General features: G+C 35.4%; 3 protein-coding genes and 2 pseudogenes across 15 annotated transcripts; 2 read left to right on the top strand and 3 right to left on the bottom strand.

Moving 5' to 3' along the window:
* Positions 1-423: 423 nt before the first annotated feature.
* Positions 424-8,357, top strand: LOC120085138 (O-fucosyltransferase family protein). 13 transcript variants are annotated; one of them, XR_016531858.1, is made up of 18 exons: positions 424-942; positions 1,049-1,116; positions 1,277-1,342; positions 1,439-1,497; positions 1,583-1,637; positions 1,722-1,781; positions 2,776-2,854; positions 3,261-3,460; positions 3,538-3,594; positions 3,704-3,794; positions 4,059-4,135; positions 4,450-4,538; positions 4,623-4,806; positions 4,998-5,179; positions 5,725-5,827; positions 6,160-6,494; positions 6,589-7,418; positions 8,019-8,357. XR_016531858.1 is itself a non-coding variant. In XM_039041004.2 (17 exons), the coding sequence occupies exons 8-17, from the start codon at positions 3,302-3,304 to the stop codon at positions 7,034-7,036; spliced, it is 1,725 nt and encodes a 574-aa protein (XP_038896932.1). In that variant the 5' UTR covers positions 424-942; positions 1,049-1,116; positions 1,277-1,342; positions 1,439-1,497; positions 1,583-1,637; positions 1,722-1,781; positions 2,776-2,854; positions 3,261-3,301; the 3' UTR covers positions 7,037-7,763. The 13 variants fall into 13 exon arrangements, 10 of the variants coding, with proteins under 10 accessions (XP_038896932.1, XP_090173533.1, XP_038896933.1 ...); XR_016531859.1 differs by having other exon boundaries at positions 7,966-8,357; XM_039041004.2 differs by lacking the exon at positions 8,019-8,357 and having other exon boundaries at positions 6,589-7,763.
* Positions 8,358-14,075: 5,718 nt separating this feature from the next.
* LOC120086721 (uncharacterized) lies at positions 14,076-16,635 on the top strand. The gene is made up of 2 exons (XM_039043500.2): positions 14,076-14,772; positions 15,647-16,635. The coding sequence occupies exons 1-2, from the start codon at positions 14,176-14,178 to the stop codon at positions 16,418-16,420; spliced, it is 1,371 nt and encodes a 456-aa protein (XP_038899428.1). The 5' UTR covers positions 14,076-14,175; the 3' UTR covers positions 16,421-16,635.
* A 25,542-nt stretch (positions 16,636-42,177) lies between these two features.
* Positions 42,178-44,667, bottom strand: LOC150034123 (butanoate--CoA ligase AAE1 pseudogene; annotated as a pseudogene).
* On the bottom strand, positions 44,666-46,021 carry LOC120084909 (butanoate--CoA ligase AAE1 pseudogene; annotated as a pseudogene).
* Positions 46,022-46,647: 626 nt separating this feature from the next.
* On the bottom strand, positions 46,648-50,200 carry DPMS1 (Nucleotide-diphospho-sugar transferases superfamily protein). The gene is made up of 8 exons (XM_039040223.2): positions 49,881-50,200; positions 49,297-49,396; positions 49,181-49,214; positions 49,037-49,113; positions 47,900-47,925; positions 47,620-47,784; positions 47,416-47,530; positions 46,648-47,172 (listed from the first exon to the last, which is right to left on the bottom strand). The coding sequence occupies exons 1-8, from the start codon at positions 49,985-49,987 to the stop codon at positions 47,068-47,070; spliced, it is 729 nt and encodes a 242-aa protein (XP_038896151.1). The 5' UTR covers positions 49,988-50,200; the 3' UTR covers positions 46,648-47,067.
* Positions 50,201-60,948: the final 10,748 nt, after the last annotated feature.

The following is a 60,948-nucleotide window of genomic DNA, read 5'->3' as shown; positions in this document are numbered from 1 at the left end:
AAGTCTCGTCTCGGAAATCCCCGTTCGAAAAATCTCCGTTTAACAAAACACCGTCGAAAACCAGAGAATTAATCACCTTTGAAATGGACTATAGAGTTTAAAGAAATCACCATCATATTGTGTTTATGTATTATTTATTTGATTTGAGGCTTCCGTCGTGAAAATTGTGAAATTAGCATTACACACGAGCAATCACATCAAACCAGGGAATTTCAAGCGAGAGCGAGAGCGTTTAATCAGACAAGAGCGAAATTTATCTCATGAGGCCGGTGTAAGGGCAATTTACGTAATTTGGTATGACGATGATGTCAGTAGAGGTCAATTGACATTATTTAAAAATGGGTCATTTGACATTTTTGGCCCAAATTTTGGGTCATCCATACAAATTTCCCTAGTATATTTTGAAAACACTAGTATATTTTTAAGGTAAATTTTTCAAAAAAAAAAAAAAAAAAAAAAAAATTCTTCTTCTTTCTTCTTCCTCACGCTCGAAATCCCCCTCCCCATCTCTCTCTCACGCCCGATCTCTCTCCCTCGTCCGATCTCTCTTTTCCCTCACGCGAAGCAGCTCCGTCGGCGTCTCTCTCTCGCCGCTGCTGTCCAATTGACTTCCCCTTTCAGTCGCGCGCAGTGTAGCCACTGGGTCTTTCGGCGTTGAGCTCGATCCGGGCAGACCTCGTCGTTGTCAGCCACTCACGTGCAGCGACGCTGCAGTCCTTCTCCCTCTCCCTCTCGGGTTTCGCCGCCAGATCTGCAGCTGTTTTCTGCTACTTTCGACGCCAGTCAAGTCGATCCAGCCAGATCCGCTCGTCGTCGTCGAGGTCGTCCACGCCGTCGTCGAGGTCCAGCTTCGTAACGGACCTGTTCAAGCGCGGGCTTCGCTTCATTTCGCCAGATCTGCACTCCATCTCGCTGAACTCTTGGATTTTTGGGTAAGGTTTGGTAAGTTTGGTGAATTTTGCTTAGTTGAGTTGGTTTCTTCGATATTTTTGAATACCCATAAGTTTTTGTCCTAAATTGAATGATGCTCTTTGTGATTTGGCTTTAGATTCAAGATTTGGGGAACATTAATGTACTGTCCAATGGGTTGAGGTTCAGTAAGATTGTACTTTTTTGGTAAGTACATGAGCAATATCTTGTTTGCCGTTGGATACTGAGTTCGTTCCATTGTTGCCCACAATACTTTGGTCCGTGTTGGTGGTTTTGCTTGGAGATTTTTGAATACCCAATAAATTTTGACATTGACTTAGTAATACCCGTCATATTTTGGTGTTAGATTGAAGTTTTGAAAGGAATTGAGTTGCTATCCAATAGGTTTGAGACCGATCTTGGCAAGGTTTTGGTAAGTTAGGAGGTTAGTATTAATAGTTCTTGGTTACCCATTGAAGTACTAGTCTAATAATTGAGTTATTTTCAAATTTTTATGTTGAATTCAAAGATTTCAAGGGATTGAAGTCACTATCCAGCAAAGTTAACGATGTTTGGACATTTTGATAGGTATTGAGGCCTTGAAACTCTTTTGGAATTGTTACATTGTTGCTAGAATTTGGGTTTGTGACAATTATTATCGAACTTTGCACAGATTGGATTACTTAGTTGTAGTTTTGAAGTGGGATTCGAATCAAGCCACACTTAGGGTAATCTATTTGGAGTTAATTGGTTATTTTGGTGGATGAAATTAGGCCTTAGGGGTGAACTTAAATTTGGATTTATGATTATAGGTTCTAATTCGGGACTTTTGTGGGAGAAGCTTATAACCCAAGGGATATTGGCCTACAACTGTGAGTGACTACTATTTTAAAATTTCTCTTGTGAATATGGTGCCTATGGAATTGAATAGCTTGATTGAAATGATCATTGTTTTGCCCATGAACTCTCATAATGATTTTTAGCAGTTTCTATGGTTTTATGAAAATGTTCTTAGATGTTGGGGAAAAAAAAATATGTTTGAGGATTTATGTTATGGAAACATGATTTGAATTGAAATGTTATTTATGGAAACCATGTGTTTTGAAGGCTATGGATTGTAAATGATTTATGGAAGAGATGTTTTTGATGGAAAAAGATTATGAAAGATTTATGGTAAGTCGTTTCAAACCACTAGATCAAGTACTGGTGTTGGTTAGCCCTTTGGGGACATGTCTACGTGCACGTAGGACGAGATATTGACATTGGCGTACTAAAATTATTCTACATCAACTAGGGTTTATTTTTCGATGTTGGTGTATTGAGATTACGCTACATCAACCAAGACTTATTTTTTCGACGTTGGTGTATTGAGTTTACTCTATATCAACTAAGACTTATTTTTTCGACGTTGGTGTATTGAGTTGTAACTACATCAACTAAGGCTTATTTTTCGATGTTGGTGTATTGAGATTACTCTACATCAACCAAGGTTTGGGTATAGGTTTGGTGAGGATTTTGATGTGATCTTTATACTAGGAATTACCACTGCTGGAGGTACTGGGTATGTGTGAGTTCAGCAGGGCCACATGTTCTTTGATGATATTGAACATGTGTGAACTATGCTTGGCGTATATTTGGCATACTCCAGTGTGGTAAACTTGGATATGATTATTGGTTTTATAATGATTTTCAACAACTTGTATATGTTTTATCATATTTATTTCTAGAAATTTGGTCATGTCATTAAATGTCAAGAATGTGTTTTGATTGCTATTACTGGAAGCATGGTTTGATAAATTCTATGTTATTATGGACTTGTCACTCACTGGGCTTTCCAACTCACGATTTTCTTTTATTTCCCCCCAGGTAGCAAATGAAGTTCCAACAGCCTACGAGACATGAGATCTGTCACCAGCTTTATCTAGATTACACAATTTCGGCATTTGTAATTTTGCTATCACTTTTTCCCCCTAATTTGTAAATAGAGTGGCTAGTCTTAGTTTCAAATTATTTGTAAATGAAAACCTGCAGATTTTCTCTTATTTGATTCTAATGATGTGTTTCTAATATGGTGATTTGGATTATGTTGAAGAGTGTGTAGTGAGACACACTTGGTTGTTGATTTTAAACGAATATTTTGGGAGTGTATTTTTCTTTTTCAGGTGTGGTTTATTAAATTTTCAGGGGAAACTCTGCCAAAAATTTTATAAAATTTGATTTAGAAAATTATATTTCCAACGGTTTTTACTATGAAAGATTTCTAGCCACTTAGTTTTGAAAAATGCTTTTTAGAGTACGATATTGGATTTCATAGTTTTATTGAAATCTATTGTCGTCATGTCATGTCCTAGGTTCGGAAGGGTAACTTGGGCAGAGTGTGACACCTGGAGCTATGGCTTTTCAGCGGCGGCGCAACCATTATTATCATCGTTTTAGATTCTTGATCCCATTCATATCTACCATTTTTGGTGGTCTGCTTCTATTCTTTGCACTTCTCTCTTTTCTCGCTCCTTCTCCTAATGATTCCGACCATCACCGCCGCATTCCTCCGGTATCTATCTCCTCTCACTTTGTGTTTCTTGTGTTTTGATTGATTCTTTTTTATTCTAATTGCTTTTCATGGGATAGGTTCAGTTCAATGCTGCTTCCGACGTGGCGATTGGAGTTTCGCATTTTCGTGTTCCGGTTAGGGTTTTATGGAATTTGCCACTTCAGTGTCTTTTACTGTTTCTCCTAGTTGCTGGAGCTGACGGGTCTTTGTTCCCTTGATGTGATTTCTTGCTTCTGTAACCAGCGCAATGGAGCGAGATCCGGTCGTGATCTTTGGACTTCCAGAAATGCCAAGTTCTACTCTGGATGTAGTAATGCTAGCAACAAGTTTCAGAGTATGTTGCATTCAAAAGTTATCTGCTGTTAAGCAATTGGAAGAAATTAAATCGGAATATTTTCTTCTGATGATTTGAGATGAATTAGATCCCTAAACTAAAATTCTCAAATACTGTTGTTTCCTTTTTTTTTTTCTTTTAATTTGAAAATAAAAGAGGGAGGAACGAATTCATGTTAAACTCGGATGTACTGAGCTAGCATTCTATATGCTTTTTAAGTTTTTGGTTGAGAAGCAGAACTAATATTTTCCCACATTGCTGCAGAAGCTAATGCTATCACGCATCCGAATCGTTACTTGCTGATTGCAACTAGTGGAGGTTTAAATCAACAAAGAACTGGGGTAATCTCATGGGCTTGCATTTTTCTTCTTGATGGTTTTGTATTGCTTTGCTATTCATAATAAGCCTTAAAGATTGATTGAGAGAATCCCAATGAAAACAAAATATTATATAAATGTTGACAAGAAAAATACGTTTGAATTTGATTTGTTGTGACTTGTTAGTAATTTATAATGAATAGCCTATCCGCAGGCTATGCAGAAGTTGGCTATTATCGTATTACTTGTGTATGCCTTCCATAGCTATCATGCTAAAATTGAATTGATTTATTTACTTCTCTAACTATTTTCAAGCTGACTAAAGCTCCGAATGGCAGATAACAGATGCAGTTGTTGCAGCACGTATATTAAATGCTACACTTGTTGTCCCTAAGCTTGATCAGAAGTCCTTTTGGAGGGATTCCAGGTTGGTTACGTTTTATAAAATAGAAGTAATTTCTGCTTTTAGTTATCCTCGTATCATAGAAATGTGTTTGTTATTTCTCAACAGCAACTTTTCAGAGATCTTTGATGTTGATTGGTTCGTATCATTCCTGTCAAAAGATGTGAAAATCATTCATCAGCTACCAAAGAGGGGTGGGAAAACATGGAATACACACTCAATGCGTGTCCCCAGGAAGTGTAGTGAAAGATGTTATCAGAGCCGCGTATTACCTGTTCTCTTGAAAAGGCATGTAAGTTTTCCGTTCTCTACAACCCATTTGATTATGTAAATATGCCTTTGTTAGAAACTTTGTACAGTGGTCTGTGACTGCTCAGTTTTGTGCTTTTTCTATGTCACAAGTTTATATTAATTTTTCTCTTTAAAAAAAAAAGTTTATATTAATTTTTAAATATATACTCAGAAGTATTCTTAATGTGTCAGGCTATTCAACTCTCCAAGTTCGATTATAGACTAGCAAACAAGTTGGAGACAGATTTACAGAAACTGAGATGTAGAGTTAACTACCATGCTTTGAAATTCACTTACCCAATACAGAGAATGGGTGAAAAACTGGTCCATCGAATGCGGGCAAGAAGCAATCATTACATTGCTTTGCACCTCAGGTATGTGATGATAAGCCCTTGGTCCTAAATTATTGATGAATTGCTCGTCTTTCCTGTTTATTGGTTAGTTATTATAGCATAGAGTCGTTTCACAGGTTTACTGTTCTCAAATGATTTATTTAGTAAATGGACTGCAGATTTTAATAATTCATCAGAAATTGCTTGCTTTGATGAAATGAAATACAAAATTCTTTTGTGCCGGTTTATGCTCCTTTTTCTGCACATAGAAACACATTTAATTTTACAAAGGTAGACACATGTAGTGTGTGTGTGTTTTTTTTTTTGTTTTTTTGTTTTAAATGGACTCTTGTAGCTCAAAATACCGAATCGATTTCAATTTCTGCAAACAAATAAATTTCCTTGTCTGAGTGAAAGTTCTAAATTCTAATGTGCATATGATATTGTGGAATAGGAATTTGTTTACTCTGGATTCCATGACATGTAATGCATACTGAAGATTCCATGACATGTAATGCATACCGAAGCTTATTGCAGAATGGGAAATCAGTTGTGATTTTGACCCCGCCATTTGTGTATTACCATAGGTTTGAGCCAGATATGCTAGCATTCTCAGGTTGCTATTATGGTGGAGGTGAAAAGGAAAGAAGAGAACTTGGAGCTATCCGAAGGCGATGGAAAACCTTACATGTAAGGAGTCTTAGTTTTAATTCCATGGATCCCTTTGTTTGATTTATGTACGGAAAATCCAATACTTCTCACCAATACTTGCAAGTCAATTGTTGTGAAATGAAATTGACCAGCGGGATAATTAATCCGTGTTTGGGGAATATAGTTAATAGCATAACAATAATGAGCTGGGTCCTCTATAGAATTCATGTGTAAGCAAAAATTTGTCTCAGATATTCATACTTTCTAATATAAAGATGAGTCTAATTTCTAAGTTCTAATTCAAACACAAGATGACAACCAGTAACGTGTCGTATGTTATGTTGTATTAAACTGATTTTAATTTATTTCAGCAAGTAAGCAATCCTGATAAAGAAAGGAGGCATGGAAAATGTCCACTGACACCAGAAGAGGTTGGTTTGATGCTGAGAGCACTTGGATATGGGCAGGATGTTCATATCTATGTGGCATCTGGAGAAGTATATGGAGGGGAAGAGACACTAGCCCCTTTGAAAGCCCTTTTTCCTAATTTCCATTCGAAAGAGACCATAGCTTCCAAGGCAGAATTGGACAAATTTTCTTCATATTCTTCTCGCATGGCTGCACTTGATTTCATTGTCTGCGATGAGAGTGATGTGTTTGTCACCAACAATAATGGCAATATGGCAAGAATATTGGCTGGAAGAAGGTGCGCCCTCTCCACCCCCCCCAACACACAACATATTTTTAAAACATTTATCTGATCTGATGAATAATTTTCTAAAATTTCAATTATATTTCAGAAGGTACTTCGGACACAAGCCAACCATTCGTCCAAATGCCAAGAAACTCTATAGGTTGTTCTTGAATAGAGCCAACATGACATGGGGAGCATTTTCCTCCAGGGTTAGAACTTATCAGAGAGGCTTTATGGGAGAGCCAAATGAGGTGAGGCCAGGCAGGGGTGAATTTCATGAAAACCCATCGCCTTGTATATGTGAAGATGCCAAGCCTCATGTAAAGTCTGATTCAGGACCCAGAAAATATGCTAAGGGTGATATTACACCGAGGAGAGATGAGCCTGCAGCACTAGACGACCAAAACAACAATTATGAGCCAGAATGGCCCGACTCGGAGGAAGAGGAAGATCAAGTTGACTTTCAAGATAAAGGTCCATTCAATGCAACAAGTTTGGACTATGATGCAATTAACTCTGAGGAGCCTGAATTGGAAGAGATGCTCTCAGACTAAACAAGCGGTATGGTGATCCTTACTCATATTGGTACTTTACTATCCCTTCTTTCACAAACTTTGCACCCCAACCTCGAAACGAATTGAGAGTGAGATCCCCCAAGATCATTTTTCATTCAACAAGACAAACCTGTCGATTTTGGTTCGTATGTGTGTCATTCTGTATATATCACCCCATCAAGAGCCAAGAAAACGTCTCCCATGTTTCGAACAATCATTATACGTTCTTTTTGGCCGCGGTTTTTAACAGTCAGATATTGCATCAACAAGTTGAGTATCAACAAAGTGCTGTGCAGGGGCTTTGCAAGCAAGGTTGGGTAGGGGGCTAATGAGAGCTTGCAGGAACCAAAGAAATGCATTGTGATTGTCAGATTCTTCTGAGGTAGGGTTTTGAAACCATGCCTGTACATTTTTTCAGTGTGGTTCATATTCTTAAATGATTTTGCCTTGTGAAGTTGGTAATTAGGTTTTGCATGGATTCTCTTTATTTCTAAGGATGGCTGTATAGTCGAATACAGCATTATCCCTCCAAAATTTGTTTGTCTTTCTATTGATGTTATCTTATGGTCCCATAGATTAGCCCTTCCAGAAAATAGTTTGCCTTTCTTTTCTTGTGTCGTCATCAATGTGTTGTGGATTTTCTATTTATCAGTATTTTGAATGTTTCAAGTTTCTACTATTAACAATTAATAATAGTTCAAGATTAGAGCTGGTAACTTGCATTTGAGATTCTGCGTTGGCCTTTGTCTTGGTTTCCCCCTCTTTATTTAAACTCTTAGTTCTAATTATGTTGCTAAATTTTGAGTTATACTTATTTTAGTCTCAAAATTGGTTGATCAAATGTTGCTGCTATTAATCCTTCATTAGATGAGTTCCGAATTGTGTTCTTTCTTAATCATATTTATCGTTCATTTGTATTGTCTTGTTAGCTATCAAATTACATCATTCTATCAAAATTTTATCTAATGGAGTGTGCCCCCAGCGGGAGGCCCACACGACGGGCTCTAATCCTCTGAGCTACAGGCCCCACCCCGTCTCCACTGGATCCTTTCGTTTCTCGACGGTGAAGTAAGACTAAGCAACTCCTTATTTATGTGGGAGCTATAAATGTTTTAATCATATTTCATTCCGAATTCTTTAATTCGGAATGTCCGTTTCCAATTTCCAATCAACAACGGGGAGATCTATAGGACAACTATTGTTATTTCATTTTGAATTTAGCGTTATGATAGTATTTCTTCAATTGGTATTTATGGTCTGTGGGCTAAAGATTTATTAATATTATTTATTTATATATATTCAACAATATGAGGTTGGAGAATTAAGCTATCCTCGTGATTGGTTTGTTTTTTTTTTTTTTTAATAAATGAAACATATTTACTTAGTTGTTAAAACTTGTTGAAGTTTGAGAAATTTTGTATACCAGGCTAATTTTGTAATTTAATTATTGAGTAATTTCATAATCCGTAGTCTGAAACTTTTGTGCTATTAAGTTAACACTAATTATCAAATTGATTTAATAAAGTATGATGTCAAAATTTGTAAAATAAAGTAAATAATCGAGTTTATTTCATTGATATGGAGGTGAGAAGTGTATGGTTATGCTTGTGAAATAAATTGAGATAATTTAGGTTATGTTTGATAATTATTTTGTTTTTTGTTGTTTTTGAAAATTAAGTTTATGGACACTCTTACCTCTAAATTTCTTTTTTTATTATTTACTTTTCATCAATTGTTTAAAAAATCAAGTTAAATTTTGGAAACTAGAAAAAGTAGTTTTTATTTTGAGAATTTGGCTATAAAATTCAACCATTGTATTTAAGAAGGATGCAAATCATTATAAGAAATGTAGATAGAATAGATTTAATTTTTAAAAGCAAAAATAAAAAATCTAATGATTAGCCAACGGGACTTTAATGTAATGATTTAGAATTTACATGCTTAAAAGAATCAATAAATTAAAGAAGCAAATCAGGAAAAAATCAGACTTACCAAAACTTTTAACTTATTTTAAAGGTTAGAGATAAATATAGAAATTAGGTTTAAAGTTTTTGTAAATATATATAGCATGATACAAAAAAATTGAAAATATAGAAAATTTAGATACAGTTCTCAGTGTCTATTGATGATAGACCATATCATTAATATGTTGCTTTACATTTGATTATTAATTCTAAAAGTGTTACCTATTATAATAACCATTGATGGAATTATTACCATTTGAACATAATAGGCCAAGATGGAATTATTACCATTTGAACATAATAGATCGGAAATAAATATTGATATTTGGTAATAAGAAAAGTCCTATATGAATTTTCCACATCGATTAAAATGTTATCTTGTCCTACGAAATTTCATTTATGAATTTTCTACCATTCAAACATACCAAATTTCGTCAAAAGTTAGGTTTGCCCTTATATTAGAAGTTTAGGTTGATTTGGCCTCTATTCAATCATACAATCACATAATTAAGTTCATTTAAGATTTTCATTCTCAATTTAATTTCTCTCTCTTTTTTTTTTTAAATAAAAAAAATCATCTCCTGATTAAATATTAGGGAAAAAAAATACAAACTGGTAAATGGGACTTTTTCCCCTCATACTGTTAAAATTTTAAACATATTCATTTTTTAAGAGAAAAAGTCTAAAATTTCTCTGTTTAGTTGAGAATGAATTAATCAAGAACCTTTTGAAGGTAGGCTTTCTAAAGTTTGGTTTCAATATATATATATATATATATATTTTTAATTATTCTTTTGAGAAGAAATTTTTTTCCAATTCAGTTAATAAATTAGGAGCCGAGGAATGAAAATGTAGTTGCATTCGACTAAATTAATGTAATTTGAAAGCCTTCACGACTGAATGTCATTAATTTTTCATAACAAAAGTCAATATTCCTTTTTTAAAAAGCTAGAAAAATATCTTGTTGATTTGGAGGAGTACAATGTTATTAATTGACCTACTTGCAATTGGTACAAGATTAACTTTAGCCTCCTATTATATCTACACGTCACGACCAAAATGTTTATTAAATCTAACTTCAGTTGAGAAAATGACATGGATAACTTAAAATGGGAAGTTTAAATGAAATTTGATCTAAAAAACAATTTTTATTTATTTAATTACTTATTATTATTTACATTTGCTTATGTCATCCCTTGTGAAATTATCAAAATCATCCCGATTCTTTCTTCCTCTTCACTCATTTCTTCTTCACTTCTTCTCGCTTGTTTTGTTTCTTTTTGACTGAGATACTTGCCAGAACGACCCTCCCCCACTTCTTGATCTTCTTTCGTTTTTTGATAAATTTTTATTAAAAAAAAAATTCCAATTCTTCATCATCGTCATCATCTTCATGGATTGTGATTCAAATCGAGACGAAAGAGCGAGAGGAAGAAGCAAGGGCAAGAATTTGAACGAACAAATTTTTTTGTAGATTTGTTGAGGAAAAGAAAATATTGAAGAAGTGAAAGGAAGAAACGAGATCCACGGTTGCTCCTCACTCTGTTGAGCATATGAGGGTTGAATTGATAATTTCGCAGCATATTTGCGCCAGCTGAATGCCAAATTTCATTTGATTTCAAACAGTGAACTAAATTTCATTTTTACTCCTAAAAAGTGATCATCTGTACAAAAATCTCATTGAAGTTCTTGTCAAAACAATTAAATAATAAAAAAAATCAAATGTCACAGAATTAACAACATTTTGCAATTGCCAAAGTGAACTTAGCTGAATGAAATTGGCATGGACTTCCTTATTAGAGGTTTGAGGCTCGATTCCCCACCCCCACACTTGTTGGTACTAAAAAAACAATATTTTGTAAATTTTGCATAGCTTAATTAGAAGGGAAATTATAAGAAATAACTTTTTCAAATTTTCATTTTTCAAAACTAGCACGCTTTTTGAAAATTTACTGAACTAGTTTTTCTCGGTCCAGTGAGACTGACCACCGAGATTTAGTTAAAAATTTTACTTTTTCTAACTTGATTGTTTTTGGGCATCTTGTGCACATCTCGGGCAATTACACCTAGATTTTACCAAAATTTCCAATAATATTTAAATCTGGTACTAAATCTTATATATTTTCAATTTTTTTTTCTTCCAAACTTGGTTGTTTTTACCAAATATTATACCAATTACTTATTAATTTTTCAAAAGTTTAACTCAAATTCTATTTTCAAGATTACATGGGTTTCTAAATTTCCAAATGAATTTACTAATTATATTTTTTTTTCAAATGATGAATGCATTTTGATTTTTAAATTTTGGAAAGGATCCACATTTTGTAAAAAAGGTAATATGTCGAAAATATATAAAATCTCATCATTAATCTACCTAAGAATTCACCTATCTTGGTGTTAATCCGTATGAGATTATATATATTTCTTTTCGAAAAATTTAATCTTTCACAAAATTTAAAAATCAAAATACGATCACTTGAAAGAAAATTATTCGGATAATTGGTAAATTGATTTGGAAATTAGATATTGGACTAAAGATTTGAAAAATTAGATAATATTTGAAAAAAAACTAAGAATCTCAATGTAATCTGTCCAAGATGACCTAAAACAATCCATAAGTTAGAAAGAAAAAAGTTAATTTTTTAAACTCGATCCAATCTTAGATAGACCAAGAAAAAAAATATTTGAACGAGTTTTCAAAAAGGATACTAATTTTATAAGATAAAAACTTCAACCAGCTATTTTTGACAATTTTCTTAATTAGAAACTAAGACATTTATACTTCTCTAAAAATTTGAAATATTTTTTAAGATTGCGAAATAATGCATGTGAAAGGACTAACTATAATCAAAACTTGAATATAGTTCAATAATTAAATATATTTTACATTCAACCATAAAAGTTAAATAATCAATTCCAAATATAACGATAAAAAATACACATAAATTTCTAGAAACTGGAACTGATCACCGTCATTAATCAATTCATTAATGAAACTTCAAAATAATAATAATAATAATAATTGCTATCATTGACTCAATTTATTAATAATTTAAAATACATACATTGTTGTTATCTAAAAGTAGAAACAAACTTTCAAAATAAGAATAATAATAATAAAAAAATAAAATAAGGACATACTTCATTGTAATTATCTTTAGAAAATCGTCTATATAAAAATATACTTTCAGAAGAGCCTGCTCTTGTATTTCTCAACAGAGAGAAAAACGAGCCTGAATTCAATTTCCTTAGAATTTTTTTTTTAAAAAAAAATCTCAATTTTTAAAATAAAAAACCAAAAAAAAAAAAAAAAAGGAAAAAAAAGGGAAAGAAATCACCGCCTTCGTTAATATTTCGTTCAAATGAAATGGTAAATATTCAAATAAGTGACGAAGAAAAACACAACTATTAAAATTTTAGACTGATAACCATTTTGATTTTGATTTTGTTTTTAAAAAAATTAAATTTATGGTATTATTTCTATTTCTAATTTTTTTTTTTATACACATAGTTTAAAAGAAAAAAATCAAAATTTGAAAACTAAAAAGAGTAGTTTACAAAAAAATTATTTTTTTTTGAAATTTGACTAAAAATTTAACCTTTATACTTAAGAAAGATGCAAATTATTGTAAGAAATGTGGTTGAAATAAATTTAATTTTCAAAAACTAAAACAAAAAAATCAAATTATTACCAAATAGGGTGGGAATGAAATTCTTCAATGTCAATTTAATGGTTTAATAACATGATAAATTCCTTTTTTTTTTTTTTCCCTTTCCTGGCTTGCGAAAGGTAAATAATTCCGAACTTATAATTTTTATTTTCTATTAAAGCAATAATTAGATGCAACCTAATGTTATATTCTCAATTGAGCTGCAAGGGTGCAGTTGCACTTAGTTTTTGTTTGTTTGTTTGTTTTTTTTTTTTTTTTTTTTTTTTTTTTTTTATAATATACAATTGACAAAAGAAATGTTACGCCAGAACTAATACCTTTATCTCCCATATTTTTATTTGTAAACAAAATGTTAAATTGTCCAATGGGTTCAATAAAATAAAATCATGATTTTTAATTAAGGTAATTACAATTGGTAACATTTTTAAGAATAATAACCAAGAATATAATACCATTTAAAAAAATTGCAAATATAGCAAAGTCTATCGGCGATAAGACTTCAATTGTTGATAGACTCCCAGGTCTAACTCTTACTAGTGTCTATTACTGATAGATTTAAATTTGGCAATATTTGCAATTTTTTTTTTTGCATTATATTATATCTACTAATATTTGGGTTTAATGTCTATATTTACAATTATCTCTTTTAATTAATTAAAAATTATTATGCAATATTGTTGTATAAACTATAAAGAAGATAAATTGGGAGTCAACCAACCAAATGTAGCTTAGGTTGTTGAACAATGGTTGATCAACATATTAGCCAAACTTATTTAAGAAAATGGCCAATTATATGTTTAATTTAATAGTTAATTTGTCCATCACTAAAATTGTAATATTGTCGAAACTTAATTCAACAGTAATAGATATGATATTTTTTTTCTAGAAATTATGTTTCTCATTTTCACACTTATTGTATTAAAAAACTACAATATTTGCAAAAGTATTTTTTTTAAAAAAAGAATGACGTAATAAAAGTCTTCTAAAAAAAATTAAAGAAAGAACGTATAGTAAAATACAACTTAATTAACAGACGTGACCTAACTTTATACAACTTTTTATTTTAGCTCAACAAAAAGTTGGTATTTAGGATGGTAGTTTGTACCATATCAAATTGGTAACTTAACTTTATACAATTACATAGCTTGAAAAAAAAGGAAAAATTATATATTTTGGATAACATATAAATAAATAAAACCAAATAATTAGATCATATTGCGGAAATTTCATTTTCACTCAAGTTTATGAAACAAATATAATTTAACTAGCTAAAACTTACTATTCACAAAATAGAAATTATTTTATTTTTATGAGATAACATCATATTTTATTTTCTCTAATTTATGAATATATATATATATATATATTTTGTTGAAGTGATTAATAAATGATATAATTAAAATATAATGATATGAAACGATTATGGTATGTTTTAATCACGCCAAAAAGGTCGGACCCCATATTCATATTCTTCCAATGCCTGACCTAACCGATTTCCTTTCAAATGGAAAGGCAAAATTTCAGACTCCAAAAATCCTCCTTCTTCTCTTCCGCCATTGATTTCTTCATGGCCTTTCGAAGGTCCTTTACGGATGTCGATTGCCGTCTCCTCTTTCTCATCCTAACTCCTCTCTCTCTCATCGTCTTTTTCTCCACCACCATCGTCCCTGAGATTCCGTTTTCCACTTTCGCGCCGCTTCGATCCTTCATCGCCGGCGCTACGTTTCAACGGCCTCGCCAATCCAATACTCCCACTCACGATTCTTCTTCCTTTGGTATTTCTCCGACTCAGCCTCCTAGAGGACCGGTGAGGAAGAAGATGAAGATCGAGTTACAGAATTCGAAAATGGCGGTGTGTTTAGTCGGCGGCGCGAGGAGGTTTGAGGTTACCGGACCGTCCGTTATGGAGAAGATTCTGAAGGAGTATCCGAACGCGGACTTGTTTTTGCACAGTCCGCTTGATCAGAACACGTTCAAGTTATCCTACTTGAAAACTGCGCCGAAAATCGCCGCCGTCAGAATCTTTGAGCCGAGACCAATTCCGGAGACTGAGTCGCAACTCCGAGTTCTCACGGCGAAGAACTCGCCCAACGGCATCCAGGTTCTTCCGTCTAACTATAAAACTCCTTTTTTCCTTTTTCGTTTTTTTAATCAGATTTTAAGTTGAAACGTTATTTTATTAGGTAGCTGTTTGGAAGAAGAATAAGGGCTCTGTTGTATCTCTAACTAACTGTTCTCCCTTTTTTTCACAATAAAACGCCTCCTTTTTTTTTTTTGCTTGTTTTATAAGCCTCAACTATTGCTTCTCTTTTAATTATTTCCTTTTCTTTTCACACCCCCCCCAAAAAAAAGAATATTTCCTTTTCTTTCTCCATCAAATAAACCAATAAAAAAGGAAAAACATCCTATACTTTTCATTTGTTTTTAAATCAATTATTAGTTTTTTCTTATGCAACAAGTCTTAAGCTCAACATGACATTCCACATATTACCAACAAAAGATATATATATATATGAAAATGGAAATTTGGCCCATTAATGTATAGGGCATTTCGATAATTTTTTTTAATTCAATGTATTTTTTAATACCTTTTAACAATTAAATTACGGGCATTCCGATAATCTTTGAAGTAAACAATGTTGGGATATTTTTTGGCCATATAGTAGGAAAAAAATGTTTTAAAATTATCTTTGGGTTAAAAGTTGAAGTGTATTTTTGAAATAAAGTAGGAATTTTAGAATATAATGTGTAATATATAATTGAAGTGGTTACAAAATTTATGATTTAATTTGTATATTGAAAAAAGTGGGGTTTCAAAAGTGTGACATTTAAGTAGATTATAGTTCAAACCAAAAAACAGTATATAACACGGTTCTCACGTTGTGACACGTGTCCGTCTAGTTTACGTTATGGCGTAGTTTTAAACAACTATATGCAAACATAGGATGGTACCCATGAAGGCGTTCTCTTTGCAGGGGCTTTTACAGTATTTCCATTTGGTAGAAGGATGCCTTACAATGATCCGCGCGTACCAACAACGCAACAACTTCACATACGATTGGGTTGTACGGACACGTGTCGACGGTTTCTGGAACGCCCCACTCCGACCCGAATACTTCATCTCCAGCCATTACGTGGTGCCGTCGGGATCCTCCTACGGCGGACTCAACGACCGCCTCGGCGTCGGAGACCTCAACACCTCCATCGTCGCTCTTTCACGCCTTGCTCTGATTTCCAAACTGGACGCCGCCGGATTCCGCCAACTGAACTCGGAAACCGCCTTCAAGGCCCAGCTAACCACGGGGGGCGTCCCATTTGTGACAATGCGTTTGCCGTTTTGTATAGTGACGGAACGACAGTACGAATTTCCTCCGAGGAGATTTGGAGTACCGGTGGCGGCGATGTCGAGTCGAGGGCCTCTGAGCGGGGCGAAGTGTAGGCCGTGTAGGGCGGCGTGTGAGGGTGAGTGCGTAGGGAAGGTTATGGATTCGTTAGAAAGAGGATGGAGTTGGACGGATTGGGAAAATGGGACAATGGGACTGTGCAATGCGAGTGGAGATTGGGAAATGGGGTGGGAGAAAATATACGAAGATATGGTTGGAACAGAAACGGCGGATGTGAGTTGGAATAATATTCAGAAGATGAAGATGAGGGAATGTAGTGAAGGTTTTAATGAAATGAAAAGACGAAGTGGGATTTGGGATTCTCCAAATGGGGAGGAGATTTGTAGGTTGGGTTTTAGAATTTAGAACTAATTAAGCACTCAAAAATGGCTTAAAAACTTAAAATCAATATGTTGATTATATAGTTTAGGATATTTTGGTTACCATGATAGACCCATAGATTTTAGATCTTTATTAGGAATTCATCATATGGAGTTTCTACCCCTTTATATATTCATTAACTAGTTGAACTACACCTATTCTTTATGGTCATTTAAAGGAAAAAAAAAATATTTATTACACGACCATTGAACCATTTGACTTAATTGATATAAATTATATGCAATTGTTTTTGTTAAGAAAAAAGATAATAGTTATGCCAAGAGCATACCTCAATTACCATCCGAGTATGTTAGAAATCACAAGGTTCAAGGTTCGTGGTCCGAATCTCTCTCCCCAAACATGAAAAAAAGATAATATTTGTAGTTTCAAAAAGAAAAATGTAAGATTTGGGAATGAGATTCATTGATTAGTTTGATTATAGCTTTTAGATAGTTTATCGGTTGGTGTGTCGTGTGATTGGGATTGCATATTACATTAGAGTTACGAAAGTTTTTTTTTTTTTTTTTTTTCTCTCTCTCTCCTGAACTTTTATTAAAATATAGATATCAAAAAAATATTTCATGTCAAATATCATAATAATGAGGATTTTTTCCCCTTATGTGTTACATTGTCTTTGGAAAATAGTTTGTTCCAATTATAATTTATCAACCAATTCTTTCAAATACATTTTCTCAAATATATACACAAATATATACCCTGAAATTCACACGCGCATTGAATGTGTGTTTTTTTTTTTTTTTTTTTTTTTTTTTTTAAAAAAAAAAATTGAAAACTAAATGTAATAATATTTTTTATTATATATAAATGATAATTATATTATTACATAAAACTTGACAAATAAATTGAGTAAACTCTTCAAAATTCTTCAAACTTTAGTTACTAATAAATAAAGATATTTATGAAAGGCTTTTCAAATATTTTGTGTTTATAGAAGAGAGAAACCACAATACACAACTTCAAATGAAAACGGGGCTAGCAAGGTGAGAAAAAGATATATAGGATGAAAAAAGTAGCAAAATCCAGAATAAAAGATAATTACGAAGTGCTAAAATAAAACATTTGATTGGTCCATGCTTTTTTTTTTTTAAAAAAAATAATTTGGCGTTGCATGTGAAATGGTATAAGTTAATGATATTAAAACAAAAATATGAGCAATAAATTTGACAAATGGTAACAAAACGTTACACTTTTATCATTAAATTATAAAGTTAAAATAACTCATTTAATTTATAAAATTAAAGGAACAATTTTTATTTTATAACTCTTCGTAAACTCATGAGAATATGAACAGAAGTTATCTTAATAAAATGATTTAGAAAAACTATTAGATCTCAAAATATATATAAATAGAAAAATCCAAAAAATATTTACATTTTATAACAAAAAATTCTAAAAGTGTTTGTACTGAAACTTTTTGCTATAAAATATAAATATTTTTTTAATATTATTTTATATTTAAAAAAACTCTTAAATATATATATATATATTAGCATTTTTGTGGGTGAAAATACATGAAATATTTTATTCTATAAGTCATTTTTCTTAAATTAAATATACTATAACACTTGAAATTCTTTCATGTATTGTAAGTAAGGGTAGCTATAATGAGCTAGTTTAGTTCATTGTGTTGAAAGTAGAGCTTTCGAGGATTAGGAGTCTCCAATTCTTCAGACTCCTATTATGAATATTGCTTTTGAGTAGTTTATATTGCTTATGGCTCGAGATGTAGCCTTATGGTTTGTTTGGGTTATTGGCGGTTTATCTTTAAAAAAAAATTGTATTGTAAGGAAATTGATAAGTTTCATAATTTATTTTAGAAAAGAACCTAAACCATTAAATTAAGAATTCAAATAATTTTAAAGTTTAAACCTATTATGAATATTATAATAATAAATAGATGCTCATTGCTTAGTGTCCCAAAGTCATGTGTCACATTTCATGTTGTCCGTGTGCCTTGTAATTATTCATGCTTGGTGTTCATGTAAGTCCACATCCTACTTGTCACTTTGCCTATAAATAGTGATATTTGGTGGATCTTAAAATTACACATGCATTGGTGAGAATTTCACTTCAAATTTCCACTAATTTTCATATTATCCAATTTTATAATCTTAGTCATTTTATGTTTTTAGTCATTTTATTTTATATTATATTTTATATATTTAATATTATAATATAAATACATTATTATATTATATTTTCTCTATATTCGTGTTCCCGTTGTACTCTTCACAACACGTTATCAGCAAGAGCTCTTATCGTTTTCCCTGCTAAAAGTAGGTATTAAAGGTATGTCAGTTTTCCCTCTTCGTTATAATTAATAAATTTAATGTTATTTTGCATATTCAATATCTATTAAATTTCTAACATAAGTACAATATTTTATGATAGTGTTGTCATCACAAATCTCATATAAAATTAGAATTTTTCGCCCTTGATATTAACGGAAATAATTATTTGTTATGGGTACTTGATACCGAAATTCACCTAGATGCTATGAACTTGGGAGACAATTAAAGAAGGAAATACGACATCTAGTTAGGACAAAGCAAAAGTTATGATTTTCCTTTGTCATCAAATCCACGAGGGATAATTAAAAATGGAGTTTCTTACAATAAAATATCCCCGTATCTTGTGGAAAAATTTAAAAGAGAGGTATGATTATAAAAAAAAACAGTTATTCTTCCTAAAGCTCATTATGAGTGGAAGCACTTGAGACTACAAGATTTAAAATCAGTAAGTGATTACAACTACGCATTATTTAAAATCAGTTCGAAATTGTTATTATGCGGAGAGAAAATTACTGATGTCGATATGTTAGAGAAAACATTTTCTACATTTCATGTCTCGAATATGCTCCTGTAGCAGCAATATTGAGAGAAAGGTTTTAAACAATATTCTGAATTATTTTCATGTCTTCTCGTGGCCGAATAAAATAACAAGTTATTGATGAAAAATCAGGAATCTTGACCAACCAAAATGACACCATTCCCTGAAGTGAATACTATGAATTTTAATAATAATCGTGGTCGAGGTCGTGGTCGGGATTGAGGTCGTAACTGTGACAGAGGAAGAAATGATTATTATTTTTGTGGTGGTTGTTTTAATCAGAACCACAGAAAACGATGATCACAAAGAAAAAGCTTCACAAGATAAGAGTTCAAAAAGTGTTGAAAATAAATACTTTCGATGTGGAATGACTGGGCATTGATCACATACCTGTCGTATGTCAAAACACTTAGTTGACCTCTATCAAGCCTCCCTGAAGGAAAAGAAAAAAAAATGTGAAAGCAACTTTTGCATACCAAGATAATAATATATTTGACCCATCCCACATGACAAATTTGGATGTGACAGACTTCTTTGAATCTCCTGAAGAGAAGATTGACACAATTGGTGGCACATCAGTGCTTCTTTTGACTTTGAGAATATCTAGACTTAATGTTGTTGTTTTCTTTTATCTATCTTCATTTTTTTTAAACTTTTGTATATTTTAAGTATTGTTTTTCTTATTGTAATTATTTCTTTTAATGAAGAAACATGAGTCATTTTCATATGTTGGGTGTTTAAAAAATGAGCAAAGAAGATTTATATCTGGCAGATAGTGCAACTACACATACAATACTTACAAATAAAAAATACTTTTACAAATTGACAATCCTGAAAGTAAAAGTAAATACAATATCAGGTTCTGCAAATTTGATTGAAGGTTTTGGAAAAGCAAATATTATTTTGCCTAGAGGAACAAAATTTACAATTGACAATGCATTGTTCTATAGTCAATCAAAGAGAAATTTTCTAAGTTTCAAAGATACGTTGCAGTGGTTATCATATTGAAACCGATAGTAAGAATAATGTGGCTATATATCATATCCACTATCTCAAATGAAAAACATGTTTTGGAAGAGTTGTCTGCTTTATCTTCTGGATTATATTATACTCATATACAAGTAATTGAAACATATGCAACAATGAACCTGAAGTTCTTAAATCCAGACATATTTACAATTTGGCATGACCGATTGGGTCATCCAGGATCTATAATGATGAGGAGAATTATTGAGAATTCAAATGGACATCCATTGAAGAGCCAGAAGATTCTTCAATCTAATGAATTATCATGTGATGCTTGCTCTCAAAGAAAATTGATAATTAGACCATCACCAGCTAAAATGGGGACTGAATCACCTGCATTTTTAGAACAAATTTATGGTGATATATGTGGACCTATTAACCCACCAAGTGAACCATTTAGATATTTTATAGTATTAATAGATGCATCCTGTAGATGGTCACAAGTGTGCTTATTATCAAGTCAAAATCTTGCATTTTCAAGATTACTTGCTCAAATAATTAAGTTAAGAGCACAATTTCTTGATTATACAATTAAAACTATTCGTCTTGATAATGCTAGTGAATTTACATCTCAAACTTTTGATAATTATTGTATGTCAATTGGGATAAGTGTTGAACATCCTATAGCTAATGTTCATACACAAAATGGTTTAGCATAATCATTTATAAAACGTTTGCAATTAATTGCAATATAATTACTTATGAGAGCTAAGCTTCCTTCATCTGCATGGGGACATGCTATTTTGCATATATCGTCATTTGTATGCATTTGGCTAGTAGCTTATCATAAGTACTCGCCACTACAATTAGCTTATGGTCATGAGCCAAATATTTTCCATCTGAGAATGTGTTGGGATTGGTGTCCTAATTCTCTCGGAGTCTCGTTGTTTGTAATGATACACATTGTTTGATGAATAAAATAGTTGTTATTTCATTCCGACATTTACTCATATCCAATAAACAAAGCTCCTTGGTTATCTTATGTAAACTTAAGCATGTATATGTGATATACAAGTGGATCATGCCTTAAGTGATAACCTAAATAGGTATGTAGTATAAGGATTAAGGTGGGATACCTGATCCTAGTGACACTACGGATACGACCCATTTTATAGAGATTTGCAAGTATTGTAAATTACTACAAATGGTAGATCCTGACCATTAATGTGGAGATATGCGAGCGGGGGTATTCTATACAAAGAGTTTGTATAAGACCGGACCACGAGATGACTAGACTCTGTACATAACGCCGTTGATACTAGATACTTACATCTCACCTAAATGACTATAGGTGACACGACCTCAATCCTGAGTGTTTTGAGAACTTCTGCCTTTGAGGGCGGTCCTTTGATTAGTATGGGTGAGAGTGGCTAGATTGCCAACTCAACATACTTACCTTTTTGGAGACTTGTGTGATTTGGGAGCTGGGAACTCAATACACGATATAGAATTCACTCATTTCCTGAAGCAAGGATAAGCAGAGAGATTGCTCCCTTAAGGGTTGATTTCGAGGCTTGAACATAGTGGCCACAACTTCTCTTTGGAAGATAGGACAGTCATAGTCCATAGTAGGACTATGACTTATGTTCATTAGAGGATTCAGTGGTACTTAAGAAGTTAGATGTAACTACAAGGGGCATAACGATTATTGGTCGAGCTGTACTTACGAGCGATCTGTGAAGGGTTGTCGCATTGCTGATTGGTTAAAATGGATACATAATATATCTAAGGTAAGGAGAGTTTAACTGTCGGTCTTTAGTAGAGTGCCTGACAGTTAAACGAATGGTAGATCCCGTGACTAAAGAGTTTAGTCAGTTATTCATATACTGTTGGAGCTTCGAGTTATAGGTCCATAAGGTCCCCTTAGTAGCTCAATGGATTCAGTTGAGGATCAATTCTTGGTGTTGATTTGAAATGTTCAAATTGACAAGAGGTAATTCGATTATATATGATATGATCGGTATGATGTATGAGATACATCTAGTGGAGGATTAATGTAAATGAGATTTACATTAAGTGCCATGGAATAGAAAAAGAGTTATGGTTTGTATGTTTCATGAGATGAAATATTAAAACTATAGGTTATAAATATAGTATGATAAGTTAGTTATCATTTATATTTATAATAATATTAGTTATTGGATAATTAATTATTTTTCTCTAACAATCAATTGAGTGGGAGGTTATTGGTGGTTTCATGATAACCATGAGTTAAAAGAAAAAATGTTTTCCTAATTTTAGTAAGAAAAGAAAAAGAAATTTTTTAGTTTTCCTCTCTCGAAATTACTCACGGAAGTTGTCAAATAAATAGGATTTACTAAGTGACAGTTTGGATAAGGTAAACGATCGTGTAGTGTTTGTAGGCAACAGACACGTACCTAAGCGATGAGCTAAACGATCGCTTAGCTTTTGCTGAATGATTGGGCATCGACCTATATGATAGGTTCTGCCATTTCCCACTTGCTTAATCGTTTGCACGATTGTTGTATCATCCGTCTTCTGCCTCAAACCAAGTCCACACAGAGTCCACCCTTTGGATTCTCACACTGAAAATACCAAGGTAGCCTTCTTGGTGGTGTCATACTCAACTCGATACCGTCGAGATTCTGTGGAGGTCGTTCGTGCTGTCGGGGTGTTCGTGACCGAGGCAATCACTGAGTTCGAGTGTGCAGTGTTCGTGCTGTGTAGCGGTCGTGTTGGACGAGCGTTCGAGGTTGCTGTGTTGTTGTGTTTGAGCGTTCGTGATCAAGGAGATTGGCGATGAGTCTACAAATTTGTGTAGCATTTCTCCTTGATCATTTGTAGTATCATGCTGTAATTTCTGTAATGAATGCATAACCGTATGTTTTTGTTTATGACTGTAATTGTAAAATTCATATATGATTGTAATTTGGAATGATCTTTCTGCTACTCATGGAAATCCTTATGTTTGATTTCCTTCATTTTTGGTGTATAGTATATGTTCCAATTGCTCCACTACAACGCACTAAGATGGGTCCTCAAAGGAGGAAAGGAATATATATTGGATATGATTCCCCATCAATTATTAAATATCTTGAACCCCTGACGGGCAAGGTATTTATTGTACGATTTGCTGATTATCATTTTAATGAGACAAAATTTTCAACATTAGAGGGAGGAATTAAGTTGGAAAAAGAAATTACACGAAATGCATCATTATTGTCTCATTTATATCCCCGTAGATCCATGTGAACTTGAAGTTTAAAAAATAATTCATTTTCAAAATATAGCAAATCAATTACCAGATGCATTTATATATGCAAAGAAAGTAACTAGGTCACATATGCTAGCTGCAAATGTTCCATTGAAAATTGATATCTCAACACAACAAGTTATCACTAATGAGTCTGGAATATGCCAGAAGCATGGTAGACTAGTGGGTTTCAAAGATAAAAATCGTCGAAAACGAAAAACAATTGATAGTGAAGAAAACTTGATTGAGGATGTAAAGTGAAGAAAACTTGGTTGAGGATGTAAAGTGAAGAAAACTTGGTTGAGGATGTAAATACCCAAGAAAAATCCAATGATTAGTGAGGAAAGTGAAATACCTAAAGATAATAATGAGATTCCAATAAACTATGTCATGTCAGGAAAAAAATGGAATCAAACTAATTTAATTATTGACAACATTTTTGCGTATAATGTTGCTCTTGATATTATATCTGAAAATGAAGACCCTGAATCAAAATCTGTTGAAGAATGTCAACATAGAAAAGATTGGCTTCAGTGGAAAGAAGCAATTGAGGCAGAATTAAACTCACTTTCAAAATGTTAGGTTTTTGGACCAGTAGTTCAAACACCAGAACGTATTAAACCTGTGGGATACAAATGAGTATTTGTGAAGAAAAAAAATAAAACTAATGAGGTCACAAGATATAAAGCAAGACTAGTTGTACAAGGTTTTTCACAAAGTCCAGGTATTTATTTTGAGGAAATGTATTCTTCGGTGGTAGATGCAATTACATTAAGATATTTAATTGGCTTGGCTGTGTATAAAAGTCTGGATATGCATCTTATGGATGTAGTCACAACATATTTATATGGATCTCTTGATAATGATATTTATATGAGAATCCCAGAAGGATTTAAGGTACCTAAAACATATACATCAAATTTCCGAGAATGATATTCAATAAAATTATAGAGGTCACTATATGGATTGAAACAATCAGGATGGATGTGGTACAATCGCCTGAGTGGATATTTATTGAAAGAAGGATATCAAAATAATCTAATACATCCGTGTGTTTTTATAAAGAAATCACAACCAGGATTTGCTATTGTAATTGTATATGTTGATGACTTGAATATAATTGGAACTCCTGAAGGTATTTCAAAGGCAATATAGAATATCTTAAGAAAGAATTTGAGATGAAAGATCTAAAAAAAAATAAAATTTTGCCTTGATTTGAAATTGGGCCTTTAGCAAATGGAATATTCATTCATCAGTCAACTTATACAGGAAAAATTTTGAAAAGATTTTATATGGAAAAAACACATCCATTAAATATTCTAATGGAAGTTCGTTCATTGGATATAAAGAAAGATATATTTCAACCTCGAGAAGATAATAAAAAACTTATTGGTTCCGAAGTACCATATCTTAGTGCAATTGGTGCACTTATGTATCTTGCTAATAATGCAAGACATATTGCATTTTTTAGTAAATTTATTAACTAGATATAGTTCTTCTCTTACAAAAAAGACATTGGAACGAAATTAAGTATATACTCTGTTATCTCCGAGGAAAAATCGATATGGATTTGTTTATTCAAATAAATCAAATTTTGATCTAGTTGATTATGTAGATTCTGGATATTTATTTGATCCACACAAAACTAGATCTCAAACAGGTTATCTGTTCACATGTGGAGGAACTGTTATATCATGACGATTGGTGAAACAGACTATAACGGCCACTTCCTCAAATTATGTTTAAATTCTTGCAATTCATGAGGCTAGTCGATAATGTGTATGGCTAAGATCAATGACTCAGCATATTCATAAAACATATGGCTTTTCTTCTAATAAAAAACTTTCAACAATATTATACGAAGACAACACAACTTACATAGCCCAATCAAAGGAGAATATATAAAGGAGATAGAACAAAGCATATTTCATCGAAGCTTTTCTACACTCATGATCTTAAAGAAAATGATGACATCACTGTACAATAAATTTATTCGAAGGATAAACTGGTAGACTTATGTACATAGGCATTACAAGCGCAACTTTTGAAAAATTGGTGCACGACGTTGGAATGCAGCGACTTAGAGATCTTAAGTGTTGTTTTCGTGAGGGGGAGTAAATATATTATATTCTTTTAGGAGTATGTATTATATGAAATATGTACTTTTCTTCCTTCACTTGGGTTTTTTCCCATTGGATTTTTCCTAGTAAGGTTTTAACGAGACATATTTCATATATATATATATGGGCATCTAAGGGAGAATATTATGAATATTATAACAATAAATAGATGTCCATTGCTTAGTGTCCCAAAGTCATCTCTCACCTTTCATGTTGTCCATGTGTCTTGTAATTATTCATATTTGGTGTCCATGTAAGTCCACATCCTACTTTCCACTTTGCCTATAAATAATGGTATTTGGTGGATCTTAAAATTACACATACATTGATGAGAATTCCACTTTAAAATTCAACTAATTTTCATATTATCCAATTTTATAATTTTAGTTATTTTATTTTATATTATATTTTATATATTTTATATTATTATATTATATTTTCTCTATATTCGTACCCGCTGTACTCCTCAAATTCAGAACAAAACCAATATTTTACCTAAACAAATTATTGGTCATATTCCATGAAAAAAGAAAAATTAAACCATTAATTATATTTTAACAGGGCTAGAGGGTTTGGAGGGTGCGTTTGTAAAAAGTAAATAAAAGTATTTCAAGCATACATAAGCTTTTAGAATTTTGAATGATAAAATAAATACATTAATAGTGTTGTAGGCTATTATGCTCTATACCACACTAAATTAATGTCGTATTTGTATTGAATTTCTTGTAATTTAATTCTATATCGATTGATTAACTTTACTGTAATAGTTTTCTTTAAAGATCAATAACAATTAATTAAAAGAAAGTACATTTAAAGGGTTCACATATTATTAGAAGAATTAAATCAGTTTTGAGAAAAATACACAAATAAAATTCCAAAAACACTCATCATTAAAATTAGAAAGAAAAAATGGTCTTTATATAGTTGTCATGGTAGAAGGTTGGAAAACTAATTAAATTTCAAAACCTATTAAATTCTATTATTAATTAGAATTAAAGTTGGTCGTATACGTTCATATTATAATTTTTTTTGAGACAATATACATTAATAATAATAATGATAATAATAACAATAATAATAATAATTAAAATAACAACTTTTCACGTTCAACTTATCACATTTTTAATTATAAAATAAGGATTGTATTAATCCACGTGACTTATAATTTTTGAAATGAAGGTATATTAACAAATAATCTTTTCATAAATGACTTATTTACAAAATTATAATGCACAATAAACTAAAAGAAATGATCTATATTTCTTAATGATCGAATACTTTTTTTTTGGGTTAATATATTTCCAAAGGAATATATAATATATATTTTAATTTAAAGAAAATAAAAAATTAGAAACAATAGCCCTACCTCCTATTAGGATGATAAGTTTTTTTTAAAAAAATAAAAATAAAAATAAAAAACAAGTCAAAAGAGTTCCATCACACAAACTTTTTAGAATAACAACAATATGTATTACAAATAAAACAATTTGAAAGTACCTATAAAATATATTGATATACCTATATAATTTTATCAAAGCATTTTTGTTTTGCAATCATGCTTAAAATTCAAACTAAAACATATAATTCTAGAAAACAATATATTCATAGAAATAAAAAAGTATTTCATTTCTAAGAAGTAAATGAAAAACGTCTTACCTTCCAACGTTTCACAAATTTTGCGTACTTTATTTATTTATTTTTTTTAATTGAGGAATTTGGATGGATAGTATTTACGTACTCGAGGGAGAAAAATAGAGAAATTGAATGATGATTGGGTAGAGAAAAACATGGAATTCAAAGAGTAGTGAGAGAGAGACTTCAATAATTAATTAAAATACAAAAAATAAAATTGAAAACAAATTTACCATAAAACCAAAAAGTGAATTGGACAACAAAGCTAAACACAAGGGCATAATGGGGAGAAAAAGTTCACACAAAAGGAAGGGATAGACTATGCAGAGGTCTTTCTCCTGTTATAAAACATACATCCATTAGGCTACTCCTCTCCCTAGTTGTTCAAAAGGATTTAGAGTTAGACCAATTGGATGTGAAGACAACATTATTACATGGATTGTTGAATAAACCATTTATATGAAACTACCTCAAGGGTATGTGAAGAAAGGAGAAGAAGACTTAATGTGTCTACTAAACAAATCAATTTATGGGCTCAAGCAGTCACCCAGGTGTTGGTATGACAGATTTGATGAGGTAATCTCTAAAATGGGATTTAAAAGAAGCTCCTATGATTGGTGTGTGTATACCAACACTAAAAGCTTTAAAGGACTAGTGTATCTACTCCTATATATAGATGATATGTTGTTGGCTGGAAGTTCTAAGGAAGTTTTAGGACAAGTCAAGACTCTTCTAAAGAAAGAGTTTGACATGAAAGACCTAGGGGAATTGATAACGAGCAGAAATGCACATTATCATAGTGCTAAGTTCTTAAACAATGTTGGATTGCGTTGATAAAACATGTTAAATTGCGTCCATCAAGTATCAATTTCATAATATTGCGGTCGCATGCATTTATCGCATAGGAACAGTTGATTTTAGTGTTTTTATGTAGAATATGCGTTGACGCAATGCAAGAATTGCGATAATAGAAAATCATTGGTTGAGCGCAATTTTTGCACAAGGCTTTGCGATGATTATGTTCGCAGACATTCACCCGAGAAGGATTGCCGCAACTTGGTCAGCGCAACATGGTAGGCGCATCTGGGTGAAAGGCTAATTAATCGCGATGGGACAGAAAGCTGACGACAATCGAATCTGAATTAAGTTGATAGCCGATAACGATCACCAGTACATTCAACTTTTTGGTGACAAATATTCGGCGCATCAGTCAGGAATTAAAGCCGTCCCATCTGAACGGTCATGAGAGAGAAGCTGCCGTTCACCTTGGATGTTCTATAAATACCAGAGGCATCCTTCAGAAAATGGGTTCACCATTCTTTAGTTCGAAGTTTCATACATCCTTGTTCATAATTTTCTTTCATTTTAAGGCGGATGCAAGAGAGGAGGTTGTGTCGATAGAGTATTCCGGTAAGCTTGGGAGAGCACCAGAAGCTTCAAGGACAGAGAGAGGGTCGATGCCTGCGAAAGCGGGAACATCTTTAGAACCGAATAGAGATTATAGTGTAAAAGCCTCGGTCAACAAGGAATTGCTACCAGGCTCTCTACCTTTAACTTCCATTGTTATTTTGTATTCCACTCATTTATTGAAATGGAATCTACTTCTCTATATCTGTTCACTCTCTGTTATTTACGCATGAGTAGCTAAATGGGTTGAGAAGCATTTAGCTAGCACAAATAGGGAATCTTCATGCTATGCGATTATCTTGTATTATATATGCTTCATTCATCCATTAGAGATACTTGGGAGGGTAGTCTAAGCACAGGATCTAGGCTTGGGAAGGTTAGATTAGAATCTAGGCTCGGGAGAGTCAGATTATAACGTATAATCAAGAGATAGGAGCTTAAGAATAAACACTATTTGTTATCAACGCATCGCATGCATCCTAGAGATAGGATATGATTGTATGCGGTCACCTTGCTTTTGTGCATTTTGCATCATCGCATAGGACAAGAGTAGAGACTTAGGGATAAGCTCTATGGACACTTTTGCATTCAACACATGCGTCCTAGACTTAGGAGCATCGCATTTGCATTGGAAAATGACTTGCAAGAGGCCGAGGTGCATGTTTCCAGTGACTTACAGGAGACCGACATGCTCTAGTTATAGCAAGAGGCATTCTGGGGCATGCTATAGTGGCAAAGGTGCATGTTTCCAGTGCAGACAAATAGGGCATTTCAAGAGGGACTGTCCCCAGATGAACAGGGACGTTCCAACAGCACAACAGCCGACCTCCCAGACAGTTAACCAACAAAAGAGTGCTGAAAATCGGGGCGAAGGGTCAAGTGGTGCCAGGCAAAAGAATGTCGTAGGTCGACCCCAGCAGTAGGGGCGAGTGTATGCCGTGACACACCAGGAGACAGCGGAATCTCCAGATGTTGTGACCGGTAATGTTATGTTATTTGGGAAATCTGCTTATGTTTTATTTGATCCTGGTGCCACACATTCATTTATATCTAGCATGTATGCACTAGTATAGGTAGGCTGGTTGAACCTATGCCTGAAGAGTTATTTATCTCTACCCCTTTGGGAGATGTGATAGTAGTAGATAGATGCTATAATCATTGTGAGATACTGATCAATGGTCAGAACTTCTATGCTGATTTACTTCCTTTAGAACTATTGGAGTTTGATGCTATCTTGGGGATGGATTTTCTAAGTAAGTATCATGCTTCAGTAGACTGTTACAAGAAAGAGGTAGTGCTCAGAAAATCAAATGGTCAAGATTCAATGCTGACAGGAAGCAAACGATTAGTCGCGGAGAATTTGATATCGACAGTGAAAGCTCGGAAGCTATTGAGCAAGAGATGTAAAGCCTATCTGGCTTATGTGATGGTTACTCAAGGGAAAAGGCTAAACCCAGAAGATGTCCTAGTGGTAAATGAATTTCGGAATGTATTTCTTGAAGAACTATCGGGATTACCACCCGACATAGAGGTGGAGTTTACTATTGACTTAGTTCCAGGGATAACTCCCATATCGCAGGCACCGTATAGAATGGCGCCGACTGAGTTGAAAGAATTAAAGGTTCAACTGCAAGAGTTAATTGACAAGGGATACATTTGACCTAGTGTATCACTTTGGGGAGCTCCGGTATTGTTTGTGAGGAAGAAAGATGGTACACTTAGATTGTGTATCGACTATAGGCAGCTGAATAAGGTAACGATTAAGAATAAATATATGTTACCACGTATTGATGATTTGTTTGATTAGCTAAGAGGAGCCACGGTGTTTTCAAAGATAGACTTGAGATCGGGTTATCATCAATTGAAAGTGAGAGAAGTCGATATTCCTAAAACCGCATTTAGAACAAGATATGGACATTATGAATTCCTGATAATGCCTTTCGGATTGACAAATGCCCCTGCAGTATTCATGGATCTCATGAACAGGATATTTCATCTTTACTTGGACCAGTTCGTGATAATATTCATTGATGATATACTGATGTATTCTGGTAGTAGGGAGGATCATATTACCCACCTGAGGATAGTATTGCAGACATTGCAGATAGACAGTTGTATGCTAAATTCAGTAAATGCGAATTTTGGTTAGATCGGGTAGTATTTCTTGGGCATGTTGTTTCAGCAGAGGCCATTAGTGTAGATACTTAGAAGACGGAAGCAATAGTTAATTGGGACCCACAACCATTTCAGAAATACGCAATTTCCTAGGATTGGCAGGTTATTATCGGAGGTTCGTGGAAGGTTTCTCTAAGATAACCCTTCCGTTGACGAACCTGACCAAGAAAGGCGTGAGGTTTGAATAGTCGTTGGAGTGTGAACATAGTTTCCAAGAGCTGAAACGGAGACTAGTATCAGCACCAGTGCCTACCTTGTCTATTCCAGGTAAGGAATTTGAGATTTATTGTGACGCATCCCGACAAGGATTGGGATGTATGTTGATGTAGGATGGAAAGGTGATTGCATATGCCTCTCGTCAACTTAAGAAACACGAGGGCATTTATCCCACGCATGATCTAGAGTTGACAGCAGTTTTTTTGGCTCTAAAGTTGTGGAGACATTACCTATTTGGAGAATGCTGTACGATATTTACAGATCACAAAAGCTTAAAATATATCTTTGATCAAAAGGAATTGAACCTAAGACAACGAAGATGGATTAAATTGATTATAGATTACGACTGTTCCATCGAGTACCACCCGGGTAAGGCTAATGTTGTGGCAGATGCACTAAGTAGGAAATCCTGGGGACCCAAGGCCATTATTGGTTCAATAAGAGGAATGCTATTGTAGGAGTTCAGGAATTCCAGAACCGCCTTATCAGTGGAACCGTCAGGAGGAATGATAGCTACTTTTCAGATAGGCCGACCTTAGTAGAAAACCTTAAGCAGGATCAGTTAGAAGACCTTGATTTTCAGAAGATTGCTAATGATGTGAGTAAGGGCATCATGATTGACTTTCAACTGAGAACAGACAGTGTACTAGAAAAGGAGGGGAGAATGTGTGTGCCTAACAAGCTACAGCTTAAACAAGCCATTCTAGAGGAAGCACATAGTTCCACTTATGCCATGCATCCAGGTAGCACCAAGATGTATAGAACTTTGAAGAAATCTTACTGGTGGCCTGGGATGAAGAGAGACATAGCAAAATATGTGGACCGATGTATAGTCTGTCAACAAGTAAAACTTGAGAGACAAAGACCAGCAGGATTACTCAATCCACTTCCAGGGCCTGAGTGGAAGTGGGAGCATGTGACAATGGACTTTCTATTTGGTTTGCCCAAGACACCCTCAGGATTTGATGGCATTTGGGTAATAGTCGATAGACTAACTAAAACGACCAAGTTCATACCAATAAAAGTTACTTTTACACTAGACCGTCTAGCTATGTGGATAGGATAATCAGTCAATATGGAGTTCTAGTGTCGATAGTGTCGGATCGGGACTCGAGGTTCACTTCAAAATTTTGGCCTAGTTTACAGAAGGCTATGGGCACTAAATTGCATTTCAGTACGGCTTTTCATTCGCAAATGGATGGACAGTTGGAAAGAACTATACAGACACCAGAAGACATGTTAAGAGCTTGTGTACTACAATTCAAAGGAAGTTGGGATACACACCTACCGTTGATTGAATTTTCCTACAAAAATAGCTACCATTCTAGTATTGGAATGGCTCCCTATGAAGCATTATACGACTGACCTTGCAGGACTCCAGTATGCTGGAACGAAGTCGGAGAACGACAATTACTGGGTCCATAATTAGTTTAACAAACAACGGAGAATGTGAAACTTATCAGGGATAATCTTAAAGTGGCTCGCGATAGACAAAAGAGCTATGCCGATAAACGAAGAAGAGAACTAGAATTTGAAGTTGGAGAACGGGTATTTCTCTGGCTATTTCCATGGAAAGAAATTCTTTGGTTTGGGAGGAAAGGGAAGTTAAGTTCACGCTACATCGGACCATATGAAATTGTGGAATGAGTTGGTCCAGCAGCTTATAGGTTGCAGTTGCCGATGGAGCTAGCTCGTATTCACGACGTATTTCATGTGTCGATGCTAAGGAAATACGTGCCTGATACTATACACATACTAGCAACACAACCGGTACAGCTCAAAGAAGATTTATCTTACTAGGAAGAGGCCATCGAGATTTTGAACAGGAAAGATTAGGTACTCAGAAATAAGACGATTCCTTTGGTGAAGGTGTTATGGCATAATAATGGGATCGAGGAAGCAACCTGGGAACCTGAAGAGCAAATGAGGAAGAGATACCCTCAACTTTTCAAATGACATATCAGATAAATTTCAAGGACGAAATTTCTTTTAAGGGGGAGATGATTGTAAACCCGAACTTAGGTTCAAGCATGTTTAGCCAAATGGATGTTATAGTACATATTTATTAAGTAGAAATTCATGTTGTTTATAGGGATTATGAAGGAAGGGAAGGAAAATATATTTAATGAAGAAACTCAATCATTAGTCTGGCTGGAGGCACTAAGTGAAGGGTGATGTGGCAATCTACTCCTTGAATTCAGGAAGCGGCAGAAAGATTAAAAGGGGAAATGAAACTTCAAAAATATGGTTTCGGCAATTGACAAGAGAAGATCTAGCGAATTGGATGCCATTTAAAAGTTGGGAGAATCTAGTTTTCAAGGTTGTCCTGCTGGAGAAAGATTGCAAGAGGAGAAGAACAAAAGTGGAGAATTTGCAGAAGAGGCAGAACCACAAATTAATTAGGGCCCGAGGTGAAGTTTGGAAGTTCCAAGCCAAACTATAAGGAATTTTGGGCTGAAATTTTAAAGTAAGGAAGATAACTCAAATCTAAACAAGTTTTTAGAAGGAAGTTTCTTGAAAATAACTCTGAATTTTGAGTTATGAATTTTTGAAATCATAACAGGGGATTGGTGCATAAGCAGACAGCTGCTTGTGAAGAGCAAGCAAACAGTTCATCGTGGAGAATTATAGCGAGATTTGGACATGAGGATCTCGCTTATAAAGAAAATCTCACTGATTTTTCAAGGAGGATCTCGCTCTAGGGGGAAATCTCGCTAGGAATTGAGGTGAGTATTGCTAAGAATTTCATAGGAAAATCTTGATCTCGCTCTTGAGAATCTCGCTGGCATCGCTCTAAGGGATCTCGCTAACATCGCTCAGAGGAATCTCCTTGACCTCGCTCAGGGGGATCTTGCTAGTAAAACTGTCTGTATTGATGGAAGTTCCTTTAATAAATGAATTATTTGAGGTATTTTATTAGGAATTCTAAGTAGTTTAATCGGGAATTATATACTTTCAGACCAAGAAGAGCTAAGGGAAGCATATAAACCAATAAGAGCCTGATGAACTGTGAGTGACTAAGTAAACTTAAGATTTCTAATACTCATGCACATATGATCAAGTAAAGCACAGTGACATTAATGATGTATTTATACTTCCTCAAGCAACAAATGGTTGGAGAATAACTTAATGCATATTTCCCGGCTTGTATGTGTGTAGCACAAGCCAAGGTATGTCGTGTAACCATTACAAAAGCTATGTTTTGATTTTGATATATGTTTCCTAGAGGAAGGTTATGAGAGAATGAGTTCTTATGTAAATGAGTGACAATGGAACAACTCTTGTGTAAATACTAAGCAATGGAACTTAAGTTGATGTTACAAAATACACATTTGATACCGAAGGACGTTGAGAAGGTATCTAACCAATTAGGTACTGAAGGACATTTGAAAAGGTACCTGACCAATTTGATACCGAAGGACATTTGAGAAGGTATCTGGCCAATTTGATACCGAAGGACATATGAGAAGGTATCACAGTAGCTCGATACTGAAAGACAAATTTAAAAAGGTATCTGAGCGAAAGTACCTAAAATATGATGGTACTTAGTGTGGCCACATACACGTAGGAAGTTATAGATGAGAGACCGAAGTATGGGTCTCTTGGTCAGTAATAAACTTTTGGAAGCCAGAACGTTTAAGCCTATTCTCAATTAGGAATAATAATGTTTAATGATGTCTGAGAATGGTTTATAGCTACATGTAGAGACATTTGCTTGAGTTTATTCATTGGCATATTTACATGTTTATAGTGATGTTGCGCTTGTTGTTTTACGATTCTATAGTCACTCATTGAGCTTTTAGCTCACAGAATTTCTGTGTTTTCCCTTTTTAGGTAGTGGTCAGTTTCCTCAAGGTTGATCATGTTGCTGCTTGCCACCGAAAGACTCGGCTTATCAAAAGACTTAGGTTGATGATCTGTTTATGTACACATGTTTTGAGAGAGACTGGGGCTTCTGTAGGAATGTTTGGGCCACATGTGAATATTTTTTTTTTTATCCTATAAAAGCAATTTCTTGGTTGTATGCATGTATTTATGTGACCTTTGTAGAACTTTAAGAGAGGTTAGCTGTTTGCGTATATTACTAATCAGATGAATAGGTTAGTATTTAGATTAGAAGGCTTGGGTGGTGAGTGCTGGCAGTAGGGCTAGTAACTACCACGGTCATATTCTCTTCCAGAATAAAAGGGTAATCTGGGAGGGGGTTGTGACAGTGACTTAGTCCAAAATTAATTCCAAAAGCCAATTTTTTAGCCAATCAAACTTTAAAAATTTTCTGCGAAAATTGGTCTCTAACTTGATGGGCAACACCTTCAAATTCTCCAACCCATGAATCTAAGGTCCAAACAGAAAGGGGTATCAACGATTTAACCCAAGATTTTGGACTAAGAATCCCACAAAATTACCAAGAGTCTTACCCCTAAACAAGATTCCAACAAAACAACGATACCTCACCAGCGGTTGGATGGCGGGAGTGAGGAAGGAAACGACGCGGTGGCTTCTGACGACGATGGACATGGCTGGCTTTGCGTCTGATTGGTGGCACGCTGAAGAGGGTTGACGGGTGTGAAACGGAGTGAACGAATTGGGCGGCTGGAAACGCGAACAGGCGGCATGGTCGCAGCTGTGCGAGGGACGAACGACATCGCAGTCGCATCTGTGTGAGGGACAAGCGGCGACACGAGGTTGGGCGTCTCACGACAGTGCGGCTGAAGACGGTTCCGATGACCACAAACGGCGAGCGGGTAATGAAGCTAGGGCTAGGGGAAGGTGTTCACACGAGGAGGAAAAATTTTGGGGGAAGGTCTCGGTTTACATACGAGAGGCAAAGAGAAGATAGGCTTTTTTAAAAAAATATATTATTTAATTTATATATTATTTATTTTATTTTATTTTATTGCTTAAATACACAAATACATACATATTTTTAAAACCTTTTTCTCCTCCTCTTCAAATCATAAATTCAAAATCAAACCAATCACATTCCTCAAATTTTAATTTTTTTAAAAAAAAATCTCAACATTATCTAAAAATTAACTTACTTAAAATTAAATTAGTTGCGACATAAATCCAATTTTTTCCTTTAAACAAAACTGAATTTCAAAATTAACAAAATTATTCTCAAATTTTACAAAAATATAGAATTTGAGTTATGAAAACTCAGGATGTTACATTAATGTTACAAAAGAAGAAATCATAAAGTTTTGGATAATCTTCCCCATTACATGACTTCAAGAATTGTTGTGTTTAGAGATTTGCCTAAATCTTCTACATGGAAAATTCATAAACTTATTCTTAAGGAGGAGATCAAGGCCATAGCAGCCTTACTAAGCGGTTGATAAAGTAATTCGTTAAAAATAAAATTATATTAGATGAAACAAATTAAATAGTCAAATAAATCACATAAATTGAACTACCAGGTCAATGTATTGAGTTTGAGAAATGCCCAAGATAATCTTAGCTTCGAGATATATATTGTGAAGGGTAAAACTAAACCCAAATAGTATAATTAAATCCAAGTTTTGGGTAAAGGTAGTTTAGCTAAGAATGTGGACTAAGAAAAGCCAGCCAAGCTCGACAGGCAACCCGAGGATGGAAGCGAATCTGATAGGCTTTCAAATGGTTTTTGGCTAAAGTAATATGGTATCTTGTGCATATGGAATAATATATGCATAAATAAGAAATATATATGTATATGTATACTTAAGTAAAGAAATATATATGGATATGTATATTTAAGTAAAGAAATATATATATATATGTGTGTGTGTATTGAAATAAAGAAATATATATATGTATATATATTTAAATAAAGAAATATATATATGTGTGTATATATATATAAAGAATGAGAGAAGGGGTGGCAGTCGGACTGCCCACCCCGTCCAATGGAGAACGCCAGCTGTAGGGGCTGGCAGCTCAGCTGTGAAGCCCGACTGGCAAAGAAATAAAGGAGGGGGGCGATTTTCCTCCCCCCTCAGCTTGTTCAACCCCAGCCCGAGTGGGTTGGAAGTTGGGCCTTAAGGCCCAGCTAGCCTCAATGAGGCCAGTTAAAGAAAGAGGAATATATATATATATATATATATATATATATAATTTTATGGGTAGTCAACCTCATAGCCCATTTCTACCCTCAATTGGGCTTGTTTTTCATTTTTTTTTTTTTTTGCCATGCATTAGATTTTCAAGAAACGAAAAATTAATGAAAACCTCTTTTAAGATGGTTATTTTAAAGGCGGTTAAGTTACCCAATTCCGTTTGTGCAGCTCAATTATTAGAGAAGCATAATGCATTAAGGATAATTATTGGTAAATCGAAAGTTATACTTCCACCCAAAGGTCGAGCACATTAAGGGTTGAAGTTTGTAACAGCTTGGATAATGATGGTTCAGGTGGAAAATGGATAAAATAATGATTAATGATGGCTTGGAATTTGGAGGGACAAGCTATGTTCGGTTATTACATGGACAACCTATATAATTCAAGTGGTATCGTCAAAGAAAGGTATGCTTTTTAACCTATGCTAATTGTTACCCGTTGACTCAAATTCAAACCCGATTCTAACTTGAGTGTCGGAGTGGATTTGGCTCAACACCATATGGGTGTTAGCTTTACTCACTTTTCTTACAAGATATCCAGTTATTCTCCTCCAAATAAAAATTTACCGTTGGTGTAAATTTCGGTATCAAAAGTTGGCGTCGTTTGCGGGGAGAATAATAATATCTGTTAGCCTTACCACCATACTTTGTGTTCAAACCATGAACAGCAACATGAATAGAGAAAATCTCTCGACTAATGAGGATGATTTAGATCGTGAACGTCACCCAAGGCGGTAACCCACACGTGTTCAGGAAGCTTATGTAGGGGAAGCCCATCGACTTGAAAATGAGCTAGCTCCAGAGTACACGGCTCTAGCCGCCAAGATGGATAGCCTAGGTCAGAATTTGAGCCAGATCATGGAGATGCTCAGACGATCGAACCCCATCATCAAAGCCATCAAGAAAAATGCTATCCACTCTCCTGAAGAAAATAAGCATGATGGGAAGCAAAAGCCACAATTTGGGCTAAAGCACCACCCCAGTGGGCCGGGACACAGCCAAGGGTAAAGGTCTAGCAATTGAAGGGATAGGAGAATTTGAGGTTTCTGAACCAAAGGATCTGATTTTGTGTTTATTTGATCTGCAAGTTACTTTGATGCCATTTTTTATATTTTTTACTTTTTCTTGCGATGATTTGAAGCTTATGGATCTAATTTTTTGTTTATGGTAATGGTTATTTAGATGAATGAACTCTAATTCCTTTCTTATTATGATCAATTGTGAAATCGTAGTTTGAAAGTGGCATTTGGTTAGATCAAGCCATTAAGGTCTTTTTTTTGGTTTCATAATTTTGAAAATGAAATGAAATTCTCTCGAGCAGGTTGCTACCTTGGTACTAAATATTCTAGCTATGTACGAGTTACATTTGTCTTACTAATGGTTGGTGCAGTTATTTGCTCTCCCAACATACGTCATATTGCAATAATGGTTTCTACCTTGCTAAGCCATTCAGAAGCTAGAATCATTGTTGTAGACTATCAGTTTGAGCATATTGTAATCGGAGAAATTAAAGCTATGTCTGAAAGGAAAGAAAAGCTACCTCGTGTTGTTATTATTCAAGAGTATGATCAGCCACCTTCCCACATCAATAGAACAGGATCTGCTTTAGAATATTTAGAGTTTGAAAGCTTTTTAGCATCTGAAAGACTTGATTTCGAGATCAAGCGACCTAAGGATGAATAGGATCCAATTGCTCTTAACTATACTTCAGGCACAACATCAAGGTCAAAAGGTGTTATTTACTCATATAGAAGAGCATATCTCAGTGCTCTGTCTGCAGTTTTACCAAGTGATATGTGCTCACTTCCTGTGTATTTGTGGATTGTTCCAATGTTTCATTGCAATAGATGGTATTTACCTTGGGGTATAGCTGCATAGAGTGGCACAAACATCTGCCAAAGAAATGTGACTGCTAAAGAAATCTTTGATAATATTTCTCTGTATAAGGTTTAGTCTTATCATTATGCGTAGCTAAATTCTTAGTGAGTTGGGATGAGTTAATCCTCGCTCGATGATCATAGTAGCAAGTGGGTGTTCATCTCAGGTGTTGGATACTAATTCAGCTTATTAGTTCTTTTAACCATTGATTCATAGGAAAATAACTAAATACTCGAGAGATCAAGTGGCTTGTGGAGTTCATCAACCCGAGTAAAAGAAATGTTTAGAGATAAAGCTTTCTTTATACTCCTAATAACCGATGCAACCATCATGGAGACATGATCTATGTGGCCAACTCATCGAGAGGTGGAGACCAAACGGTTATGAGCATGAACATGAGCTTGCGATTGAGAGCAAAGGATTGTTGGTTATTTATCTCAACTCCATGTCTTGCATAAACTTCATCTTAATCCACGCCTGGGCTCTAGATACACATTCATCCCCACACTCACTGTCTTGGCATCTTACGATCACTACATTTAGTTTATGTTTTACACATTTTATGTACACTGTTCATTTTATTGATAAACATCCATTATGCGAGTAGTAGTAGCAATCCAATAGCCATATTCATTTTCAAACTAGTTCAATCCTGGCGTTCGACCTCAGTCCTCGTCAAGACTTCCTTCCAATCGGTTTATACTTGGGCTATTAGAAGTAAAACTTGTGCGAATTATTTAACATATTTGAGCATTACATACACTCAACATTCACATGAGCATAATAAGTACACACTCACGCATAGAGATGTCTAATTTCCCCACGAGGACGGGGTCCCGCGGTGAGGTGGGGATTCCCCGATTAGGCAAGGAATGGGGGAAAAAATTTCCCGTGAGCTAAATAGGAACGAGGAATGCATTCCCCGTCCCCGTCTCCAGCCCCGGCCCCGCCCTGTTCCCCGTCCTCGCCCCGATTAGCTTTTACATATTTATTTAGTATAGTTATCTAATATTATGTTATTATTATTATTATATAAATATTACATTTAAATTTCAAATTTGATTATTTATTGAGAAAGATGATGAATATGTTTAAATTGAATGTTTAAATTTAGATTATATATGTGAATAATTTGATTTATATTTATTTCTTTCCACTTAAAAAAATTAATTAGCTTTTTTAGGCCAAAATTTAAGTAATTTATCTTTAAATTCAACTTGTCATATAAAACTAACCACAATAAACAATTTAGTGATAAAATTAATTATTTAGTTAAATTTTGTTCACATTAGTGATTTAAATTAATTGGCTTTTTACAAAAAAAAAAATAATAATAATAATGGAGAAAAATTCCTTGCGAGGAACCCGATCTTCGTGAATTTTCCGCGGGGAATCCCCGCCTCGATCCTGTGAGAAATTTCATGGGGATGGAAAATAAAATGGGGAACGGGGACGGGGAATGGCATCCCCGGCCCCACCCCGCCCCGTGAACATCTCTACTCACGCACAAACACCAAGATCGACCCAGACCCAAACCCAAAGCCCTAAGGATTGTTTGGGCTTGGATTGGACTGACCAACCTTCAATGGCCAAGCCTATGACCCAACCCTTGTCTTGGCTCTTTGGATCAAAGTTTGGGTCGAGCTTGGACTAGGCCATTGGATTAGCCCATTGAATATTAATTATTTAATTATTTAAAAATATATATATGTATATTTTATATTTTCTTAAAGAAATGTTATAAGAATTATTAAATTTGTATTTTATTTTATTCATTTTATATTTTTATTATTTCTTTTAGATATATTGATATTATAAGGTTTTATTTAGTATTTAATTGTCTTAAAAAGTTTTATTTGTTTTTAACACTTTAAAAAAGTAATGTTAACTAAAAACTACCATATATCTAAGTATATTTTAAAAAGAATTTTAAAAAATTTACATTTTAATATATAAAATATAATATATGAAAAATTATACATGATTGATATAACGCTATCTAAAAGAGTATAAATTATCAAATATGTATTTTATGGCCTAAAAGAATGATTTTACATCTTTCAAAAAAGGGGGAAAAAACGCATTTTACACACGTAAGTAAATCACTTCAAATTATCAATTATTTCGAAAGCATCTTTTGACTTGAAAAAAAAAGAGCAAAATGAAGTTTTTTTTTTTTAAGAATTCTCAATTTTGTATCCAGTAATTATTAAATATAAAATTGAATTTCATGTGTAATATAATTTTTAATTTTCAACTTTTTGTTGGAACTTAGAAAATGTTTAACAGATCATTGTCCTATTAGATAAAAATTACAAATATAAAGATATAATTGACCTAAAATTAAAGGTTTAAGTTTCAATTGTTCAAAAAACAAGTTTAAGTTTCAATTTACTAATATTTAGAGACATTGAATATAAAATTGAAAGTTTAAATGTTACATTTGGGTCAATTTAATGATAGTTTAGTGGACAAGCTAATAATTATAGATTGATTCTTCTACTTTGCAATAGTTGAATTCTAAAATTTTCAAGTTGTGCGTGTGCGGGTGTGTGTATATGTGTGAAATGTTATACATCCTTATATTTCAAAATATGGGTCAAACGTCATTTCGACGGTAAAATTTACAAATGTCTCAAGTAATAATAATGTTGAGTTTTGGCAAAATATTAGAAGATCAGCTATCTCACATCAAAAAGGTTAAAAAAAGTGATGAGTTCCAAGAAGTGCAAAATGAGTTTATATCTTTAGTTTCAAATGATCCCAATTTGAAGCACTTAAATCTAGTATACCAACTCTAATTGTGTGAGTAATGTAATGCTTTGAGAGAGTATTATCATTATAATTGGAGTCAAAGAGAGATTTATGCATGATCGTAATGATTTTTCACGTAGTGAAATTTTTTCTCTGATTTAGAGTCTTTACACATTAATTCTCCTAAGTTTTTTGCTTTATTTTATTTTAATTTAATTTAATTTGCTTATTTCTAGCGGTAAAAATAGGGGTTTCCCCCAACAAGTACATTTAACTAAGATGTCAGCAACCCAAATTCATTTAGCCATCGGAAAGGTTGCTGCTGACATAATAATCAAATAGGAAGACAATCAAATAATCAAATATGGAGAGAGAGATTTTGAGATGGTTTGAATAGATTTTTATAAACCAAGAATGGAGACAATCATTCAATTTTGAGGTGTAAATCATACCAATTAAGACGTTTAGGAGATTAAAACGCTTCATTCTCTCGTCTAATCATGTGGTTTTAGTAAATCATATCAATTTGAGGCAATTTACGCTTGATTAGCTGAACTGGCGATGAAGGCCGGGAAGCCTTGGGTTCTCGATCCGGATGATGGCTTGTTTGGAGTTTATGAATCTAAAGCCCACCGTTGTTAGAGGGAATGGGTCAGAATGAAAACTTATGTTCTTTCACTTAACTCTGTATTTTCTCCAATAAATCATCGCAATAGTTCCTCTCATGAACGTAGGCTTCATTGGTCGAACCACGTTAAATCCTTGGTGTCTTTTTCCTCTTTCTGACCTTGCATATCTCATTAACCTTCATCTTCTTATAGCTTTTTCTTCTTCTTCGTTCATCTTGTTCTCACCGTGCATCAGCTTCAAAAGAGAGAAAAAGAGAAGAAGTGAAATTACTTCCAATTGTGTTTTAATCAAAATTAATTTAAAGTTGATTAAGGTAGAGGTACATCACCTTTGCGTGTTGCAGTAATCAACATACGTGGCCACTTTAGGTTCACTCATTGCAGCAGCAAAGTTCATCCCTCAATTTGATTTTACTACTTCATTTGGGCATCGGTGGAAAAATCTCAAATAATATAATTTTTTTTAATGAATTACTTTGTCAACCTCTTAGTAAGGCCATTCATGGCCTTAGCCTCCTCCTTAGCTTCTGAATTATCCTTGTAGAAGATTTAGGCAAATCTCTAAACACAAGAGTTCTTGGAGTCATATAACAAGGAAGATTATCTCTGCAAAACTTTATGATTTCTTCTTCAGTGGCATTAAAACCATCTTTGAGATTCACAAAAGCACATGGAGTTTCACCCCAATGATCATCAAGCCTTTCTACAATAGCAGCTTCAAGATCTGATGGATGATTGAAAAGAACAGATTCAACTTCAATTGAGCTAATGTTTTCACATTCAGAAATTATAATGTCCGTTGAACAATCCTTCAGTTCTATGTAAACAAATGGATGCCTTACTTCTAAATCCCCTCTTCTAAACCATCTGCCATTAAAAGGTTATTATGTTGCTTTAAGATCTTTGAAATATCCACTCATCATAGATAGTCTTACCTCTAAACATAACTTCTCCTATAGTTTTCACATCACTTGGAACACTTTCCATGGTGATGGGATCTTTAATTTCCACTCCCTCCCAGCCCAATACGTGCATTCCTTGTTGAGGTTTGAGCTTTTCTTGCTTAGCATCATGAAGGTAATGCCATTCAGGTTTCCAATGGTGAACTGTTGTTATGCTACATGGTTCAGTTAAACCATAACAATGGACGATGAGAAATCCAAATTCTCTCATCTTGTATAGTACATGAGAAGGTGAAGGAGCGTCGTCGGTCATTACGATTACCTTCCGTGGAAGTGGTTTCTTTTTTTTGATTGGTGCATTGATGATCATGTTCAACATGGTCAGCACACCGCCCATAAGTGACCTCGTGTAGAGAAATATTGGCAAAAATTTCCTTGACAGTCATAGTTCTTTGGCAGATGCTTGTGTCGCCTTGTGCAACTACACCCCATGTCAAAGACCATCCGTTGCAATGGAACATTGGAATAATCCACAAAAACACAAGCATTGAGGACATATCATTCAGAATGATTGTGGATAGAGTATTGAGATAAGAACCTCTATGGGAGTAAATCACACCCTTTGGTCTTGATGTTGTTCCTGAAGTACAGATAAAAGAAATTGGATCTGATTCATCTTTAAGACGTTTGATTCGAAATCGAGTTTTCCAATGTCTAAAACGCTCTCCTACTCTAAATCATTTGAAGTAGAGTCGAATTCATTGATGTTAGAGGATGGATGATCAAATTTGATGACAATATGAGGCAGCTCTTTTGTCGTCGTCTTGGACATAATTTCAATTGTTGCCTTTGCAATATGTATAAATTGCTAGTCTACAATAATGATTTTAGCGTCTGAATAACTCAACAATGTAGAGACCATTGTTGAATCATGGCGCATGTTGCTTTAAGATCTTTGAAATATCCACTCATCATAGTGTTACCTCCGAACATAACCGCAAAGCATAAGTTATCACTGTGAAATCAACCATTTATTTTACCATTAAACTCTCAACTAACTTGTAAATCCTATAAATAAAATATATTAAGATCAAAAGAGAGTGTGAGTGTAATCGATGAGATTGAACTTATCTTCTTTCATTTAACCCTGTATTTTCTCCAAGAAATCATCAGTATTAGCTCCTCTTGTGAACATAGGCTTCATTGGTCGAACCACATTAAAATACTGGTGTCTTCTTCCTCTTTTTGACCTTACATATCTCATTAACCTTCATCTTCTCATAGCTTCTTATTCTTCTTCGTTCATCTTTCTCTCACTGTGGATCGACTTCAAAAGAGAGAAAAGGAGAAAAAGTGAAATTACTTTCAATTTTGTTTTAATCAAAATTAATTGAAAGTTGATTAAGGTAGAGGTACATCACCTTTGCGTGTTGTAGTAATCAACATACGTGGTCATCTTAGGTTCACTCGTTGCAGCAGCAAAGTTCACCCCTCAATTTGATCTTACTACCTCTTTTGGGCAACCTTTTAGTAAGGCTACCCATGGCCATAGCCTCCTCTTAACAATAAGCTTATGAATTTTCCTTGTACAAGATTTAGGCAAATCTCTAAATACAACAGTTCTTGGAGCCATGTAATGAGGAAGATTATCTCTGCAAAACTTTATGATTTCTTCTTCTATAGCATTAAAACCCTCTTTGAGATTCACAAAAGCACATAGAGTTTCACCCCAACGATTATCAACCTTCTTATAATAACAACTTCAAGAACTAATGGAGGATTGAAATGAACATATCAATTGAGCTAATGTTTTCATCTCCAAAAATTATAATGTCCTTTGATTTATCCTTCAATTCTATGTAACCATCGGGATGTCTTACTCCCAAATCCCCACTTCTAAACCATCCGCCATTAAAAGCTTTCTGTGTTGCTTTAAGATCTTTGAAATATCTACTCATCATAGTGTTACCTCTGAACATAACTTCTCCCATGACTTTTCCATCAACTGGAATACTTTCCATGGTGATGGGATCTTTCACTCCCTCCAGCTTAATATGTTGCATTCCTTGATGAGATTTGAGCTTTGCTTGCTTATCATCAGGAAGGAAATCCCATTCAGGTTTCAATGGCAAACTATTCCACATGTTTTAGTTAAACCATAACAATTGACAATAAGGAATCCAAATTCTCTCATCTTGTATAGTACTTGAGAAGATGGAGGAGCGTCACTAGTCTTTACGATTACCTTCCTTAGAAGCGGTTTATGTTTGTTAATTGGTGCACTAATGATCATGTTCAACACGGTCGGTTTGCCACCTATATGGGTGACCTTGTGTAGAAAAATATTGTCAAAGATTTTCTTAATAGTTAGTTCTTTAGTGGATGTTTGTGCCACCTTGTGCAGCTACACCTCATGTCAAAGACCATCCGTTGCAATGGAACATTGAAACAGTCCACAAATACACAGCCATTGAGGACATATCATTCAAAAAGATTGTGGATAGAGTATTGAGATAAGTACCCTATGAAAGTAAATCACACCCTTTGGTCTTGATGTTGTGCCTGAAGTATAGTTAAGAGAAATTGGATCCCGTTCATCTTCAGGAAATTTGATTTCAAAATCGAGTTTTTCAGTGTCTAAAATGCTCTGTGCTCTAAATCTACATTTGAAGTAGAGTAGAATCATTGTTATTGGAGGATGGATGATCAAATGCTTTATTTTTTATTTTCTTTTCTGACATAAAACTTTGATTCCAACTTAGTAGAATTTATGCTCTACTTAATTCAGAATTGAATTTGGAACTCCTATCCAAGTTACTTGTCTCGAATTTTGAATAAAATTTGAAGATATACATGCAAACTTTACTAAATGTAACACAAATTTAATTGGGATACAAATTTGAAATTTGCTCCAAATTTTTATGAATATGGAAGCTAGATTTTTTTTCTCCTAATAATAATTGTAGGTAACGCTCCTCATGCATGTGTATATATATATATATATATATTTATTTGTGTATGTATACGGTGTGTGTATAGTATGCGTGTACGCCCATGTGTGTATGTATATATATATATGTTTGTACATGTGTATGTATGCATATGTGTATATATGTGTGTGTGGGGAGGCATATATAATATATACGTGTGCGCGTGCCCGCGTGTATATGTCTATATATATATATAACATACATTTTCATAGATTCGATATCAATATGAGAGGTGTAAATTAATATTTTCATTATAGTGAAAAAAAAATTCAGTTCAATGGAACATGAAAAAATAAGTAACAAAATGTCATCAATGTGAATATGATATAAAAATGAACATTTAGATTTATTTCAAAAGTGTACAATATTTATTTACTAATTTACTAGTTTAACTTTGATTTCATATACCAATGTATGTAAATTAAATGTACAATTTATGTTGAAAGGAAGCAAATGACACGGGGAAGAAAAAATGAGAAAAAAAAACAAACCCGGTATATCCTGCAAAATAAACATCAAATACAATGCTTGAGCTCTGATAGTGCTACCATAATCCTTCTATGCTCCCACAGTTGAGACTTGAAGGGAAATTGCGGGAAAAGTACCAGTTATGAAAATATTTCCTAAGTAATCATATCTCAAATTTACACAAAAAGCCTGGGGTGGTGTGTACCTAGCCAGAAATAGGCAAAGGGTTGAAATCAAACAAGTTTACCTGGCAATTAAATTCACTTTTAATGTATTATGTGGTGACCAGAAGGTACAAGAGACCTTTCAAATACTCTACAATTTCAGATCCTCCAAGCTTGGAAGTTCCAAACACTCTATCAACAAAGGTAATTGGAACCTGTAGGGCCACAATGAAACACAAATCATCACAATTTTCTCTGCGTATAATGCAATCAATATGGAAAATGGCTCAAAACAGCAAGGACGAACAAGGGAAAAAAAACAAGAAAAATTGAAAAAAATAAAGCCATTCTACTCAAAACACACATCTAAAGTGTTCGAGATTCCATGATAGGGAAAAATGAAGGGAAAGAAAATATTGTAAACCAACAGTTACATTTGTCACAGGTCACAACTCTACCTCTTCAATGTGATAACCTTTTCTTGTAGCTCGAACAATCATCTCCATTTGAAAAACGTATCCCTTGCTAACAACTGAACTAATGATATCTTCAAGCACCGATTTCTTGTAGAGCCTACAACATAGGAGTAAATCTTTAATTAAGAATTGTAAAAGTATGAACACGATTGATTCAATTGATAAATTGAAAAGAAAACTGATTACCGAAAAGATCCAGTTAAGTCTGATACACCGGGCCATAAAAGTGTTTGAGCAAGAACATTAGCTCCTCTACTTGTTAGTTTGCGCATAAGATTCCATCCATGTACACCGCCACCTTTCACATATCGAGTTCCTGTAACTATATCAGCACCAGTTTGTAACTGTTTCCTGAAAAAGAAGAAAAAAAAAAGGTAAAATAAGTGGTGGTTAATATCTAGAGTTTAATTATTTCGACACAAAGTTAAGGAAGTGACGTGAGGTAATGGAATGAAGTTTGCCTTACCGAATGAAGCTGGGTAAATATTTTGGCTGCAAAAACAAGACAGCACAGAAAGAAAGGGGAAAAAAACATAGTTATTCCACGAAAAAATCATCATAAGAAAACTACCAAATTGAAAAATGGAGAGAGAGAGAGAGGAAAAAAAACATGGATATCTAGTAAGCATGCTAATGGAAGTTTGTTTGCAAATTAAGTTTCAGAAATGAAGATATTTGAAGAAGGTAGAAGTTTGGATGGCATTATCCAATCAGATGCTCAAGTGGCGCAATTCCAAACATACAATTAAAGGCCTTTACTTCCTAGTGTTCATATAAGTAAAACAAAAACCTTGATTCAGTCGGAACCCGGGACTCACATGATTGAAAGGAGCTCACTTTTCTTGTCCCAACGATACAACAGTTTTTCAGTAGACACCCAAAAAAACAGAAGTCTACAACCTCATTTTTCTCTTTTGTCAATCTTTTTTTTCCTTTTTCTTTTTCTTTTTTTTCCTTTTTCTTATATCTGTGAGTGTTCAGGCCAACTTACACGCATCTAGACTAATTTCACAAGACAAACCGTCTGACCCTGCAACATTTGGGTATCAAAAAAACTTGTAGGATATTAAATCCTAGATAGGTGGCATCAACCATGGATTGGACCTCTTAGTCCTTTATATCAGGCCCCCATATTTACCACAAGGCGAACCCATAATAGTTCTTTTTGACACTCAATTTTCGATGTTAAAAAATCTTCATTCCCCTCTAAGACTCATAGTAAGGCCATTTATTAGAGAAATCAAACTAAAATCATGGGTTGTTCCAATTATTTGACATTCTGCAATTATGTTCTTATAAGTATTCTTATCTACTGTTCTTGCATATATTAGAGCCAACATTTTCGATAGCACCTTTAGTTTCCATTTAGATTCTTTTAACAAGCATCAAACTAGGCAAGAAATTTTATCTACATCTTATTCATGTCATTTTATTGTTATGATATAAAACAAACTCAGATGTCAACCAATAAAATCGGAAGATAATGATGTCAGGAAAACATGCATTTTAGTAATGCAGATTGGAATTCATGGAAACGTTTCAAATCCCAAATCCAACACTAGAACATTGTTTTCAAAATTTTCTGCACTCCTGAAACACTTACATGGTGAGATAAGTCAGCATCCATTATAACAACAAAATTACCAGTGGCATGCTTGAGCCCATGACAGTAAGCAGTTCCTGAAATTAGTCATTTGTCAGTAATGAGATCTGTGAAATTTTCAAAAGAAGAAATCGTACAACATACCTAATCCAAGCTTCCTAGGTCTGGCTCTCAATAGCTGCATAGTGGAGGGAAAAAAAAAAAGTTAAAAGAGTACACTATGCTGCAACAAATGCAGAAACCAAACACAATGAACTTACGATCCGATCTTCACCATACACCCCTTGCAACTGTTTCACAACTTCTTGAGTACCATCAGGACTTCCATCATCAACGACAATTATTTCAAAATCAACATCCCTGATATCAGAAGGAAAATATTGTGCCACATCATTTCCAATTTCCTCTTCTTTAGATGAGGGTGAACGATAATAGGATGCATAAGTAATCCATTACCATTTCAACTTCCATTCCAATATTGCAAGCATAAACAGAAAAGACGGAATTGAAAACTCTTGGTAGAATCAATACAACAGTACAAAGAAAATATAAATTCGATCCAGAAACTCGAACATGAAATTTGCAAATAATAACTTCACAAAAGAATCCTCCTCGGTCTCAAGAACAAGATTGATCTCATAAAGTTTATATCTCACAGAATAAAGTTGAATAAATTGAAACAGGAGTGAATCCTGATTTAATCCTAATTAAATGAATTACAATTTTATACAAATGAAGTCTCGCTTGGAAAATCTGATTACGATATTCCAGAGAGTTTCGTTGTAAGAATCTAACTCATGATCGATAGAGGGATACGATTACAAACAGAGAGAGAGATACGTACGGGAGGTGCTTGAAAATGAGGTAGACGAGGAGAGCAATGTTGATGCGCTCGTTGTAGGTTGGGACAATTAGACTGTACTTATTCCTATCCTTCTCCGGCTCCGCCATGAACCGATTACGCAAACGCTTCTTCGAGGAGGAAGTCGTATGATCAACGATCGCAAAATCAATTGGAAAGTGATCGACGGCAACTTCGATTTGCTCCCTCTAGATTCTGTGCGCAGTGATACACGCCGAAGAGACGAGAACTCCAACGAGACAAAGTCGTAGTAGTTTCAGTGGGCCTTATTCGTGAGAATTTGGCCGTGGGCTTTTCCTTTTGGGGAGGCCGTGGGCTTTCATTTAATTAAAAAAAAAAATTAAAAAGTCATCAACTTGTCATTCACATCAACGTTAATTTGTTAAAAAAAATAAGTTCTAATTTTAATCTGAATTATAAAACATATGAATGAGATGAAAATGATAGAAAGAAGGCATTAGAACTCACTTTTTTTTTTAGTTTAAATATACGACCAGTTTAGTAACCATTTGAATTTTTATTTTTTATTTTTTAATTTAAACATATATTATAGACATTACTTCTACTTCCAAATTTCTTTCTTCATTATCTATTTTTCATCCGGATTTAAAAAACCAAACCAAGTTTTGAAAACTAAAAAAAATAGTTTTTAAAAAGTTTTTTGAAATTTGGCTAAAAATTCTACAATAAATATGCAAATCACGGTAAAAAAATGAAAATAGACTTACGATAAACGAAATAATTATCAAATAGATCAAAATTTTGACAATTTTATTTTTGTAACAAGTTTCTATAGATATTTTTATACTGTTTTCTATTAAAATTAGTGGGCAAGTAATAAATTTTTTAATTGATGATAATAATCCGATAAGAACACAGACCTCAACCAAGAATTACACTAAATTTACAGCATCCCTAACACCACAAATGACCACAGAACCTCAAATACTTACCAAGATCTTGCCGAAACGGGCCTCAAACTTGCTGAACAGTAATCAATAACACTCCAAATCTTCGGTCTAAAATCCAAACACAATGGATGTCAATAAACTGAGACCATCAGTTCATGGGTACTTGAGATATACCACGAAATCCATCAAAAGCAACAAAAATCTCACCTTCCCGGTACTTCCAGTGAGATATGGTGATCTCCGGCGACGACAAGGCTACTGAATGGACGACCAGACCGAATCTGAAAGAGAGAGCGCGTGGGGTCGATCGGAGGAGAGAGAGAGAGATCTGGCGTACAGTTAACGGCGAGCGCGCAAACCACCGGATCTGAATAACGCCAGAGCGCGCGGACGAACGGGGACTGACGACGGCGCCTGAGCTTCACAGATCGGCGGGTTAGAGAGAGAGAAATCGGAGCGGCGGAGCAACAACCCCTGTCGACGGCGATTGGGCTAGGCGGAGGCTACCGGCATGACTACTGGCAGTGGGAGGCTGGCGACTTGGGCTAATCGAAGGAGGACAAAAAAAAAAAAAAAAGTGAGGATGGGGGTGTGCACAGTGTCACAATCGCTCTTTCGGAAGCTTCTCTTAGCGATTGTGCAGCACTTGTTCCCGCTCACGAACAAGCCAGCCAACTCGATTACGGACTGCCGATGGCACACCGAGTGCCTCTTGCAACCTCCACCCCCGTTTTAGGGAAAACGGTTTTAGAAAACGGGTTTGGAGAAAAGGTTTTCGTAAGAAGATTTGTGAGTGTGAATAAAGAAAGAAAGATTGTAGTAGACTAGAAAGCAATAAGCAACAACAACGACTTTATAGAGTACTACTCCGGGTATGAGGAAATGATGGTTAGTCTTATCCCCATATAGTGCATTCTGAACAAAAAACCAACTGGCGCCCTTGCATATGTAAAAGGGCGAGTGGTCACTTACAATGAAAATGTAAAGAAAGCAAGCTAACTACACTAATACAATACAGGATATGAAAGTAAGCTAGAAAGAGGTTGGATTGGGCATGCGGCCATGGGCAACAGGCCCTGGACAAGCATGACCGTTACATTCTCCCCCACTTAATTGGTTGACGTCCCCGTCAACCGACCTTGTTCAAAACCTGCAATGGCTGAAGCTGCATTCTTCAAGTCTTCGGCCCGCTCCCAACTGATCTCTTCGTCGGGGAGATCCTTCCATTTCACTAAGAACTCTGTCAGTTCTCGTCTGGGTCTTCCAATACGGCGCGTACGTTTATCCAGGATTTGTGCAACTTCTTTCTCAGCAGAACTCTTCATCGTGACCGGTGGGCGCCTTAGCATGTTTCGCTGTTCGTCCTCGGGATCGGGATGATAGGGCTTCAGGATACTCACATGGATGACAGGATGAATCTTCATCCATGAGGGTAACTGAACCCTGTATGAGGTTCTCCCGACCTTCTCAATTACCTCCACTGGACCTTCATATTTCCTTACTAGCCGTTGGTCTCTCTGGCCTCGGAAACGAAACTGTTCCGGTCGTAGCTTGATCAGGACCTTGTCCCCAGCTTGAAACTCAAGGGCCCTTCGCTTCTTATCAGCCCACTTCTTCATCCTCTTCGATGCTCTTTCTAGGTAGGCGCGAGCGATCTCAGAGGTTTTGCTCCACTCTTTAGTGAAGTTATGTGCCTGAGGACTTTTGCCTGCATAAGGGTGGTCCACCAAGTGTGGCATGAGTGGCTGTCTGCCGCACACGACTTCGAAGGGCGTTTTTCCGGTCGCGGAACTCTGCTGGCTATTGAAGCTGAACTGAGCCACATCTAACAACTGGACCTAGTTCTTCTGCCTAGCGTCGATAAAGTGACGCAGATATTCCTCGAGCATACTGTTGAAGCGTTCCGTCTGTCCGTCAGTTTGGGGATGATAGCTAGAGGAGATATTCAGTGATGATCCCAATATTCTGAACAATTCTGTCCAGAATGTCCCAGTGAATCTTCCGTCCCGATCGCTAACAATGCTCATGGGGACACCCCATAATTTCACGATGTGTTTGAAGAACAGCTGAGCAGTCATCACGGCTGTGCACATTTTCGGCGTTGGGACGAACGTGGCATATTTCGAGAACCGGTCGATGATAACAAGGACCGATTCAAACTCTCCCACCTTGGGCAAATGGGTGATGAAGTTGAGAGACACACTCTCCCACGGTCTAGAGGGCACAGGTAGGGGTTCCAGCAGACCCGCTAATTTCGCCCTTTCGACCTTATCTTGTTGGCAGACAAGGCAAGTCTTGGTAAATTGCATGACATCGTCTCGAAGACTTGGCCAATAGTAGCCTTGCTTCAGAAGGGCATAAGTCCTCTGCCAACCATTATGTCCTGCCCACGGTGTGTCGTGACACTCCTTCATCAGCGACCTTCGTAACTCCCCGGATCTGGGGATGTAGAGGCGATTGCCTTTGGTGTATAGTAGATCATCTTCCACCCAGAACTGGCGTGTCTTCCCCTCCCTGGCCAACTGTAAGATGGCCTGCGCTGCTGTATCATTTGTCAAGTGAGTTTTGACAGTTTCTCGTACTGTTGCACTCAACGTACTTGCTTGTAGGCGGGCGAACATGCACAGGGCCGCATGTTCGCTCTTCCGGCTAAGAGCGTCAGCCGCTTGGTTGCTCTTCCCCGGTCTATGTTCGAATTGGAAGTCGAACTCCGCTAGACATTCCTGCCACCGTGCCTGTTTGGACGACAACTTCGGTTGGTTGAAGAAGTGACAAATGGAGTTATTGTCGGTCTTGACCACGAACTTGGCCCCCAAGAGATACTGTCTCCAGGCCCTCAAGCAGTGAACTACTGCTAACATCTCTTTCTCGGAGGCGGCATACCTCCGTTCGGCATCATTTAGTTTTCTACTCTCATACGCGATGGGGTGTCCGTCTTGGAGGAGAACACCGCCCAACGCAAAGTCAGAAGCATCAGTCTCTACTTCAAATGGCTTGGTCACGTCGGCAATTCCGAGGACCGGCCCCTCAATCATCACTTTCTTCAAGCCCTCAAAGGCGGCTTGACATTCAGGAGTCCAGCTCCATTGGCTATCCTTCTTCAACAGTTCGGTTAATGGCCCTGTTCTTCTCGAGAATCCTTCTACGAACCGCCTATAGTAGTTGGCTAGTCCGAGGAAGGATCGTAGTTCGGTCACGGATGATGGTACCCTCCAGTCTCTAATTGCGGCCACCTTGCCCTCTTCCATACCAATCCGACCACACTCAATCACGTGGCCGAGGAAATTTATGCGCTCTTGGGCAAAGGAGCACTTCTCTCTCTTTACATACAACTGATTTCTCCTCAGCTTTTCAAAGACTAGTTGGAGGTGACGCCGATGGTCCTCCAACGAGGCACTATAGACCACAATGTCATCAAGATATACTACGACGAATTTGTCGAGGTATTCGTGAAACACTTGGTTCATTAGGGTACAGAACGTTGCTGGAGCATTGGTGAGGCCAAAGGGCATCACGAGGAATTCGAAGGCTCCATATCTCGTGACACAGGTCGTCTTGGGTTCGTCTCCTTCAGCAATTCGAACCTGATAATATCCAGACCGTAGGTCCAGCTTCGAGAAATACTTAGCACCGTGAAGCTGATCAAATAAGTCAGTGATGATAGGAAGGGGATATTTGTTGCGGACTGTGAGCTTATTCAAGGCCCGATAGTCGATGCACAACCGGAGGCTCCCATCCTTCTTCTTCTGGAACAGTACTGGGGCTCCATAAGGAGCCTTTGCCGGTCTAATAAATCCTGCCTCTAACAACTCGTCTAACTGTTTCCGAAGCTCAGCCAATTCTGGCGGGGCCATCCGATATGCATTCTTGGCAGGCGGCTTTGCCCCTGGCAACAACTCAATCTCATGGTCAATCCCCCTTCGTGGGGGTAAGGACTTGGGCAGGCTTTTCGGCATGACGTCCCGATACTCTTCCAAGACAAATAGAACGTCTTGGGGGATCTCCTCTTCAGTGGACTCAACTGATTCTATCGGGATGGCCATGAACGTGGGTTCGTCGTGGGCCAGGCCCCTCTTCAATTGGAGGGCTGAGATCATTCTCACCCCATTTGGCTGCTTGATACTGGCTTGGACTACGGTCGGTGTAGATCCGGTAATGTCTAAGCATTTGGCAAGGGGCATTGGTATGACTTTATGTTCAAGCAGAAATTCCATTCCCAGTACCACGTCGAAATCATCCATCTTGGCAATTACGAAGTCAACGAAGCCCTTCCAATCTCCTAACTTCACTGGAGTTCTCTTCGCTATCCCCGTAATTGGTAGGGCTGCGGAATTCACAGCTTTCATCTTCCCTGCATCTCTTTCCCAATTCAAGTTCAGGCGGCGAGCTTCCCTTTCAGCCATGAAGTTATGGGTAGCCCCAGAGTCAACCATCGTGGTTTTGGCCGATCTTTGGTTGACCCAAGCGTCCACATACATGAGACCTTTCTCTAGTGGCTTCGTCGCCTTTCCCATATTCTTCTGAAGTGCAGATAGGAATTTCAATGCCCCCATCCTGGGATTCTCAATTTCTGCCACTGGCTCGGTTACCGTCTCCTCCAGTTCAGCCTTGTCTTCGGAGGTAGAGGCCAATGTGGCTTGAAAAGCATTGAACGCAGTTCGATTTGGACATTCGCCCGTCCTGTGTGGCCCTCTACATATGAAACAAGATAGGGGGCGATTGTAATTGTTATGCTGTTGTGGCGGCCCCCGCCAGTTGTTTCCTGATCTCGGTTGGGATGATTTACGGTCCCCCCCTGTGTTCTTGTCTCCTCCCCCAGGTCGAGGAGGACTGGAACGGCTGTTTCTGTTTCCCCCATTGGAGGAAGTTGATTGTTTCCTCACATCTTGTGAGTCAGTGCTAAGGTCGTACAGCCGTTCAGCTGCCGCGTAGGCAGAGGGAAGATCCTGTACTCTCTGTTCATATAGTTTTGATTTTGCCCACGGTTTCAGCCCTTCCACAAAGCAAAAGACCTTGTCTTTTTCAGACATATCTCGTATGTCCAACATGAGTCCTGCAAACTGTTTTACATAGTCCCTGATGTTACCTGTTTGCTTTAACTCTCGAAGTTTTTGTCGAGCCAAGATCTCGACATTTTCAGGGAAGAACTGCGAACGAAGTTCTTGTTTCAATCTATCCCAAGTATCAATAGTGCAGCGTCTTTCCTGTATGTCTGTAAATCGTGATCTCCACCACAATTTCGCATCTTCAACTAGATGCATCGTTGCTATTGTGACTTTCGACTCTTCAGTCACTGTGTTCGTCGCCTTGAAGTATTGCTCAAGGTCGAAGATAAAATTTTCCAGGGCTTTCGCTTCTCGCACCCCACAGAAGGGTTTCGGTTCTGGGATTTTTATTCGGCTCACTGCCATTGCTCCCCCAGGTGGGGCTTGGTTCCCTACCGCTCGGATGGTGAGATTCACTCTAGCACTCACATCCGCTATCTCGGCTCTGACGACATCCAGGGCCGATCGAAAGTCTTCAGATAAGTCAGTTACCATCTGAAGTATTGCTTTTTGGGAGCTGTCCAGCTCTTCGACACGCTCCTCTATGTGGGCAACAGAGCCCGAGGAGCTATCGCCTCGTTCAAAGCTGCCGGACCGTACTGTCTTGGTCTCGAGGGTCTCTACCCTCATCATCAATTCTCTGACGGGTAATCCGTCTAGGCGGCCTACCACCGCATCAATTCCATCGGCTTTCTCGGCAACTTCTTGTAGCCGAGTCTCAAGGAAACGAACATTATCTGGGACCTCTCTCAGGTAGAGCATTTGTTCTTCCATCTCTACCAATCTGTCCACATGGGACTTGTTCAGGTTCTTCGTCGCCGACATGATCACTGATCTTCTCTCTATAAGCCAACTTGGCTCTGATACCAACTGTCACAATCGCTCTTTCGGAAGCTTCTCTTAGCGATTGTGCGGCACTTGTTCCCGCTCACGAACAAGCCAGCCAACTCGATTACGGACTGCCGATGGCACACCGAGTGCCTCTTGCAACCTCCACCCCCGTTTTAGGGAAAACGGTTTTAGAAAACGGGTTTGGAGAAAAGGTTTTCGTAAGAAGATTTGTGAGTGTGAATAAAGAAAGAAAGATTGTAGTAGACTAGAAAGCAATAAGCAACAACAACGGCTTTATAGAGTACTACTCCGGGTATGAGGAAATGATGGTTAGTCTTATCCCCATATAGTGCATTCTGAACAAAAAGCCAACTGGCGCCCTTGCATATGCAAAAGGGCGAGTGGTCACTTACAATGAAAATGTAAAGAAAGCAAGCTAACTACACTAATACAATACAGGATATGAAAGTAAGCTAGAAAGGGGTTGGATTGGGCATGCGGCCATGGGCAACAGGCCCTGGACAAGCATGACCGTTACACACGGCAGCAAGATGATTTTCCCTTTTTTTTTTTTTTAATTAAGAATCTCTCCCTAATTCTAATTCAAAACATAGAAATAATAAATTAAACCAAGGTCCAACTTAACCAAAAAATTCCAAAGTTCCCAGATAATTAAATTAAATTTGGGCAACCCATCTTTTCGATTAACACTTGACTCTTAATTTCAAAAATAAAATCCAATAAGAAATTAGATTAGAAAATTTCATCAAAGGACTTAGGACGTCACAACAAGATAATGGTGTTCGGACTAAATGGGCCTCCGTCTAAATTTGCCCATTCCAAATAGTCATTTTGCCATGATCTTGATTAAGGTAAAGCTTTCTAAAAGATATAAATTATCAAATATATTATAAATATTATGATAATAGATACTTATTAGATGATTATCCTGACTATTTGTCATGCCCCTATTTTCAAAAGTGTTATCCATGTGTCCTATTTTCAAACACCTTTTAGTTTCCATTTAGATTCTTTTAATAAGCATCAAACTAGTTAAGGAATTTTATCTACATCTTATTCATATCATTTTATTGTTAAGATATAAAACAAACTCATATGTCAACCAATAAAATCGAAAGATAAGGATGTCAGGAAAACATGCACTTTGGTAATGCAAATTGGAATTCACGGAAACATTTCAAATCCTAAATCCAACACTAGAACATTGTTTTCAAAAGGTTTATGCACTCCTGAAACAGTTGCATAGTGAGATAAGTTAACATCCATTATAACTGTGAAGGGGTCGAATCCCAAACGAAAGCATGTAAACGCCTTGCATTTCGATTTTTCGGTTTATATAAAACAAAATCAGAACGGAATAGAGTCAAATGGAGGATAAATCATGTTTATACATTCAACATGCCTTTTAGTAAGAAAAAAATTGAAGAAAAACATTTTCTTACCTTTGTAGATCCCTTTGTCTTCATAAAAATCCCAAGTTTTCGAGTTTTTTCTTCGCAATGTATCTCTAACGAACAATGAACACCACCGTAAGAGAGACCTCGATAAGGATAAAATGTTGAGAGAATTTGGAGGCTAGGTTTTCACGATCAATTCCACTTCCTAATTTGGGCAAAATAAACAATTTATATGGAGAAGGGTTTACTCCTTCTCCAAGTATTTCCATATTTTCCCTTAGGGCTCAATTAATCAAATAACATTTATTTTATTAATTAGAAAACATAATAAATAACCATATATATTAAATCTAATTTAATGTATATAGTTAATTAATTAAATAAACATAATATGTTTATTTGTCACCACCTCTCAAAATTAACTGATTCTTTATAAATCTAATTCATAAGAATTCATTATTTGAATCCTATTCAAATATTTTTCTCTTAATTAAAGATCAAATCTATAATTAATCATATCATATTAATCTCATTAATATGCTATTTCATCAATTGATTTGAACAATTCAAATCATTCCCCTTGCCTTTCCTTTATTGAGCTATCGAGGGAACTTTTGGACATATGGATTAGAAGCTCCAATGATATGAGATTAATTTATTAAACTCCTTTAATCCAATTAATCAATATTCATTAGCTACCGATCACTTCACTAAAGACTAATAGTTGCATTATTCGCACTGTAGATATATTTATGTGTCCATGGATATAACCAATCAACAGAGTGATGACCCTTCACAAATGCTCATAACTACAACTGGGTCAAAATACCGTCTGATTCCTCTAATGAACAAACAGTTTATAGTCCAACTATAAACTAACACCTCTTGGGCCAGTGAGAGGTTGAGACCTCGTCGTTTAAGACCCGGAACCAGCTATTAAGAGAGAAATTTATCTACTTTCCAAGGAATGAGAATGAGTAAATTTCATCTTGTATATGTGTTCCCAGCTCACTAATCTGACAAATCCCCAAAATGGTAGGCATATTGAATCGGCTATCTTGGTCACTCTCACCCATACAAATCAAAAGACTACCATCATAAACAAAAGTTCACAACTCACTCAAGATTAAGGTCAAGTCTCATATGGTCATCCTAGTAAAATATTAGTTTCTTCAAGTAATAGTGTTAAAAAGATAAAACTAATTATTTCGTGGTCCGATCTACGTATAAGCTTCTTTATACAAGATACCTTTACTCACGTGTCTTTACATGAACAATATGGTTTGTATTGTTTGTAACACTTACATCTCATGTAACAATTACAAATTGGGTCGTATCCGCAGTGTTACCAAGATAAAGTACCTAACCTTCATCCATTTACTATAAATCTTTTAGGTTATTAATTGAACATGAACCACTTGTATATCAACCACATACTATTCAAGTGACATCATATAACCTTGGATTTTAGTTTATTAGATTGAACTAATACTATCTAAATGTCAAATAAAATACCTCTTAATTTATTACATAAATAGTTTGTGTTAACAAAACTACAAACCACGAGATGCATTAGATTTAAGACATCCATCCCAATAATCTCCCACTTGTCCAAAGCTAGTAGAATGTACCTACAATAAAAGACAAGTGGGAAAGTAAAGTATCAATATACAATGTAATAAACTAAGGCATACAATATACCCAATAAAATCTTCCACTTGCCCTAGTTTAGATGACTCATATTTCATATACCCGACCCTCCAGGTGACCCTAAAAAACTTTAGGCGTGAGAGCCTTTGTAAATGGATTAGCAATATTGTGCTTCGAGGTAATCTTTGTGACGATCACATCTTCCCGTTGCACGATCTCTCTAATAAGAAGATACTTGTGCTCCACGTTTGTGGCCACGAGGCTCCTTGAAGTTTGCCACAGTACCATTGTTTTCAAAATAAAATGTGATGGGCAAGGACATATTTGGAACAACTTCAAACAGGGTTCTATTTCTTATTTCTGATACACCGTTTTGTTGAGGTGCATTAGGTGCTGAGAGTTAAGATGTGATTCCATGTTCTATTATATATTTATGGAATTCAATATCCATGTACTCTTCACCTCGATCTGATCAAAGTGTTTTAATATTTTTACTTAACAAATTTTCAACTTCGGCCTTATACTCCTTGAACTTTTCAAGTGTGTCGGACTCTTCAACCTTATACTTATTGAACTTTTCAAGTGTGTCGGACTTATGTTGCATTAGGTAAACATGTCCATATCTTGAATAATCGTCCATAAAAGTGACAAAATATTCAAACCCTCTTCTAGCTTCTACATTCATCGAACCATAAAGGTCTGAATGTATAAGCTCTAAGGGTTATTTGGCTCTATAACCTTTTCTAATAAAATGTCGTTTTGTTATTTTTCCTTCTAGACAAGATTCACAAACAGGTAAATTATTTTCTTCTAACTCGTTTAGAAGCCCATTCTTAACTAATCTTTCAATCATATTGAGATTAATGTGACTTAGTCTTAGATGCCAAATATGAGCATTATCTTTACGAGAAAATTTTATTTTCTTAGTTTTAGTGGTTACAGTGTTGAACATTTCAATATTGTGGAGCATTTTAGATATTAACGACCTTAGTACATATAAGTTGTTGGGATTAGTGTCCTAATTCTCTCGGAGTCTCGTTGTTTGTAATGATACACATTGTTTTATGAATAAAATAACTGTTATTTCATTCTGGCATTTACTCATATCCAATAAACAAAGCTCCATGATTGTCTACTATAAATTTAAGCATGTATATGTGATATACAAGTGGATCATGTCTTAAGTGATAACCTA

This window comes from Benincasa hispida, chromosome 9, assembly GCF_027475165.1.
Source record: "Benincasa hispida cultivar pf3 chromosome 9, pf3_genome.v1.1, whole genome shotgun sequence".
In the NCBI taxonomy this organism is placed as follows: Eukaryota; Viridiplantae; Streptophyta; class Magnoliopsida; order Cucurbitales; family Cucurbitaceae; genus Benincasa; species Benincasa hispida.
The sequence above is the reverse complement of the archived record's forward strand: the minus strand, read 5'-3'. Positions and strand labels throughout refer to the sequence as shown.

Excerpts from the sequence above, each read along its gene's own strand:
- LOC120086721 (XM_039043500.2), top strand. The coding sequence starts at position 14,176 with ATGGAAAGGCAAAATTTCAGACTCCAAAAATCCTCCTTCTTCTCTTCC. Across the intron at positions 14,773-15,646 it reads ACTCGCCCAACGGCATCCAG|GGGCTTTTACAGTATTTCCA; the intron begins GTTCTTCCGTCT and ends TTCTCTTTGCAG.
- LOC120085138 (XM_039041004.2), top strand. The coding sequence starts at position 3,302 with ATGGCTTTTCAGCGGCGGCGCAACCATTATTATCATCGTTTTAGATTC. Across the intron at positions 3,595-3,703 it reads TTTCGCATTTTCGTGTTCCG|CGCAATGGAGCGAGATCCGG; the intron begins GTTAGGGTTTTA and ends TTCTGTAACCAG. Across the intron at positions 4,136-4,449 it reads TAAATCAACAAAGAACTGGG|ATAACAGATGCAGTTGTTGC; the intron begins GTAATCTCATGG and ends TCCGAATGGCAG.
- DPMS1 (XM_039040223.2), bottom strand. The coding sequence starts at position 49,987 with ATGGCGGAGCCGGAGAAGGATAGGAATAAGTACAGTCTAATTGTCCCA. Across the intron at positions 47,926-49,036 it reads ATGCTGACTTATCTCACCAT|CCAAAATATTTACCCAGCTT; the intron begins GTAAGTGTTTCA and ends TTGTTTTTGCAG. Across the intron at positions 47,173-47,415 it reads AAGGTTATCACATTGAAGAG|GTTCCAATTACCTTTGTTGA; the intron begins GTAGAGTTGTGA and ends GTGGCCCTACAG.